This window comes from Desmodus rotundus, chromosome 8 (assembly GCF_022682495.2).
Source record: "Desmodus rotundus isolate HL8 chromosome 8, HLdesRot8A.1, whole genome shotgun sequence".
In the NCBI taxonomy this organism is placed as follows: Eukaryota; Metazoa; Chordata; class Mammalia; order Chiroptera; family Phyllostomidae; genus Desmodus; species Desmodus rotundus.
The window spans coordinates 108,906,055-108,977,399 of NC_071394.1; the positions used below are offsets into that span (position 1 = coordinate 108,906,055).

Sequence of the window (71,345 nt, forward strand, 5' to 3'; positions counted from 1 at the left end):
AGATAAACTGTAGCAAGAAGGCAAATTCACAAATACAGAATCCAGGAGGATCCACAATACCCCAGAGTTTGCTGCTAGGAAACCCCAAGTGAAGACATCATAGAAGTTCTTTCCTCCTCAAGTAATTCAGGAACAACTAAAACCCCAAAAAGAAATACAAAACAATGGTTTTTCAGTTTGGCTGGTGTGGCTTAGTGGATTGAGTGCTAGCCTGCAAACCAAAAGGTCACTGGTTTGATTCCAAGTCAGGGCACATACCTGGGTTGCAGGCAAGCAAGAGGCAACTGCACATAGATGTTTCTCTCCCTCTCTTTCCCCCTCCCTTCTCCTCTCTCTAAAAATAAGTAAATATATTCTTTTAAAAAATTGTTTTCAGGAGATGTCCATCAGGTAGCATGGGATAGTGATCCCCAAGAGAGGGGAAATTAATAAGGTGAGTCCTCTGACTTCCCCAGCATGTTCCCTAGAGATGTTTCCAGAATGCAGTCCAGGAAGGAGAAACCCAGGTGAAGCCTGGGGATAACCCTGAGTTGAGGAGACAGAGCTGGGACCCTGGGGAGGCCACGGTGTTGAGAGTTTGCAAGGCAGAGTACTAGAGAGCTGAGAGCAGGCCACAGAGAGATCTCCAGAGGTTTACCAGTATCTCCCTGAGTCTTCATATGAGTTCTGATCAGTGCATGTGAGTAAACAACCTAAGGCCAGGGAAAGAGCCACATAAAGGAGCAGAGGGAAGAATCCTCAGAGTTCACACAGGGGTGGGAATAATTAGTGTTCCCACCAGCCAGAGTAGAAGACCTCATAATTCATGGGATATAAGGCAGAGCACTCAGAAGGGTCTTGCCTCAGTAGGAGGGAAAAATTGGCCAACTAAAAACTGCTCAAAAGATCAGATTGTGTCCAAGTAAGTGAACTACCTTCCAGAAAAAAAGCTAAACAATATTTATAGGAATACAAAAATATACAACACCCAACAAGATAAAATTCACAACACCTGGCACCAAATTACAAATTATCAGGCATGCAAAGAAGCAGTAAAATATGACCCATAAAGAGGAGAAAAAATAATAGAAACAGATCAAGAAATGACACACATGATATTATTAGCAGAGAAAGACATTGAAACCATTATAATAACTACATTCCTTATGGTTGAGAAAGTAAAGATTGAGCATGTTAAGCAGAGTTGTGGAAGATAGAAAACAGATCCAAAAAGAACTTCCAGAGATAAAATGAGGCTATGAAAATAAAAATGAAAAATACACTGGCTGGGATGAATAGCAGATTAGATACTGCAAAGGAAAAGATTCATGAACTTGAAGACACAGCAACAGAAACTGGAAATAAGAACTGAAATTCAGAGAGGAAACGAGTACTCGAATTCAGAGGTTTTTGTAGAGTGTAGCTTCTAATGGCAGGTCTTTTAGCTCTGACCCTCGAACCTGACTGGTATGTGGGCGCTTGTGGCCCTGGGGAGGGTGCGCACAGGGGAAGCTGGACTGAGGTCAGGTGTGCTGGGCGCACTGTGAGGAGGAGTACGCAAGGGCCCTGACACCGCTCAGGCTCCAGGTGGCTTCCAATGCTGCCTCGTTTTCTTCTCTCGACCTTAGAGATTCAGCCCGCCTGCCTCCACGTACTATATTTTTAAGGGTGTTTCTTCCCAGGAAATGCAAAGGAGTGGCTCTGGAGCTTCCTGTCTCTCCAGTTCTTCCCGCATTTTTGCCGTAGTTCTATGACTTACTGCGGGTTAATGAGAAGGGGGCAGGTGGCAGGAATAACAAAAGGAAGATAAAGTAAATGTCCTAAATATCACACTAAGTCTTCATAGGTTTTGTTTCAAAAATTGTAAAGTATAAAAATAGGGGTGAGTTTGCCTTTCTCAACAGATGTCTCTGAGCTCCTTCTCAGATTATACTAAATATACCCTGAATAAATGTATCAGAATAAACATACTTATTTATAAATATATACATATATTTATTTATATATTATATAATGTATACATATGTGTATTTACATATTATATAACACATAGATGTATTAAATATATCTGGAAAATGCTAGGGCCCTATATAAATGAATATGAAAATCTCAATAAGACACCACTGAGTTACTTTCAATTATAAAATGTCTCAAACACCCTGAAATTATTATAATAGACACACATGTATTTACATTGGAAGTTTTTTAAAAACTTGATTGGCATCAGATCTTTTGTTTTAATTAATATGTGAAGTTAAGAATACAGTTAACGTCTTCCTCCACCCCATCCTTTCTTTCCCTCCTTTCCCTGCAGTACTCATCACCTGAAGCGGTTGTTCTTTTTAATAATTTAGATTATTTTAAAAATTCACATGTGTGCCAATACCACATTATTTTAATTATTATAGCTTTATAAATCTGGATATCTGGTGAGCGGGATTTCTCTCCTAGTTTTTCATAAACATCTTACCGACTCTTGGTTGTTTACCCTTCTTTAAGAATTGTAGGAGAGCTTGTGAAGATCCATTCAAAGTTCAGTTAGGATTTTGAAGGTAATGACAGTGAATTTATAGATGAATTGGAGGAGGATTGACATCTTTATAACATTGAATCTCTTCACCCAGGATCACCGTATGTCTCCCCAGTTTACCACTATTCTTCATCATAGTTTACAGTTCTACCCTTAAATTCTGCAATATTTATTATGAGGTTCCTTAGAGTTTTTGTTACTGAGATACCACTTTTCGCTTATCAGCAGGCAAAGATAAAAAAAGGTTTATAACACTCTGTACTGGTAAGATCATGCAGAAACAGACATCCCCATATTTTATTAGTGTAAGTGTAAATTAATACAACATCTTTGGAGTACAATTTGTAACAGCTCTAAATTTTCATGCACATTTTATTTGGCTGAGAAATTCCATTTTCAGGAATTTACAAGTACATGCACATATATGTGAGGTTTCATGTGTATAGGGATATTTAAGGCAGCGTGATTATAAGAGCAAAAAACTTTAACAACCTAATTGTGCACTGGTAGGAGACTAGTTAAATCAACTGTTAAAGTTTATCTTAAGGAAACACTGTGTAGACATTAAACAAAATGAGGCAGCTTTATAAGTACTTGCATGAGAAAAGGTCCAAGATTTTTGTTTCATATGTACATTACAAATGATTCAAATGTATATCACAGGAGTGCATGTATGCATATGTGTGCATGTGCATACTAGCTACACGTTTTCTGATTTGAGTATAAAGGATGGTGCACTCACCCTGCTCCCTACACTAAGACAGAAGGGGGACCTGTATTCTCAGAATGAAAGAAACGATGAAGGGCAGAGAGGCACTGCTCTCTGAGACCCCTCAGACCTTTGAAGGCCCCCGGAGCTCACACGGCAGGATGAGATTTCTGAGGCATCAGTGTGTTTTGCTCTCCATAACCTCTGCTACGCCCTAGCCCCTCCCCCATCCTGACAATGGGCAGGCGCCCTCATTGCCTCATTTTAGGAAACTGATTATGAAGCGTCAACTGCTCGGCTTTGGGGTTCATTAGACTGGATTGGAATGTAAACAAAAGAATTTGGAAGAACACCTGAAGAATAACAACAGAGCCTCCCCGTCCTGTGCAAGAGTCAAAGGGCCCCTGGGCAGAGTCTGCTGAGAATGAGTACGTGGCATCAACAGCCACTCATGCCGTCCAGAGGGGGCGCAGGTGGCCAATCTTAGGGTGGTTACAACAAGAATTGTGGTGCCAGTTCAGTAGGACAAGAGAGCCATCGGTGGTTGATGAGATGGAAGAAACAAGGGAAGACCTTTCTGCAGACACCCCATGAAGCTGGAAAGCCTGGTGCCTGGATGTTTCTGGAGTTATTTTTCTCGTGCATCCTACACTGCAAGCTGGTGGAACCATCAGATCTAGCTTCTGGGCTCAGAAAGAGGTTGATTTGGGTCAAGATCATTGCCCAAGTCTAGGCCTCCCGAGACAGGCAGCAGCAGAGTGCTCTTGCCTCCCCATCACCCTCTCCAGGCAGATCCTCATAGGACAAGCCTAGCGTCTGTGACCTCCCTCCCGGTTTGACACTCACCTGGTATCACTGAGCAGTCTGCTGAGCAAAAGGGATAGTTTTTTGAAAACTTTTGTTTTTAAAAGAAAATATGTTGCTTTTTAAAATACATGTAATCATGATTTAAAAACAAAATAGTGGGATCTTTCCCCTACACTTTGTTAGAAACTATTTTTTTAATGGAGTTGGGTGATGAGAATCAATTCCAGAACACTATTAGGGTCATTGGCATCAGTTGGGTTTTTAAGACAGGTGGACTTTACAATGTCAGGCATGGCCTTTACCTTTGAACATATTATTCTAGGGATAATATAGAATATAGTGAAGGATGTTTCACTCTTATTAGGACTTCAGATTTATGAGACTGCCAATTTCATAGGTATATACTTTATTGTACCTAGCACATATCAGGAAACTTGTCGTGGTTAGACTCACATAAAAAGAACAGAAATAATCATGTTAAATACCACAGGAAGTTATTTCTTTCAGCAATTCTTACTCTACAACCAGAAATGAAAGGAAGAGGTGGAGCATGCATGCTGTTTGAAATCTCTGTCTTAATTTGGATGCCCCTGAAAACAAACCCTGAGATAATCACTTGGATGTAGGAAGTTTACTCGGGAGGACAGAGGAAGACACAGAGAGCGAAAGTAAGGGTGTGCTGATGAGCAGATACTACTGTGGACAAAGGGGCCACATACTGCTGGGAACTTTTGAGAGGGTTATGCAGACCGTATCTCAGAATAATCTTACCAAGTCAATGCAGTATTCTCTCCGAAGGTATTTATTCACCAATTTCCTTTCCTTTAAGATTGGAGTTGCTTAATGACTGCAGTTAAATCCCTCACATTCATCACCTGCTCCGCAGGAAAGGTGAGCGCCCTCCCCGATGCTGCAGCGACCCTCCGGTGGTGGGGGAGATGCAGGCACTTGAGCTGGTAGCCGTCTCCATGTACGGTGCACAGCAACTGTCCGCCTGCGGCTGCCGGTGACCTTGGAGCTAGGGCAGGGGGATCAAGAGCTCTGAATCACCCGTGACTGCTAAAATCTCTCTGGGAATTAAAAAAAATGTTAAATATATATTTAAGATCCCCTATCATGGGAGAGGAATGGTTGAAGGGAGAGCAAAGAAACCTTGGGTCCTGGGGGGTCTCTGGAAAGTGCCCTAAGGCCTCCTCCAAGTCCAAGTCCAAGTCCCAGGGCAGAATGTGTATGCAGAGGTAAGTCACAGATACCCTAAATAGAGGGGACCAAGGTACAGTCCAGGGCAATAGCAAGCCCGGAGCCCTCACCGACATCATGGTGTGGGAACGAAGTCTTTCCTGGGTTTAGCTGCGGGTTTGAGAGTCTCCTAGAGTTTCCCGTGTCCCCAGAAAGAGCGGTGTGGGCTTGTCACAGAAGCCTATGACCCGAGGAGGCCCGGTGCGTGGAGAGCAGGTGGATGTACCAATACCAGCATATCTGCAGGGAAGTATCCAGAGGTCAAAGGGAGCCCTTTCAGGGGACTCCAGGATGAGGACAGGCGTGCTCTCTTCCAGGGCCTGGGTCCTGGGCAGCACCCACAGCTCAGACCTTATCCTGAAGAGAGGGATGGGATGGAGAAACTTTGGAATTCCTGACATTGGTTCATGCGTAAGGTTGGAGGAGAGCTTTTATTTTTGCCTTAAGTGAACTCATGAACACACGCTCTCCTTGATGCGATTCCTCAACGTGGGTTCATGAGTTCATTTGTGGCAAAAATAAAGACTCTCCTCTGGCCTTGGACTTCTGTGTCTGTGACCTGAGGCTTATACACACAAAGCTGAGTTCCCTTGCTTCCCCCTCATACCTAAGCAGAATTTATCCTGGACCAGAGAGAAGCAACTTGAACTTGGATCTCTGCCTTGTCATGTTCAGGGAGATGTGTTCTTTGTGAGAGTGCTTGTGAATCTTAGCCGACCTTGGAGGCATTGGCAGGCTTGTTGAAACCCAGATGCCTGGGCCCACCCCGTAAACTGAATCAGTAAGTCTGACAAGGGCCTAAGAACAGCCTATATTCTTGGCCACCTTTGCATTTGAAGATGACCCTGCTGGTCACAGGTGGGTGCAGAGAGGATGCTTAGAGACATCCTATGAGGCTGCCAGTCCCCCCCAAGGGAGTTCTGTGTGAAGGCTGTTCTTCGTCAGTGCTTGCCCTTGTGACATTTAAACACACAGTCACACCTGAATCAGCAGCACTGTTCTTTCCCAGTACAACCCATGCCCGGTGTGAGCACTCGGAGGGCAGAGTCGTCGGGGCTGCGCCAGAGAACCAGGCAGTGGGGTGGGCCAGCTCAGGCAGGATCCTCCCAGGCAGTCTGAATAAAGGGAGGAGTTCACTGCTTGTGGAGGCATGCCTCCCACTTCCCTTCCCCCCTTTCTAAGGTGAAACGTTGATACCACTTAGGGTGTTAACTTTTATCATCAACAATCCATTTAGTGCACAGAGAGGCGTGAACATCAGATCTCATCTCTGAGAGCCATTTATGTGACTTGTGTTGCCGAGTCAGCACTGGCTGGGTGTGGGAGAGATGAAGATGGAGCTACTGTCAATAGGGGAGAGAGCCAAGTGAGGGGGGCAGGCACCACAGGACCGTGTCCAGGCCCTGCTCCCCCAGAGAGCCCTGGACAGGGGCAGCGTAGCCCCTGAGACTTTGGGCAGTGAGTAACAGAAGGGACGTCCCTCGGGAAAGTCCCGTTTCTGAGGCTGAGAGGAGTAAGGTGGAGAGAGAAAGGTTTTTGTGTTGTGCCTGGGGATCCATCACTTGCTTGGTCTTGATCCTGGAAAGAAGACATGGAGAAAAAAACCCCAGCTACACAAGGACAGAAGCTAAGAGACAGGGTTGTAGACTGAGGCTGCGTTGCTGACACCTGGGTGCTGAAGGAAGGGTCGCGCTATGAGATTAGCAGCAAAGTAACACCCCTGCGAGCCGGCAACTGCATGGGGCACTGCAGCGTGTATGTGGGACATGGTCCCCACGGCCTGGGGTCGGGCGAGCCTGCTGCTCACCCCAGTCCCGATGCCTCTGAAAAGCCTGGGAGTTTGGGGAGAAGTCTGGGTCCCACACCGTGTGGGGGTGTAACACTTGTTACATTGCCCTGAGCGGGGCTCCTACCTTGAACTGTCTCATGAATACTTGGGGGCCCCTCAGGGGTCCATTAGAGTGAACTTCCCTAGGAGCCTGGTGGCAGTCAGAGCCAAGGGCAGCGTGGCTGAGCCCCTCTGTGGCTGTGATGCCAAGATGGTCCATTCCAGCCCTAAGCCATCCCAGCAGGTATGGACCAACTTGAGGAGTTTTGAGGTTGCTTTGTCCATTGGGGGACCACCTAGGAATTTTATTTCACTTAGGACATCCTTAAAGTGTCATCCCAGGACTATGCGGAGTCCTTTTAGCACTGAATCAAACCCTAGAGTCTCAGAAGACACGCAGACCTTGCTTGTCTTGAACCAGAAGAGCTGGACACTTGCCTCTGTATCCATTGGACCAAGTGCCTAGTGTACGCCAGACACAGGTCCGGTCTCCGGAGAAACAGCAGTGAGCAGACGTCTGGAACCTTCCCTCATAGAGATGACCTTTTATGAGGGTGAGATGGGGGACGGACAATAAAGAACTGAGTAGCTTACTTCTCAAGTGTTGAGAAGAGCCACGGAGATTCTCAAAGAAAGTAGGAGAGGAGGGACCTGGAAAGTATGGTCCAATCCAGCAATTCCCAAGTGTCCCAAGTGCTGTTGCACAGGACACTGCTCTGGGAAATGGAGAACAACCACACAGAACCCACCGTTCCACCTCTGACTCTCTGGATGGCTTCAGGGAAAACGCACATGCACGCACATGCACACTGGGAGAAGCAACTGGGTCAAAAGGAAAAACATTTTTTATGACTCGTTAAGCTCACATTCTAACATCAAAATCAAAACAGAAATAATGAGCAAGTCACTTCAGGAATTCCCTGTTGGCAGTCCACCCCCCGCCCTCCCCCGACTCCTGGCTACAGGTCAGCCTTGGGCTTTGCAGCCATCAGGAAAAATCCACCTCACCGTGCTAGTTCGCTCCCCTTAATCAACCCGCTCCAGTCAAAATCCAGTGGAGAACCCTGAGCCTGCTAGATTCCCTGTGCTCTCTCCGTCACTCCCTCCCTGATCCGGTGGCGTGTGGCTTCAAACACCTTCTACACGCGTGATGTCTGACTCTCTATCTGACGTAATCATCTGTCCAGCCGCCTACACTGCATTTCCTCTTGGCTGCCTAAAGGACACCCCAAATTCACACGTCACCAGCGGGGCCACTGCCGTTTACCTCCTCACCTCCCCATCTCAGTTGATGGTCACTGTATTCCTCCAAATAAATACTCAGACCAAAAACTTGAAATCATCCTTGATTCTTACCTTTCTCGCACACTGGATATCAATCCATCAGCCAAATCTTTCACGTTCTTCCTTAAATTATGCCCAGAGGCTGAGCACATCTCACCACCTGCACCGGTGCCACGTCGGTCCATGTCCTTATCATTCTCACTGTGAAATGCGTCAGTCGGTGCCCCTGCTCCTGCCCTTCGCTCCCCCACCGTCTAATCTCAGCACAGCAGCCAGAGCCATCCAGCTGAAATCCAAGTCCATGCGTCTGTCCTCCACTCACAACCCTCCAAGGGCTCCCACCTCCCTCAGAGGTAAAGCCCAAATCCCTAGTATGACCCCTCCCCTAGGCTCTTTACCCTCTTGCCTCTATGATCCCATTTCCCATCGTGCTGCACCTTGCCCACTCTCTCCCAGTCACACTGGCCTCTGCAGTTCCTCAGACAGGCCGGGCACACTCTCACCTCCGCAGCTTCGCATTGGTTATTCTCTCGGCCCCAAATACTCACGGGGTAGCCGCCTCGCCTCTCTCCTCACACAAATGCTACCTCTTTTGGAGAAACTTCCCTTGCCACTGAGTGTCAAACTTCAACCCCTAGTCCAGGGTCCTTAGGCTTTTCCCCTGAAATATATATTTTTCACCATCTGACCCACTGTAAATTTTAATGAATTATCTGTCTGTCTTTCCCACTAGAATATGAGCTCCACAAGGCACAAATTTTGGTCTGTTTTGTTCATTGCTGCACTCCCAGTCCCCAGAAGGGTTTGGGCACACAATAGGTGCTCATTAATACTTGTTGGTTGGACGAAGTTTTATGCCACTCCTCTTCCAATAGCAGCCCCCTCAGGGGCCAGCACACAGTAGGCGTTCAGATGCTCCTGTGGGCAGGACAGGCTTCCATGAGCCTCCCCTCCCCTCAGTTTCCCTCTTTGTCAGAAGGACGGTGGTGTGGTCTCCAGGACGGGGAGACGGGACTGGTCTAGCTTTCCAGACACCTGTGGGAGGCTGAGGGTGCAACCAGACAGCTAGCGTCTTGCATCTACATCACACGTACAGCCTTTCTGAAAACAGGACGGGATACTCTTTCCTGCCCCCTTGGGTGGGGCAAGAAGTCTCCCTAGGAACCAGATTCAAATCTGAACCCCTGGCATGTTTCTGTTTGGGTTTGGTCCTAGCAGTGACGACTTTTATTTTCCTCCGCAACTGTTTTCCACCGGGCTGTGCAAAGCCTGGGAACAGTGAGGGCATTAGGACCAGGAACGAGGCGTCCGCCTGGCTCGGGCTGTGTCTGGCAGAGGGCTCTCGGTGGAGCGTGGAGCTATGTGTGAAAGGAAATCAGGCACTGCCTGCCGGCGTCTCATCTGTTGATCTGACCTGACTTGAAACATCCAAGGGATGACGGCTGTCAGCTCTGCTGGACTGAGGACCCACCAGCTCCCCTCAGACATCGCATAGCAACCTGGCCACTCGTGCGAGGGGGGGAAACGAAACGGGGACTAAACACCTGAGCAGAGTGGAATAACTGTTTTTCCCCAAGGAGAAAGAGAGGGTAAACGGGGGCAATCCATTTAATTTGAAGTCCCTGTGAATGGGCTTTCAGAGGGCAATTAAAGAAATCCACTCAGAGAGGACCTGGGGTGGGACTTGGGTCCTGTGGCTTTCTGATTGTAAGTGGAGGCTGGCCTTACACACGCTGTTGGCAAATGTCAGATGGGATAAAAGGAGCAGGTTAAGTGACTGTCAAAAAACTTCCAGGTGGAACCAGAAACCCAGGTTCTGCTGCAAGCTGGAAGGAACCTGGAGCAGGAGGAGGAAGCGAACTTGAACATGACCTGTTGCACTTGGCAAGTTCCAGCAACATGCTCCTAAGGAAGCGATGCAGGCATGGACCATGCAGACTGCACTTCCTGGTGCTCTTGCTGATGCTGGGATGCGCGCTGCTGATGGTGGCCGTGCTGCCCCCTCCTCCACACCCCCTGGACCAGGCTGTTACAGCTCAGGCTGCCCAGCACAGCCAGGCAGCTGGGTACCACCTGGAATTCAGGGAGTCCCAGGAATGGGTGCTAGAGTCTGAGGATGAGGACCAAGAGTACGGTCCTTTGGAGGGCCTGCCGCCTTTTATCTCGCGGGAGGATCAGCTCCTACTGGCTGTGGCCTCGCCCAGGGTCAGAAGGAGCCAGAGTCAGGGCAGGAGAAGTGGCAGCTACAGGCTCATCAAGCAGCCGAGCAGAAGGCTGGACCAGGAGACCCCAGAGAAGGACTGGGGAGCAGAGGAGGAGGATGAGGAGGTACCTGAAGATGAGCTGACCACGCTCCGCCTGGAGGAGGCGCTCAGCGCCCGCATCCCCCTGCAGAGGGCGCTGCCCGAGGTACGGCATCCGCTGTAAGTAAGGCCCCTGCTTCCCTTTCCTCGGTACTGGGGTGCTATCAGCAAAGACGGGGTGCAAGCTTTGTGCACTCTGCCTAGAGCAGCGCTTTCAAGGTGTGGCCGCTGGACGAGCAGCAGCAGCACGCCTCGCCTGGGAACCTGATAGACGCGCGGTGTCTCAGCGCCCGCCCAGGCCCCCTGAGTCAGAAACCCTGGGTGGCGTCCTCTGATCTTTCCAGGCCAGAACCGCCGTCCTACAGGTCCTAGAGAACACAAAGGGAGCAGCTCTTACTTGTTCCTTCTCTTGGCCATCCTGGGCTCTAGTCCTTCTGTCTGGATTATCGGGTCACACAGCTTTACATATTGCAGAGGGGACATGGAGCAGGTGTTCTCCAGGCACCTTCCAACTCTAACACTGACTCCACTATATTTTGATATTATGATTGTTGTGAGTGTTTGCTTTTATTTTAAATCAAATAATTGCAGCTAACATTAATGTGGCTCTTGCTCTGTGCCTGGCTTTAATCTAAGAACTTTTCTTGAATTAACTTGTAAGGTCCTTACAATTCTGTTGGATGGGTGCTCATATTATCGTTATGCCTATTTTATAGGTATGAAAATAAGGCACAGAGAGGCCGAGTGACTTCTCCACAGTCACACAGCTAGCAGGTACCAAAGCAGGGATTTGAATCTAACCGGAAGTTCCTATCTGCCAGAACTACTACTTTAAGCCACCCTCCTTAGTCCACTAAAGGGACAATTCCAGTGCCCAGGAGCTGGAATACTGCAGTCAGACCCTGCAGCGTGACCTCTGCCACCCTACCCCCACCAGGAGCAAGCTGGGATGACATGCAGGCTGTGCCCAGGGAGATGGTGGGCTCATCCTGTACACACCTGTCCTCTTCCCCCCATTCACCATGGCTGGCTGCAGAGAAGGGGGCCTGGTTAGCAGCAGCCAGGGGCAGCTGGTCAGTTTGGGTGATCTAGGTCCCTTCCCTATAAGCCACATCTCTTTCAGAGCCCAGAGAGTTTCCTGGGAAGCAGGTGTGCCCCCCACCCCCTGGGTGAGAGGGTCCATGTAGAGCGGCAGCTGGGAGCAGGGCCACGCACCCTTCAGATCCCCACAGGGTCTCGCTCCACCTGGCACCTCGGCCACTCATTCTGTGCAAGTGCAGGGCAGCGCACGGGAGTGATGCCTGCTGATAGCGTGTGCCTGGGTGCCTTGCCACCTCCCTCTCGTCCCTACCCTGCTATTCTGACTTCCAGTCTTGGCTTTAAAAGCTCTTTTCAGGAAACTTCCAGCCCCAGCCAGCCCCACCCTCCTTTCGGTTTTGTGCTCTCTGGAGTTTTAACTCATAACACGCATTGCCACCGAAGCTGACTGGTCGCTGACGTGTCGGTTTGTTCCATGCCTGCTTCCCCTGCTGTGCAGTGAGCCCACAGGTTCCAGCACACAGTAAAGAAATGAGGCTGAGTGAGTGCATACAGAGTTTTCAAATTCTTTTCAGACATTTTCCATGGGCCTAGGGCAAGAATGAGTATCCTCAGACTAGAGATCTCTGGTTCTAGGGTTGTGTGTGTGTGTGTGTGAGACTATGTGTGTTGTGTTGTGAGTGTGCCGTGCACACGCGTATCTGTGGGTGCATCGTGTACGTGTTTGTGTGCCATACTGTGTATGAACTGAATGGATCTTGTACATATGAGAGTCATGTAGTACATGTGTGTAGTGCATTAAGGGTGCCTGTGTCTGTTGTGTGTGTGGTGTGATGTACACAGGTATGAGTTGCATTGTGTGTTGTATGTTTGTAGTAGATGCATTAGTGTTCATATGTGTTGGTATGCATTGCAATGTATATGGTAAACGCATATATTGTGTTGTGCATGTGGTGTGACATGCAGGTGTATCACACACGTGTGCACCTATGTTTTGTGGTGTGGTGTTTGTTTTGCCTATATGTTTGTGGTATGTGTATGCATATATATTGTGTCATGACTGTGTAGCAAGTTTGTGAAGTGCTGGCGTGTGTATTGTGCTCATGCGTGTGTGCATCTGCTGCATGTGTGTGTTACAAACATATTGTGTGAGTGGTACATGTGTGTGGGGGCAAATGTGTTGTGTGTTATGCATGTGATGTGAAGTGCATGGATGTGTTGTGTGTATGGCGCAAGTGTGAACAAGTTGTGTGTCGTGTGTGTGTGTGTGTGCTGTGTGTGTCCTGCTGGTGTTGTGAAGAACATGGGTGTGTGCTGTGCGTGTTTGTGGTGCAAGCATGGATACATTTCCTGTTGTGTGTGTTGTGTACATATGTATGCGCGCGCCACTTTAGTGTTGCCTCTTCCAGCCAGGGTAACCAATCTGTTTCAGTGTGTCTGGGCCTTGCCTGATTTTAGCACTGGGAGCCCCTACAGGTAGGTCCCAGGCAAACAAACCCAGGCAGTCGTCTCATCTCCAGCTTCCCAGCGTTCTCACAGGACCGCCCCCAGCTCTGTCTGGAGGTGCGAGGCGCCCTCTGCTGGCTGAAGTTGGTCCTTGCAGCCTGTGCTGCCCAAGCTTTGGGCCCCAGACTCCCCTCTCCCCGTATGCGCTTCAGACACCCAGCACCCCTCTGGGATACTTAAAGGATTCTCTGTGAAGTGAGACAGTAGCACCGCCCGCCACACACCCTCTCTACAGGGTGAGAGGACTCTCCTCCTTCCACCACTTTCAAACCCAAAAGAGAACCCATAAAAGAACGCCGTATATTCAGCACCAGCTATCTGCAGGTCCCGCACTACTGCTTTCCCACCAGAACACTAGACGTTTCGCAGCTCTACGCAGTGCACCATCAACAACAGCCCCCCCTCACTACCCCCCTCCCCCGCCCCCGTCCTGAGTTTCCTGCAAGCCCCTCCTTGCCTCCTAACCCAGACAAGCCCGATGGCTCCAGTTCCCGCACCAAATACCCAAACCAGCCCTGGCCTTTTCTAACTACCTGTAGGGTGGTCGCTGGAGGTCAGTTTGAAAGGGGGCACGAGGAGACTTACTAATAACGCAAGATCAAAACAAAAAAATCAGTGTAGGAGATCAAAGGGCAGAATAAGGAAAGAACGGTAAAACTACGGTGAACATTTACTGAATACATTCTATGCACTAGGGATTCTGCTTCAGGGGTGTCAAACTGATTTTCACCGGGGACCACAGCAGCCTCGCAGTTGCCTTCAAAGGGCCAAATGTAGTTTTAGGACTGTATAAATGTAACTGCTCCTTAACTAGGGGCAGGAAGCTCGGGGCTCCTGCTGGGTAGAAGCCAGGTGCTGAGTGGGATAAAACAAGGTGGAGGACAGGATTCCACCCTCCGGCCTTGTGTTTGCCACCTGTGTGCTAAATCGTGTTCACTTGTTTAATCTTCATGACAAACCTATAAGGTAGGTCGTATCATCTCCGTTTTGTGGATGAGAAATCCGAGGCACAGAAAGGTGGAGGGACTGGGGTCAGGTTGCTTAACTAGGTGTGTCTGACACCAAAGCCGTGCTCTTCACCTCGATGTTGTATTTTCTGGGCAAGTCATATAAGCTGGAAGTGTTTCCAATGTCTCCATCTATAACATGGGGAGCACTCACACCAACTGGTCCACAAGGAGACATGGAAGAGGAGGCTTATCGCAGCATGGATGGTGGCACTGAGGAGTTGGGAGCCACCTGGGCGTTTTATCACAGGGCACGGTGAACATGGTGGAATGAATGGTCGCACTGTGGGAAGGGCAGGGTCTGGGGCTCAGGGGCAGGTGGTGAATGAACACGAATGAATATGTAGATGAAGCAAAGAGAAGGGCCCTCCACGTGCCAGGGGCTGGGGACTAAGGTTGGACTCTGCCCTTCAATGCTGCTGTCAAAAGGAGGGGGGCGAGGGGAGGAGCAAGCTTCCTCATTTGGCCTCTGGGTGTTGACAGCTTTCACCACCCCTCCAGGCTTAGCTCTCCTTTGATCATCCCGGCTTCTAGCACCAGGCAATTGACATCCAGGATCAAAGACCCCCAGCTGGGCAAGTGCTTTGTAATCTCTCCTCCAGGCAGTGGCCCTCAGACTGGAGGGTGCAGCTCTACACCTAGAGGCTTTTTGCAATTCAGATTCCTGGCCTCCGCCCCTACAGTTTCGGACCCAGCAGGTCTGGGGTGGGGTCTAAGAATTTGATTTCCATGAGTTCCTGGGTGCTGCTGCTGCTGCTGATCTAGGACACACTTTATGCCAAGCAGGTTGGACAGAGCTGTGCTTCTCAAATTGTAATATGCATGCAACGCCCCTGGGCATCTTGTTAAAACGCAGAGTCTAATTTACCAGTAATAGGCCAGGGGTGTGGCCCCAGATGCTACATTTCTATCCAGCTCCCAGTTGGTGCCAGCACCGCTGGTCCACAGACCACGCGTTTGAGCAGCAAGGGGCTACATCACTGGTTCCCAAAACCATGTGCGTATTAGATTCCCACATACGGCTTGTTTAAAATGTAATTTTTCAGGGCATCTCACTAGAGACTCTCCATGGTTTCAGTTTGGAGCCCAGTGATCTGAATTTTTACAACTTGATGCAGGCTAGTTTGAGGAACCACTGGTATAGAATGTGAGTGGAGAGGTGGTAGAGTTCTGGAAAGTTCCATGGAGGAAGCCGTACTGGGATTGGAAGATAGAGAAGAGAAGCATAGAGGAAGGTAGTCTCCCTCCTAACCGGGGGTTTTGTACTTAAACATAAAAGTCAGCTCAGCTGTAGCTGGCTCTGTGCTACCTGCTCACTTCAAGCCTGGGTTACCCTGGTTTAGATACTTACAATTGCGACTAAATCAAAATGATGTGGAACAGTGGACTGGGGTTGAATCCTGGCACCGCCGCTTACTGTGTGACCTTACATAATCACTCCACCTCTCTGAGCCTCAGTTTCCTCAACTGCAAAAGGGAGGCAACAACCTTGCATGAGGTCATAGCTCAAATGAGACAAGATACGGATGATCTGTCACCCAGTATTCAAGCTCAAACGGAAGTTGCCCCTATCACATTCTTGAGTGTAGGACCGAAGGAGTGACTTGGAAAGATGGAGGAAAGTTGGGGCCGGCTGCTGGGACGTGATTGTCCTTTCTCTGATCAAGCAGTTACTTTTCTGCCCCTGGGGGCTGCAAAATAATCACAAACTTGGGGGCACACTGGAATTATCTGGAAGGTCTTAGAAATTGCTCATATCCAGGTCCTGTTTCCAGGGGGCCAGGCCAAGGATGCCCAGAGTCCCTGCAGAGGGAGGCTGTGAAGACTTCAGAAGACCCCCCCAAAGAAGGGGACTGCATGCCCCTTACATGGCTTGCCTCCACTGTGGGGAATGGCAGGCTGGCAGCACCAGCCTCGAGTGCAGGCTCCGCCCTTCCCACCCCTAAGCTCCTTTCCTCTAAGGGATCCTTTCACCCACAAGCTCCTTTCCTCTAAGGGATCATCTCCAGGCTGTGTCCCAGCCCTTCTCCTTCCCCCCCCACCCCCCTCCCCCTCCCCGAGCCCTGGCTTGGAAACTGATGTTCCCAGGATGAGCCACATCAATTACAGGCAAGGTGGGCTGAACGTTTTCTCAGAATGTAAGAGAAGGGCTGAGGGTATTACTCCTCTGTTTGTAGTGACAACCAGCCTATACATCCTCCTTGGGAGCAAGAACAGTGTCTTCTTTCATTTACTGAACAAATATTTATTTAGCAGTTACTAAAGGTCAGAAGGGAGTAAGATCCAGCCCCAAGCCCCAGGGGTGTGGGACCCTGAGGGTTGCAGACAAACAGCATGGCTGTTATATGGGTGGGCTTGGAACTGAGATAGGGAAGCCCCCTGAGTGAGGGCCCTGCTGATTTGGTAGGAGCTGGGGGTCAGGAACCCCCAAGTAGCTTTAGAAAACCCAGAAGAAACTTCTCTACTGTAGCCCGGCAATGGGAAGGTGGGGGAGTGTCTGTGCCCCAGCCAGGCCATCTGGTGCAAGGCTGTGACTCACTCTCTTCGAATCATCATCCAAATGCACTTGCGGAGTTCACAGGGGATCCTGGAGCTGCGTGAAGAGAGGGCGTGCATCTGTGTGTAAACACGGGCCGGCCTCCTGTGATCGTGGGGAGTGAGGATGAAAACCTAACACTTCCTGAGCAGCTTGCTTGGGCCAGGATGATCCCCTCTAATCCAGGCAGCACCCCTGGGCTGCAGAAGGGCCTCAGCATCCTTGTGTTGGCCAATTAGGGGGTGTAAAAAGCAGAGCCAGGATTCAAAGCCAGGTTGATTCAATTCCAAAGCCCTAGATCTTTCCTCCCCGCTGCTGCTACTCAGAAGATGAACAAATGAGGTCGGACTGGGTTTTGGACACATGGGGGTGTGTTTGTACAAACTGAGAGACTAAAATGTGCACCAAATATCTGGTTGAAGGGCAAAGAAAGTAGCTAGCCCCATTATTTAACAATGAAAACATGCGTTTCCCCGTGGGCCCTCTCCAGGAGCACCTGGTCACACGTGGGCACTGCTGCACGGTAGCCTGTCTCTGCATAGCCTCAGGGATTCCCTCGGCAAAGCCATGGCCCAAATAGAGCAGGGGGACCACGCACCCCCACCTGGCAGAAAGAATCCGAGGCCTGGAGTGTGGTGCCCTGCCCCAGGCCCCTTGTGTGGACTGACCCCTTATCTGTTGCTCTCTTATCTGTTTATCTACCTATCTTAATCCCTCAAAGGATTAAGGTACATCCTACAATAGCACATTGTTATTGATAAAATGCTTAGTCAAGACAGTGGGAAATACACTGTCGAATACCTTTCCTTCAGTTCCTGGTACCTGCCAAGCCCCTTCCCACCTCCAGGCCTTAGCAGAGGCTGTGGCATCAGCCTGAACAGGGTCCCCACCCACACGCCTCCTCTCCTCTGTGTCCTGCCTACCGACAGTCAGTTCTCAGCTTTCATCCCAGGCCCCACTCCCTGAGTGTCTCTGTGGAGCCCTCACTACAGTTGTTAAATAATTATTTGGTTCTCTGTTTAGTGGGATATAAACTCCATGACAGCAGAGCCTGTCTTGGTTTGGCTTTCCCCCAAAGTAGACCCTGAGACGAGCATTCGTTGTTTAGGTGATGCCGGGGAGTGCTGGCGCCAGGGGGGGGGGGGGCCAGGAACAGGGAGCAGCCAAGGGAAGGTGTGTTTCCAAGGCAGTTACTGTGGGCGGCTAGAGCTCAGCCTGGTGCGGTGCTGCGGGAGTCTGAGAGACAGTGTATTACTCACTGCCCCCACCCCCACCCTCAAGGTCAACATTGCTGGATATTAATAGGCCAATTCTGTTTTAGTCACTGGCTGAGAGCAGCTCACAGGGGTGGGTGGAAGGTTAATTCCCTCCTGCAGGTGAAGGGGAGAGCTCCTGCAGCAGTCAGGAAAAGCCCTCAGGCAGTTGGGAGTCAGGCTGTCCTCTTGATTATAATGATAAGGCCCTAGGGGGCAGGAGCACCTGGTTTCTGCTTCAGAGATCTTATCTACTTAATTTGTCTTTCAGTCTTCACTGGTAGTGGGTTGTCAGTAAATATCTGTTAAATGGCTGGATGGAAAGATGGGAGGTCAAATCAGAGAGGAAGTCAGAATAAAGATAGGCAATGCACAGAACCCTCTCAATGACTAAATAGCCTATCTCCTTACTCTGAGCTTCCTGGCAGCCAAGTTGAAAAAGGAAACAATGATTCTTATTGTTTGTTCACGGGAGGAAACACACCAGGTCCTCAGAGGAGGAGAAGCTTTTCCTGGCGCTTGTCTCTGAAATAATTTCCCACCAAAGCTTCATAGAATGGACAGTAATAGAGAAGACAGAGCCCTCCACAGCTTCGCCCTGACAGGCAAAGCAGATTTCATAACATTGCTGCTTACACTGTCCGCTGAAGACAGCCGAGAGCATGATGCCACTAAGCATGACTAGACATAAACAAATCTCTAAGGCAGCCAAGGCAGTGGGAGCTAACTAAGTTGCGTTCTGAGGGTCTTAATTAATCAGTATAGATAGTCCAGAACATATGAAGGAACCAATGAATTACATGTTCTTCAAATAACCCTCCATTACTGTCACTTCGATCTGGGCACTGGAACCCAAGCCTAAATCCAGAACATTCTCTAGCGCTTTAGTTCAAGATGGCAATGTATGTGCTGGTTGAGAGCACTAGGTTTGGAGTCACACTGACCATCAGCTATTTGCTGTGTGACTTTAGGTAAATCATGTAAACTCTCTGGGCTCTGGTTTCCTCATCTGTAAAATGGGAAAGTTTATCCATTATTTAGTCCTGCATAACACACCACCTCAAGTCAGGGGCTTAAAACATAGATAAATTGGACTTCACAAAAATTTAAAAGTTTTGTGCTCCAAGAAAGTAAAAAGATAATCCAAGAATGGGGGAAAAATTGCAGCCTTACATATCTGATAAAAGATTGATATCCAGAACACAGAAAGATCCTTATAGCCCAACAACAGAAAGACACCAAATTTATAAATAAGCAACGGATTTAAACAGACATTTCTCCAAAAAATATATATATAAATGGTCAAAAGTGCATGAAAAGATGTTCAAATCATTGGCCATTACGGAAATGCAAATCAAAGCCACAGTGAGATACCATTGTACCCCCACTATAATGGTTAAAATAAAAAAGACAGTAATAAGAGCTGACAAGGATGTGAAGAAGTTGGAACCCTAGTATACTGCTGCTAAGAATGTAAAATGGCTCAGCTGCTTTGGAAAGCGGTTTGGTGGCTCCTCAGAATGTTAAACACAGTGACCCTGTGGCCCAGCAATCCCACTCCTATGCATATACTCAAGAGAATTGAAAACCTGTGCCCACACAAAAACTTACATGTGCATTCATAGCAGCAATCCTGGTGATGGCCAACAAGGGAGACCCGCAAGTGGCCGTTGGCTGATAAATGGATAAATAAAATGTGGTCCGTTTAAGCAATGCAGTGTTATCTGGCACCAAAAGGGAGTGAAGCGCTGACACATGAGACAGCCTGGTGAACCTGGAAAATATACCAGGTGGAAGAAGCCAGACCCGAAGGGCCGCAGACTGTGTGATTCTGTTTCTATGAGTTGTCCAGAGTAGGAAAACCTATAAAGACAAAACAGATTAGTGGTGGTCAGAGGGCTGGGGAGTGACTACTAATGCTTACTGGGGATTTTTTTTGGGGGGGTTGATGAAAACATTCTAGAATTTGATAGTGGCTATGAGTGCGCAGCTTTGTGAATACACTAAAAACTACTGAATTGTATACTTTTAGTGAGGTGAATGTTACGGTATATGAATTATATCTCAATAAAATTGTTATTAAAAATAGAAGCTTAAACAATAACCATTTATTTGTTCATGACCCTATGATGTGAGCTGGGTTCAGCGGGGCCCGTCTGCCTCTCTCACCCGGGGTCCTGCTGCTGCCTTCTGGGATTCCGGGATTCAAGATGGCCTCACTCACGTCTGGCAGCTGGGGCTGGTCCTCTGCGGAGCCACTCCAAGCGGCCTCTTGTCCGCCTTTAAGCTAGACAGGCTTCCTTGCAGGGCATGTCGTGGCAGCAAGTAGAAGCTGCAAGGCCTCTTGAGACCTAATCTGGGGTGTCCCAGCCTGTCACTTCCAGTCCATTCTATTGGTCAAAGAAAGTCACAAGACCAGTCAGGTTCAGAAGGTGGAGTAGATTCCACCTTTTGATGCGCAATGTGATAAAGTCTCATTGCAAAGGAACATGCATCCAATGTGGACAGAATCTTTGGGGCCATTGTTACATGCATGAAAATAGCTATTGCAAAGGGCAGTTGGAGGATTAAATGCGATAGTGCATGCGAAGTGTTCAGCACAGCACCTGGTATACAGGAGCACTCATTACATGGTGTTCGGTGTGTCGTTCAGGTTGGTTGTCCTGTAACTTAGTCGTATTCCCGATTTAGTCCTGGGAGGAGCTCAGGGTAACTACCACCTGCTCCGCCTCATTAAACTGTGGCTGTGATGGGTATTAATGAGATGCTAACATTACACGGCCTGCCCGACCCCCCATCACCCCCTGGTGATCATAGATGCCTGGCTCACAGGGTCTTTAGACCCTGCATAGTGAGCTTCTCACCTACCAGCTGCGGGAACTGGAGCCCGGACAGAGAGGTAGCAGACATGTCCAGGGCCCCTCAGCTCCCTTCACTCATGGCGCTTTTGGGGTCTGAGCAGGATGGAGGGTCTTCTCCCAGCATGCATGGTGCCTCCCCTCTCATGCCTTGTCTCACACTCTTCCTCCCAGACCAGGACCCTGGCTCAGGCCGTGACATGGAGTGGGATCCCCTTGCAGGAGGGTCTTCAAGGGGGAAGAAAGGGGGGCAGGACATCATCTGGGGTGAAGGTACAGGCATCCTTAAGTGTCTCACACATCACAGAACGACGGCCCATGGGTTGTCCTGTCACAGACATGCTCTCTGGCCACACAGTCCTTTTTTTAGACAGTGGATTAGTGGCCAACATTTGAAAATCAAGAGATTTCCTATAAACAACTGAGCTGTGTGGCTTTTTCTGAAAACCAGAAAGATCTGGCAACCCTGGAATGAATCTCCCCCGGCAACATTGGCTACTTTTCTGTGAGCCGTGTGGTCCCCAGCTCACTCCTGCCCCATGGCCAGCAAACACAGGGGACAGGGACCTCTTGGCTGCCTGTTGGTCTCTGCTGACATTTGAGCTGTGCTCCCTCCACACCCAGCAGAGGGCCAGAGCACTAAGGAGGCACTGGTCCAGATTGGTTGTAAGGCCCCCTTTAGAGACCCCTGTTGTCTGGACCTTAGAGGATTTGTTTTAAAGGTTTCCGTAGTTTCTCTGAATCACTGACTCAAACGCTCTCCCTAGCTCTGGGCTCTCCACCCCTCATTCCCCACCCTGCAAAGCTCCATGAGGCTGAATAAGAAGTGGGCAGGAAGAGCGGGTATATGGTGAAGCAGAAGCAGATGACAGGTCCTTAGCTCCACCTCCCTCTCTTCATTCCCCACCTCCCTCCTTTTGCCCTCTGGTTCCTTAGAGACCCGGAGTCCTGTTGCTATATCAGGGCCCATAAACAGGTGAGCTGGGCCCCACAGTCTGGACCTTTCTTTACTGTTTCCCCAGCATGTCCCAAACCGTATAGACTCACATCAGCTGAACAGTCAGTGGGTGCTCACCATCACAGGATCACCCTCCTGAAGGGAATTCATGCTGCATTTTAACAAATTGGAAGCCTCCAGAGCCACCTGCATGAGCAGGAGGTGGGAGGCCTTTGCTCCCTGTGGTCTCCTGGGTCATTTGCCGACACCTCCCTGCCAGGCCTGTGTTCCAGGGAGTGGGATCCAGCAGGGGGTCTGTCTCAGCTCCAGTGACTCCCACGGCTTTCTCTGTCAGCGACCTTGTGTGATGGACAGTAGTACTGCCACGCTGCAACTCCAAGGGACACCGTCACGTGGTGTCCAACCACGTGGCGCCCACCAGAGATGGGTAATGCAACAGCCCCAGTGCCAGGGATGAGGGCTAGATGAGACTGCATATGGGAAGCTAACCCGAGTACCAGTAACAGTTTCCACTGATTGAAAGCTTGCTGTGGACAAAGCACACACAGCTGCTCTCGGCTTAGATCATCTTTACATGGCGGGCCTTCTAAAGTAACTACTTGTTACCCTCATGTCACAGATGAAGAAATTGAGACCTAGCGAGGTATCCAGCACATGGGAGACTTGCAAGAAATAAAAACAATAATTAGCTTTTATTGAACTCTTACTATGAACACGGCACTGGGCTAAGCACTTTATCTCTATTAACTCATTGGATCCTGCCAACAGCCCCATTTTACAGAGGAGAACCCTGAGGTTAAGTAAGTACATGCTTAAAAAGGACTTACTGGAATCAAGAAGACTGGAGAATAAAAATTGGGCACTCTAGGTGCAAGAGGGTCTGTGGATCTGGAAATTATGGAAAGGAAGGGCGGTTATCAGAGAGCTTATTTTGCTTGTCCGAGTCACATAAGAACAGAGGCAGGATCTAGCCCCTTGACGTGGAGCCTCTTCCTAAGGTGCTCTAACTCTTCCTAAGGTGCTCTAAGCTGACTGAGTTTTGAGCAAGGTGCGTGGAGCTGCAGTTTGGCTGCTCTCAGGGTATCCCATGTCACGCCCTCCTCCCCTCTGCCCTATTACTGGGCCTGCGGGCACAGAGCGGCTCATTCCATTTGCCCATCCTCACAAGCCTCGTTGTTCCCCACAGGCTGTCAAAGCCCATCCCTGGGATGATGACCGCGGACCCCCATAACCCCGTGCATATACTTGGTACCCCTTCTTTTTGCTGGTGTCTGAGGGCTACGCAGCCTGCACATCCACAGGCCGCCTCGTCCAGGTCATTGCTCCCACCAGGAACAGTCAATCCCTGACTCCTCTGAGAAGCATCTGACAGACCTGAGACACGAGGCCTTGCCTGCGTCTGTAACACTTAGCTCTGCACACCAGAGCCGTGCTGAGGGTGCCGGGCCTTCTCTCAGACCACAGGATTCACGCGGAGCCCGCGCTTGTCCTCCCCTCAAACAGCAGATTGTGTCCACGGCGGTTTTCAGCCCTCGCCACCTGGCCGGTTCGAAGGTGCCCAAAGAGAAGCCCCGCAGCTGTCTGTCCATGTCCTGAAGGTTGAGTGTGCTCCCCTGGAGCAGGTACAATCCCTTCTGGGCTGATGCCAGGACAAGGCCCCCCCCAGCCCCCCGTTCAGGGAGGCATCTTCTTTAGCTTTGGAGGAACTTTCAAAAACCCACTTGGCCTTTCCAAATCCTTAGCAACCTATGAAGTTTACCGCAGTCACACTCCTTGCCCATTTATCTGTTAGCCATCTCCTCTCATTGTGAAGAGAGAGTGAAGTTCTTTCTACCCATAAAACCTAGAAAATTGGGAGCAAGACAGCTGGAGAGGAAGGGGTTCTCATGAAATTCTCTTTAAAACGCGAGCTGCCCTGGTTTTCCCTCTCCCCTCCCCACTCTCCTACCCCAAGGGGGTCCCAAAGAGTCAAGGCCACAGAATTCCGAGGCTGGAAGAGCCTTAGGGATTCACCTCACAGTAAGAGCAGCAAATACCTGTGTGGCGTTCACTCTGCCAGCCGCTGCACCCGGTGCTTCCTGAAGGCCACGCCATCGTCACAGAAGCCCTATGAGGTGGATGACATTATCTCCGTCCTGAGGAAACCAAGGCACTGGGAAGCTGAGTGACTTACTTGCCCACGTTCATTGACACAGCCAGGAGGTGGCGGAGTTCCAGCACCCGTGCCCTGAATCATCAGGCTGGACTGCCTCTCTGCCTCTCCGCAGACACCATCATTCCCTGAGGTCAGGGAGAGGAAGTCCGTCACCCTGGGGCCCTGGCTATTTAGCAGAGCAGGAAGCTCCTCTGTATCCTAACTTTGAGGAATGTGCGAGGAGTGTGGTCTTAAGGAGCTAGAGTTTCTATACGAAGCTCTTCCATTGATGGTGTCCCTCTGAAGCGCTGTGCTAAGCATGTGTTTCTTACAAAAGCTTTGCAGTGGGTGCTGTTAGCATTGAGCAGGCATGGAAAAGCTCACCTCCCAAGTCATTCAGGAGACATCTACAGTGCTACACTGTAGAGTGGTTGTTTGAAGATGTTTATGTTTTACAAAGATGATATACATGCTAATCACATTGTATTTTCTCCCAGGAGAGCTATGAAATAGCCACTCTCTATCTATTAAGTGCCTATAGTTATTCTTAGATTCTCACAGCAGACCCACAAAGTAAATATTATTATCCTTATTTTTCAGATGAGGAAACTGAAGCTTATAAATACTGAATATATCACCCATGGGAACTTAAGAAGCAGCAGAGTGAAGATTCAAATATAAATATGTCTGATTCCAAAGTCTGAGATCCTTTGACCACCTCACATCAGGGACAAACACGCACACGTGCACACACGCCGTACATTTGTGTCGTTTCCGGTCCTCCTATTCTCTGGATCGGGGTAGAGAAAAGGGCTAATCCCTTGGGAAGGCATGACCGCGTTCTGCCCTGAGGTGATGAATTTTGGTCCCTATAAAATTGCACCCACAGGAATTTCATATGCTGGTCTTTCTGTCCCCAAATTCCTCTCCAGGTCAGGCTCCTGGCAATTGCCCAAGGAATGTTTTAGGTTTTTTCATGGCCAATGAATTTATTGAGGCAAGATTTCTTTTCATAGCCCTGCAAGGCCCCAGTCCTAGGCTCTTTGGATTTGTCTGTGCCCACGACCAGAGAGGAAATGGAGAGACCACTACGGAAGTTGTGAGCCTGTGTGTGAGCAGGTCCAGAGCAATTCTTACAGCAGAGTGGAGATTCTCAAAGTCAGGGGGATTGGAGAGGGGGGCTGGGGGTCAGGGAGGAGGGAGGCTGAGGGGGGTAAGAGAAAGATGCAGCATGTATGTGTGGCAGGGGGGTTGGGAAGGACTCCGTTATCTTCCTAAAATCTTACCAGTAACTGGTTCCACTCTGGACGTGTTACGTGAACAGCCCTGAGATCAGACTGTAAATGTTCCTAGAAGTTCATTATTTCATTTGTCTTCAGGATGCTTCTAAGGACACTGTCATCCATGTAGGGACTTCTTTCTAAAGTCCATAGAAATTTCCTTTAAAAATTAGTGCTGGGCGCAAAAACTGGTGAAGTCCAAATAAGGTTTGTATTTGAGTTGGTGGTGTTGAACTTCGTGGGATCCCTGGTTTTGAGCGTGTGGATGCTGTGTAAGGCAGCCGGCTATGTGTGAAGCTGGGCGAAGCTCACCCAGGGGCTCTCTGTGCTGTTTGGCAACTTGCACGTTCTAAACTATTTCAAAATAAAAAGTTATAAATGTTTTAAAAGTACCAGAAAGAGCATCACTTTCCCTAAAAAACATGGTATGTAACTTCTCTGATGGTGACAATTCTCTTGCAGAATAAGCTACCAGAAGGCTCAGAGTCACATTTAAAATTCATTCTAGAAACACCAAGGACCCACGGCCTATATATTCATGTTCTTCCCCAAATGTTGACTTTCTGCACTTTTATATTTCTCTGTTCCTGTTCATCCTAATTTATACTTTAGCATTATTTTATTGTACATATTTCTTGTGAGTTACTTCAAATCCATTATGGAAAGGAATAATGCATAAATACGTAAACTAATAAATGATTGGCACAGCTTGTTTATGAGATGGTCCTGTGCTTTTGAAAAACATATTATTTAAGCAACAGTGTGGTGATTGCCAGGGGGTGGGGTAAGGGGACTAAATGGTAATGGAAAAAATATCATAAGGATGAAAACTATTATTTAGGAATTCTGTTTGACTGTTACCTTAAAGCACTTACCTTGCATCAAGTTCCCCTCCCACAGTAAGGGTTTGCGCTGAGTCGCACGCAGGTTTCCCGCCCACTGAAGAGTTTCGGCTGCCAGGCAGAGGACGCTGCGCTGACACGGTGACAAGGGCGCCTCCCTCCGGCAGGGCCAGTCTGGCTGTCACTCTGCCTGCCGTCCCACCGTCACAGGCACCTCTAGAAGTTGGAAGTTTGGGGTCCACGAGACAACCGCTATTCCAAAGGAAAGCGCCCTTTGCGAGCCGCTGTGAGCCGCACCCTGCTCCACGCAGAAGGCGGTGATCATAGTCAGTGCCGGTGCGGACTCGCTCGGAAATCGCGGCCAGCGCACTGCCGAGCAAGTAGAGAGCTTGCGGTTCACTTGGAGAGGGGGAGGGAGCGAGCCAGCCAGCCTCCTGGCGGCGGAGGTGACACAGCGTAAGCCGTGCTTTGAAGGAAAATACCCAGCTCTGCCACTTACGGGAATGTGGCCTCTACCCAGCATTGCCGTCTAACGAGCCTCAGTTTTCTCGTCTGTAAGATGGAGTGAGATAGTCCAACCCCCAGACGTATTACAGGGTGAACATGCAGTTAAGTGTGTAAAGGGCCTAGCCGGTCGCTGGCATTAACACATGTTTAATCCTTGCCCCTTCTTCAGAAATAGTAATCAATATTCATTATGTGCCAGGTGCTATGCTAAGTTTTAGGAATACCAAAAATAAAAAAAAAAATACATCCCTACCCTTAAATGGTTGAGAATTACTGTTCAGAGGACGCTCACTGTGTACATCGTCTTACTCAGGCCTCACAGCCGCTCTCTGAGACTGGCCATAAATCACTCGTTCCCATTTCACAGATAGGACAGTCATCTGCGGAGCATGGCGGCCACACCTCTGGGCTGCTCTGAGCACGGCGGGGATTACGCACTGTGAAGAAGCTCGTGGGAGGGAGCATGCGGCACTGCCGCGGGGGAGCCCCGGGCCCTCTTCACGCGGAAATGTTAAGGAGACCCAGGGCGAGCTGTTGAGCTGGGAGGAGAGCCCTGTGGTTGGAGCAGCCCCAGCCCAGGCCTGGGGAGCGAGCGTGAGGATGCTGAACACTGGCCAAGGCCTTTCTTCCCCACGGCGCCCTGGTTTTCGCCCCTGCAGGTGTCAGCAGCAGCGGCGGGAGGACGGCCTGCCCACAGCTAGCATCATCCTCTGTTTCCACGACGAGGCCTGGTCCACCCTCCTGCGAACCGTGCACAGCATCCTCGACACAGCGCCCAGGGCCTTCCTGAAGGAGATCATCCTCGTGGACGACCTCAGCCAGCAAGGTGGGAGGGAGTCCTGGGGGGGTTGCCACATGAACACCGAGGTTCAGAACCTGTTTAGGAAAAGTTCTTAGAAGCAGACCTCCAGATAAGAATTGGGGTGCGGGTAATTCATTACTGAAGAGCCCCTGGTGCAAGCAGTTCGGAAGTGGGGGAACAGGACAGAAAAGGTGAAGCAGATGAGCAGGGCAGGTGTCTCTGGGACCTTTCCCCTGGGACCCAACCTCCATATAGTCCGATAAGCTTCTGCCCAAGACACTCAAGAATCACAGGGGGTGGCCACTTCTTGAGTGTCCCCTGCCTTGCAGACAGTGGGCAAAGCACCTGACATGAGTTAGTCATTAAATCCCCCTGTTTATTTAACCTAGTCCACTCCCTTCCCAGAGGAGGAAACTGGGGCCGGGGGAAGAGAGTTGACCAGAGCTGAGTTATGCCAAGTGCAGTGGAGTCAGGCCCAGAGCCCAGACCAGCAGAATCTGCTCGAATGTTTCCACCGACAGGAAACTTACCCCTGGGGACCAGCCCATGCCGTGGCCCACCCTTCCTAAAAGAAGATGGAGACAGAGAAACCCCCTGCCCGACTCCTGGGTCACTGGTTCTCAGACTTGAATGTCTATCAGAATCACTTGGCAGGCTTGTTAAAACACCGATTTCTGGGCCCACCCAGAGAATTTCTGGATCTGGTATTGGGCTCAAGAATGTGCACTTCTAACAGGCTGCCAGGGGGTGCCGATGCTGGTGGTCATGGACCGCACTCTGAGAACCACTGCCCCAGTCTTTGGCTGGGGCCTGGGGACTGTGTTTCTTGCTCAACTCAATGGCCTACAGAAGCTCTTCCTGGCCTGTGGGGAGACCAAACTGCCCCAAGAGAAGCCGGCATTTATGAGGAGAAGCCGAGATTTGTGAGGAAAGGATAGAATGGCCAGGTGCCTTTCTTAGTTCTTCCTAAATTCCTCATGTTGGGAATTCACCCAGCCTGGCCATGGCAATGAGTCAGACTAGCCAGAGGCCTCAGAAGCACATGAGGTTACTAAAGTGCATCTGGCTGTATATTAGGCAGGACAAATGAGCAGGTCCTGGGCTGAGCTGGGTTGGCTGGTGAAGGTGCCCAGGGAGACTCTGCAAACCCTGAGTGGGAGCAGAGTACTCTCTAGAGCACGCCTGTGGTCCCCCCCCCCACCCCGCCCATCAGCTAATGAACTGTGTTATTGTCAGTGTCCCTCAGGAGACTTCTCTTTTCCTTGGGTGTGTTGAGGCAAAGGAGCTGGGCCTTAGGGATGGGTGCTGCCTCCAAAGTCCTCAGTTCCTCAGTTCCTCCAACTGTGGCTTTCCACTTAGCCACAATTGGAGTGTGTCTTTTGGCCTCATAATCACAATGAGGCTTCTCTGCCTCTGGGCATCACATCCATATTCCAGGTAGGAAAAGAGTGAAAAAGCAGATAGGCAGAGGCCAGCCAAGTTTAGAAAAATTCAGTGAAACATCAGTTTTTCCAGAATCCTCTTATTTAGTATATTTCTTCTGGAATTGAATCAGAAAGGTACTACTGGCAGCAGGGAGGTCTTGGCAGGTGAGTGGTTTTAGCTGCCCGGAACAGAAGAAGTTTCTGTTAGTGAGGTGGAAGGGGAGAATGAATGCTCAATGCAGTGGAGTCACGGTGGGGCCGGTTCTCAGACGTCCAAGTTCAGAAATTTTAACAACTTCATTAATAAGAGTCCTTCTCTAGGGAATGGACTGGGAGCTAACAAGCTTACCAGAAAAATAATTGCAAAGTAATAAGTCAGTACAATGTTTTACCACTGAGAAACGCAACAGTCAAGTGGTAAAATGCTGTGCTGACCACAACCCTGTCGGTTCCAGGACAGCTCAAGACTGCTCTCAGTGAGTACGTGGCAAGGCTGGAGCGGGTGAAGTTGCTCAGGAGCAACAAGAGGCTGGGTGCCATCAGGGCCCGGATGTTGGGAGCCACCAGGGCCACTGGGGACGTGCTGGTCTTCATGGACTCCCACTGCGAGTGCCACCCGGGCTGGCTCGAGCCCCTCCTCAGCAGAATAGCTGGAGACAGGTAACTCACCCCCTCAGGCTGGGGAGACAGAGATGGGGGTGCGAGAAATAATCTGCAGCCTCAGCCACTCACAGAACATCTCTGTTGTTGAAAAAGACAACCACTAGAGAGAGACATATTCCTTAGGGTTTTTCATGTGTTTCAGACTTTTAGGAAGCACAGGGAAGTAGAGTGGAAAGGGCGGTTGCCGCTCCATCTACCTTGTTTTGTAGATACAGAAACTGAGGCTTAGAGAACAGCTTCTATTAAGTTGCAGGTACCCCTGGGGAGGGTCACAGCTTACCATGGTTATCACCAGCTTTGATAAAGTCAGCAATTTTAATCAAGATTGTAATGTAACCTGGGAAAAAGTCCCTAAACGTTGCTAGACTTCTCTTCCTGAAGAACAAAGCATTAGACGCTGAGATTGCTAAAGGTCCATTGAGAACTAGCGTTCTTTGGTTTTCTGGTTTTTACAAAGGGGTCTTTAATTTTTTCCCTGAGGCCAGCCCTTGGAATATGAAGCTGGAGAGGGCTGCATCACACACCCCTTAGCCTAACATTTCACGTTTTTGTCTGACCATTTCTCTCCTCTCTTTTCCCCGTCTTGCTGTCATTCTCTCCCTACTTCCTTACTCCACTCACATAGCTCCTAAACATGTCTTGTCAACCACTTCCCTCCACCTGAATGTCCCACTCTAGCAAACCCAAACCTGCTCGTGACTAGCTCGTCTTGGGCCACCTCAGGCGTGCCTTGGGCTCGGGGAGGCCCGTCACACAGTAGGAGCTCAATAAATGGTTGTTTTGATGCTGTCCAGCCAGACAGTGCTGATGTCAGAACCAAGCCCAGGACTTTTATTCCTGTACTCCTTCCCATGGTACATGTTGACTGTCTCATTTGACCTGGGGATGACCCCACATATGAAAAAAAAAAAAGCCTGAGCGCGAAGATAAACGTGTTAACATTTCACCAGATGGAGACAGTTTCAAGCCACATGTGGTAAATGGCTAGTAGCCCAGGATCCCTTTTTCAAGAAGGATTAATTGTGCCCAGTTCCATGGCACTGAGTACCGCCCAGTCCTGGCTGACAACTCGTAAGAATAGGACACGTGTATAAGTTCAGCACTGGGACTAGGACGAGGCCACCAGCCTGGATTCCGTTCTCAAAATCACTGCGTGCACATCAGCAGACTGGAAACTAAAGTTGGTTCAGCCCACACCTCATCAAATTCCCGTCTTGGTATCACCGACGGATGGGTCTCAGAGAGGCCTTTAAGATCATCTGGTCCTATGTCATGATTGCGCTATTGAAAACATTGAGTTCAGGGAGGGCAAATGGGTGATAGAGAACAGCCACCTGACAGCTGGGCTGTCCGCTGTGCTCCTTTATGCACGTAGGAGCCCAGCAGTTAATATTATTAAGCCTAATGTATGTATAACCCTAATAGCCTCTTTTCACACACATCCCTCATGACCCCCTGTGAGATGTCTGGGACAGGTGTTTTTGCTTCCATCTCACGAGGCGCATCGGTTCTGAGAGGCGAACAGGTGCAAGGGCGTGCAGACCCTTTGTGGCCAACTTAGGTGTCCTGACCCCGGGTCTACTGCTCTTGTCATTGTATATGAATTTACTTTGAAAGGATTGGAGAAGCTGATCTGGGAGAAACATTGAGTCATCCCCACCCCTGGTTGTGAGACATGTGTTAAAACATTGATTAAAACCAGTCCCTCCTGACGTCTGCTTCTCACACTGGCGCCCTTTTCACAGATCGGGAGATTTCTCACTCTAGGCTGAGCGAGAAAGACTTGGCAATGCCTCGGTTTCCCCCGCTATAAATAAAACGGGGCTTCCTGAGAAGGCTTCCATAGTTAAGAGGTGGTGAGTCCATGAAATTCTAATTTCCTGGGCTCTTCCCATCTCCTCTTTATGAAACTTTCCCTGTGTTCCCTCTCTCTCCCTCTCTCTCTGTCACACACACACACACACACACACACACACACACACACACACACAAAAGCACAAGCCTCTGGTCCTCGACTGATCGTGCCTTGGTGTCCAGTTCACGTGTCACACCTCATTCACAGCCTGCTGTGCACTGGGTTGCCTCTGGCCCCAGGATTCAGCTTGCAGGCCCTCGCAGGTGAGCGTGTGAAAGGAAAGCGCCCTCACCTAGCTCATCTTTCTCCACTACACACAGCCACGCTCTGCGAGCTGTGGCCTGTGAGCGCGTCCCCTTTCAAGGTCTGCTTTACTGCCGCAGGGACCGCACTCAGACAGTTCCCCCCACCCCCCAGAAAGTGAACGGTGGAAGCCACTGGGTGCCTCTCCTCATGGCAGCTGCTCTTTGAGAGAACGAAGGGCCCCAGCTGCCTCAGAGGCTCATGGCAAGAGACATCTGTCACCAGGTGAGGACCCATTGCCCCCAAAGCAAGGAGAGGGCTTCAAGAGTTTTCATTACAAAGGTGGAGTGGGAACGGTGAGTAAACAGTGTCATAAGCCATAAATCAGCTATTTCAAAGTCATTGCTTTCTCAAAACCCTGGTCAGAGAATTCAGGGCCTGGTCTCTAGCCCTGCTTCCCTGCCCCTGCCCACAGAGCGGGTCTGCCGAGAGCCACGCGGCCACATGGTACGAATCGGTAAAAGGAGACCCTTCCTCCTGACCCTTTACTCCCACCCCCCAGAACGTTTCTCACATTACACTCGTCTTGTTAGAACAAGACACTTTCATGCTACCTGCCGGAAAATCAAGAAACCCACGTGCAGATCGACGGCGTCTAGGATATTCCAGGCATTCTTTCGGATGGGCAGTGCCCAGCCTTCGAAACTGTGCACGGCAGCCCCAGGCAGCTTCTCTAGGCGCAGTCGTTTTCCGGGCGGTCTTAGGACGCGGGGACTGGTAGCTGGGTTCTACAGAAAGTAACAAGGATGAAAATCTACAGTGGCTGTCACGATAGCTGCCAACTGCTTTGTGCTGACGCCAACTGTAGGACCCAAGCCAAGGAGGGGGCGTCACGGCCCAAGTGAAATGAGGTTTCCCAGGGGAGGAAGGCAGTCCTGACTGAGGCACTGAAAGGCAGCAGCATCTTAGGGGTGATCCTGGCGCGAGAGGCTGTCTGAGCTGCTTCCCACTTGGAGACTGGTCTGGTCCCCTGTCTTAGAGACACCCAGTTGTGAGGTTGCCCCGTTGCACCCAGTTGGGAGGTTGCCCCCTGGTCAGCTGGGCGAGCCTACTCACTGGGGAGAAGCAAGATGGGGCAGGGAACACCCACCTCCCTGCTCTTCGAGGAGTTAAATGACAGAACGCAGTCTGAAAAATCCCATGTGAGTGAGTGTGAGTGTGCATGAGTGTGTGTGACTTGTTTGAATATGCATGTGAGTGCATGAGTGTGTGTGCTTGTATGAGTACATGAGTGTGAGTGTGTGCTGAGGAGCAGCAGGGTGACCAAGATGCCTCCCGCCCAGCCTTCCGTGGGCCTGGTGCCCCGAGGACAGTCTCCAGCCCTATCCTACTCCACAGCCCTCAGCACGACAGAATCCCAGGAGGGCTGACACCAGTCCTGGGGTCACACCTGAGCAGCAAGAGCTCTGGGAAGAGAGAATTCAGAGCCTTCCACTTCTCGGTAGAAGAAGCTTTTTACAAACACCAAAAATTTGAGTGAACTTCCCAAATGACTTTACATATCTCAGGCCTGGAGGAACATCCGGCCCGGGAAAAACAAAGAGGGATGAAATGAGCCAGGGCTTAGCCTTTCCGGTGGTGAAAGGGTTGGTTGCTAAGGTTGAAACTGCAGTTAGCTTTCGAATCTCCGGGTGGTAGTTTGTTAGCTGCCCAGATATGGACTGAGTGTTTGTGCCCCTCCCACCGTTCATATGTTGGAAACCTACCCGGACTGCTGGGGCCCAGAGAAGACGGAGCCCACAGGAAGCTGTGAATGACGCGTGGCATGACCCGAAACAGTCAAATCACAGGGGACGGGGACATGAAGAGGAAGCCATGCCAGGACCAGCATTTGGGTTAACCAGTCTTTGTTGACAGCCCAGCTGCCTCTGTCTGTCCTCTGGAATACAAGCACTTGTCCTCCTGGAGCTTAGAAAGGCTTAGGAGAGGATCCACCTCTTATCTACCTGCGAGTTAAAACTCAATTCATGAGCGAGAGAAGGATGGAGTAAGCAGACACGTGTAGCTCCTTCCGAGTCAAAGCTGCCAGCTTTGCTGTTTCGCTTTACATGACACGGCTGTCGGTATGACACCCACAGCTCAGTAGAAGACAGTTCAGGTTTTTTAAATCACCGTTTCTGAGTCACTCACTGCAGTAATTAAGCAGCCTCAGTGGTCCCTGGGAATAAAAACCAAAGCAGGAAACTTTTCACTTCCTCCATTGACATTTTCTTCTTCATCTCTATCCACACTGTACTCACAGAGGCTCATGATTAATCACGCATGTGTCTGGTTAAAAATAGAAGGAAAGGAGATTTCAGAAAGGAAGACATTCGGTTAGCAGCAGTGAGCTTTACATGTGAGCTGTGACTGACTCCAAACTTCCAGCAAAACAGCAAAAACAGAAATTTGACACACATTAGAGTTCTCATTTTCTGATATAAAGTGATGTACACTTTGTTAAAAGGGCACAGCTCACAGGTCTAGGACGAATTGAGTGTGTGGCTGCTCGAATGCAGTTTCCTTTCTTGTCCTGTTATGATTCTTAAGATGGCACTAATTGGATGGGATTCTTCAGAATTCAGCCACATGGCTCCCTGGCTCTTGATTCTGAAATTCCACAAAATGCTCTGCCAATAGTCAAATCCAGCCCATCTGCTCAGTTCATTCCCCAGTCAGTGGAGACTTGAGAGGGGGCTGGGTGTCCTCCTTTCATCCTTGACCTTGCGTCTCAGTTTTCTAGGCCAATACTGGGTGCCCCAAAATAGTGTAGACCAAGAGGGATCAAGGTCCCCTTACCTGCCAGAGGGGACGGGGTGAAAGGGCAGGAAAGCATATCGAGATCGTTGCTCCACACATGAACCCCACGACTCCTCACACCAATGTCAGTCACTTGAGGCCACAGATTAAAGCTGATAATTGGACCCCAGGACCACCCTGGCCCTCTCCATTGGGCTTGGGCTTGCGCCAGTTCCGGCTGTCCCCGAGATGGAAGGAACAGAGGTGGACATTGATGGGTGCGCAAGCACAGCGTGGCTGGAGCCTCTCCCTCCAGGAACCTCATTTCCTTAGAGGGGTACCTGCCAGCCACCCTTGAGTTCAGGCCCGACCATCCCACCACACAAATCTTAGAAGATTTTAGAGTTTGGGAGAGGCCAGGAAAATAATGTGATTGAGATATTGGCTAGGTGGAGAGCAGCTCCTGGTACATCTGAGTGACTACCTGTTCATTTAAAAGGCGAAGTCTCTGGCCTGTACCAATTTTTCACATCATCCTCTGACATCATATCACAGGCTGTGCAAAAAAAAAGAGAGAAAATACAATCACCAACAGCATCAGTAAATGAATAAACAAATCTAAACTTAGGGCCTTGGTTTGCTGGTAGATACCACGTGCTCATACACCAGAGATCTTCTGAGGCATGGCCGTCCTGATCCCTCATGCCAGTGGAGTATGGGATACAGGCAGGAACAGAAGCAGACCCTAGTTCAGGGGCCCATGGACCCTCTGAATTTGTGTGCAATATTTTGTGTACGTGCTTATGGTTGTTTTTCTGAGGAGGGGTCCATAGTTTCCCCCGATCCTCAAAGAGATCTGAGACCCCCAAGGAGGTCAAGGGCCATGAGAGTCCCAGAGCCTTACAGCTGGGGAAAACCTTTGTGGGAACAGTTCAGCCTCTCACTTTACCAATTTCCTCCAATGAGGAAACTGAGGCCCAGAGAGGTTCAACAGCTATTTTAAGGTTACGCAGCTCTTAGTGGCAGAGCGGAGCCAAGGACCCCGTTCTCCTACTTCTCAGCGCTGTCAACAGAGGTGTTTAAAGAAAGAAAGAAAGGGGCAGGCATGCTCTTCGATGAAATGGTCCCCTAATTTCTTATGGAAAAATGTATCTTCTAGAACACTGCTGTCCAATAGAACATAACACGAGTCACATGAAATTTAAACATTTCTAGTAATCGTGTTGCAAAATAAAACACCCATGAAATCAATTTTAATATATTTTGATATGAACCCAATATAGCCAAAACATTATCACTTTAACATATAATCAATATAAGATTCCTGAGACTTTAAACTTTTCTCATGCCGCCTTCTAAATGCAGGGTGTATTTTACACTCACACCGCATCTCAATTCGAACAGACCACGTTTCAGGTGCCCCTTAGCCCCGTGTGGCTGGTGGCTGCCGTATTGGACTGTGCGTGGGGGGGTCACATTCCTATCCCGCCAACTAGGGAATGGTTTGCGTTCCTTATTTGATTCTGCAATTCCTTCCAGGAGCCGGGTGGTGTCTCCAGTCATCGATGTGATCGACTGGAGGACTTTCCAGTACTACCCCTCCCGGGACCTGCAGCGGGGTGTCTTGGACTGGAAGCTGGATTTCCACTGGGAGGCTTTGCCGGAGAGCGAGAAGAAGGCCCGCCTGTCCGCCATCAGCCCCATCAGGTGAGGTCAGGTGAGGCCTCCTCCATGGAGCCTACTTTCCTTTGCTTCCTCAGGATGGACTTGGCAGCTAGGTTGGGAGCTGATCCTGGCTCCGCTGGTTTCCTAGCAAGTTATGTAATCTGTGCCTCAGTTTCCTCATCAGTAAATTGGGAGTAAAAGACTGACCGAGTGAATTCAGGATAAAAGCGAGCTACCCATCCTCGTGTTCCCAGAGGGGGCCTGCACCAATAACCCATCGGTGACAGATATAAACCTTATAGGGTTGTTGTGAAGACTGAGTTAATATACTTCTTAAGCCCTTCGCCTTGAAAAATAAATTTAAAAATGCGTATAAAAAGAGTAAATGATTTAATATATAAAAAGCGTTTAGAGAGTGCCAGGCACTCGGCTGTGTCATTATTGTCATACTGTCGTATTAATGGAGTCCAGCGAAGCTCTTACCTTCAGTAAGTCCCCCGGAACGAGACAGTGGCAGACCCTGAGCTGGGGTCTCAACCTAGCTCTATGTCACCAGGTAGCATTGGAACCTGCCTGGTTTCAGGTCCTTTTTCCATATAAAAGAAGGGTTCAGACAGGGGAATGCTAAGGCACCAAGTGGGTTGCTTCTCAACTGTTTGGCTTTTGGACAACGGCACTGTCTAAGTGGGTGTCCCAGAGAGCTTCTGGTGCATAACAAACCACCCCGCACGTGGTACTGGAACTCAAGCACCACTCTGTTAAGCTCAGGGGCCTGCGGCTCATGAATTCTGAGAAGAAGCATCGGCCGGTTGTTTCTGCCCCGCAGTGTAGGGGGCCTGGCTGGCAGTGACGCCACAGCGGGGGGCTGGCATCCCTGGCAGGCTGTTTCCAAGTCTGAAGGTTTGTCCTGGTCATCGCTGGGACCTCAGAGGGAATGTCCTCACCTGTTCTCTTCATGAGGTCACCACACCGGGCTCCCAGAGCAAGTATCCAGAGGGAGCCTGGGGAAGGAAGGCATATCTCCCTCCTCCCCTTTAAAAAAAATAATTTATTGAGGTGAAATTCGTATGGAATAAAATTAATTTCTTAAACGTGAACCATTCAGCAGCGTTTAGTGCCTTCACAATCTTGGGCAACCACCACCTCTCCCGGTCTCCCTAGAGTTGATTTCGAGCCCCAGGCTTCTCTGGAGTTAGCTCTGGCAGGGAGGGAGGGAGCGCCCCACCTCATGCTCAAGCTGGCCTGCACTGGAGCCCAGCACGATGCACCCTCCCTGGACATGGCCTCGGTGGGGGATTGGCGTGCCAGGTCCCCCGCAGCCTGCACCCCCCACGTGGTATCTGCCGAAGTCCCTCATCCTGTCCTGGCCACCATGCCACGGCCCGTGCTGCTCAGCTGCCGATCCGGGGTCCTCCAGAGAGCTATTCCTGCCGCCTTCTGCCTGGTGCCCCATGGTGCTGCTTGAGCCCTGTCTTCTAGGGCAAAAGGTGGTGAGGGCTTCCTGGGCTCTCAGGGCAGCCACGTGGGAGGCAGGCAAAGTGCCTTCCTCTCTCAGACCCCCGGCCACAAGCGCTGGGTCCTCTCCCTCCAGATATTAACCCTGACCTTACAAATATGAAGGGGCAGAGTTGGAAATTGTATCAAGCAATACACAATACTCGTGTTTAGTATTCTGGTACAACTTAGTATTTTTAATAGCCTAACGGTCAGTAGTTTTGTTAATGTAATGCTATTTTCTTGGTAATTAAAAAATATGTAAACTCTGAGTCATTTACATTTCAAGACATACCCAGAGTTTAACTGCATTGATATTTGTTCTATTTTAAAAATTATTCCTGAATGAAGAGATGTACTCATTCAAAAGCCTCCTAGCTACATCTTTTGCTGTTTAAACCCTTTACTGAGGGATATTATTGTTATCTTACTTCCCTTACTCGGGGTTCTAGATTCCTGTGTTTAAACTAGCATTGAAACGTTAGATGCATTTAAATAAGTCACGTATATCTCCCACGGGCTGGGCGAGACCATCTGCTACCACAGGCCCTGGTGGATTTAACTTAGAATTGGGGCGGATAGTCCTGAAGGAAAAAGAATGGGTACGGTCAGGGGCGAGGGGAGAAAGAGGAGGACAGAGCTGACCTTTGTCCGGGCCTGGTGCTACTTGCCTTAGGGGATCTTATTTTAACTGTGTCCTTCGTCCCAAAGGGCTCAACAGAGGGTCTCAAGCCAGAGGGTAGGGGCTCCTCGGGTGTGACCTGTGGCCCTCCCTGGAGGAGCAGTACCCAAGGATGGGATACAAAAGGCCCAGGCCACCGCAGCTCTGCTTTTCATAAAACACTGGGATTTCCAACGTGGTTGTTGTGCTTCAGTCTCGCCATTAAAAGCATGGAGGTCTGTCTGAGCTCAGAGCCCACCCTCTCAACCACTGGAGTCCAGTGAGCCTCCCCGGTGTGCTCAGGCTTCTGAACTGCAGTCTGTTCCTGCCTTCTCTCTCTAGGAGCCCTGTGGTGCCTGGTGGGGTTGTGGCCATGGACAGACATTACTTCCAAAACACTGGAGCATATGACCCTCTCCTGTCACTGCGGGGTGGTGAAAACCTCGAACTGTCTCTCAAGGTACGCCCCCAACCAAGGCAGGACCCAGGTGGGCTCTCTGGAGCGGTGTGTGTGGTCACAGCGGGGAGGCAGCCATTAGAAATGCCACTGGTCGGGGATAAGGCTGTGGGAAAACTATAAAGTCAGTAAGTGTGGTATGTTGGTCTTCCCATGCCTTCTCCTTCCCTATCTCATTCTGCCCTACCTTGATTTTGCCCCTAGACTCCCTCATGAACTTGACTTTCAAACCTGCCCGCTGGAAAGGGCATGTTATCAGCCACACCTTAGTGCAGACATCCCTCTACATTCTCTGTTCACAGCATCCTCAGCATCTCAACCACTTCAGAGCATCCATAGACCATAGCAAACCCCGAGCATTCTGTATGCTGAGTAGTTCGGTCCAAACAACTTAATAAGTATCTGTTCTAACAACTTAGCACCCGCTGAGCTCGGCACCCTTCTTAACCCTGGAATCAGACTGGACACCACCGGTCTCATTTCCTGTTCCATGAGGACGTTAGCACGATATTCGCTCTTTCATCAAAGCAACCTCTGAAAACCCAAACCAGTAAAGATATACTCCATCAAAAATTCATCAAGTGTTGAAACCACGAATTACCTCACACTTGTAGTTTGCAGGACAGCCAACAGATGTCACTACGTTCCTCACGAACGTCTCAACTGTCCCCATGGCCCCTGGAGTTTGCTGGGGCACCCTGAGATACCTTGGCACACAGTCTGGGAGCCCCAGGCTTAGTGTGTTCCCGTTGGTGTGCTGCCTGTGCTAGGAGCGTTTTCATTTGCACCTTTATCGCCAAGTGCGCAATGAAAGGCTTCCTGTCATATGAATTCTAGGCCTGTGGGTGTAGGTGTGAGAGTTAGTGGAGAGTGGGGAGACTATTTAAGGAAAGCTTGCTTTGATCTTCACACAGATAGTTTCTGGTGCCTCTGCAGCAGGAGACTTCAGGAGCTTTTAGAAATGACAGACCACTAGGGACACACTTCCCCTTGAGGAAGCAGCCTCTGGAGGACAGGGTGCTAACCCACATGGCCACACCTCCACGAGTGTCAAGGGAGAGTGGCCAGGTAGCTGCCTGGGTGCGGTGCCCTCACCCCACAGTTCCATTCCAGGACAACTGCCCCTACTTCCCGCCTTGTCACTCCCCCACCAAGAACTCCCAGATCTGGCAACCCCGCTGCACCTGAGGATTATACTTAGCTTTGCCATTTTGTGCTCATGATTTCCTGTGCATCTTGCCAGCCCCAAGCAGGACCCTCATGCCCCACGTCCTTGGAGTGGAGCACAGAGGTGTGTATTTTGTCCTTTCGCGGCAGACCTGGCTGTGCGGTGGCTCAGTTGAAATCCTTCCCTGCTCTCGGGTGGGGCACATCCACAAAAATCAGGACGCTGACTCCCTGCTGGACCCGGAGGCCACCCTGCTGGACAAGGTTCGCATTGCTGAGACCTGGCTGGGCTCATTCAAAGAAACCTTCTACAAGCACAGCCCCAAGGCCTTCTCCTTGAGCAAGGTAAGGAGAGCCCGACAGGAGCGCCTGTGCCTATCACAGGGCCGCCAGCCGGGGCTGGGCCAGGGACTGTCTCTCCTTCCTGTCTATAGGGAAGATAGAAGCTTCTGGCTTCTGCTTCCCTTGAGTTGTCCCTGTCAAGTGGCTCTTCTACCTTCTGGGGCTGTCCCCCATCTCTCTCAGCACTTCCATGGGGCACAACAGCTGGTCTTGGCCTGGAACCCCCTGAAGTCTGTGGGGTGACATCTGTGGGGTGCCAGCTTCATCGGGGCCCAGAGGAGAGCCTGGGCAGGGAGTAAGGGAAGGAACAGGTGTCAGAGGGCCCTTTCACCTGGGCAAAGTGCTTAGGCTGTGCAATTATCCAAGACATGAAATAAATATGAGTATAAAAATAATCACAAAGGATCCAAAATAAGCCATAGAAAAATAAAAATTTTACACATTTAATTAAACTCCACAAACATTGTATCTTCAACTGTCAATTGTCACTCAGCTTAATTCTTATGGAGTGACACAAATATTATTTCATGTGAGACATGGGTTCACATCCATGTTTGCTGTGCTGGGAGTGGGGAGCCCAAAGGTCCTGTAACAGCTCCCACAATCCCCTCATCAGCCCACGATGCTGTGTGCCGTCCATTCTCGGATCCACAAATGTTCCTTTGATGACTTTCACAAGAAGAATGGCACCTCCTACTGGTGAGAAGACCTTTTTTCTGACTTGTTTTCCTTTTGAACATTTCTATTAATTCATGTTTTAGAATGTCCTATTGCCTACTTTGGTATCAAGATTTCAATAATATCACTGCCTCCCTGAAGGTGTTTGATAGCATATATTTACTTTAAATCTAAATAGCTAAAAATTAATTTTGTTCTAATGATTTCTACGCTTCCATCCCCCTTCCTGTCCCACCCCCAAAATCCACACTTGAATTTTGAGATACAGGAAGCCCAGGCAGCCAAAGACAAGGCCGGGCTTCAGTGCTGGAGGAGTTGACATTCTCCTTTTTTCTCCTCTCAGACATGGCTGTTCAAGGGGAAAGTTCAATGTCAACATGCCCCCACATTTGAGGCTGGGTAGACTTGCCAGTTTGTCTCATCACGTAGAAAGGTGAAGGTGATGGGACTCTCATGAAAAATTGTGTCTTCTTTAGTAGCAAAATCCAGCCCTGGAAAAGAGCTGGGGAGGATCACATGAACACTAAGAATGCCAAGAAACCATCAAAAAACCTTTTGTAATTCCTTGGAGGAGAGCGACAGCTCTCTTTGGTTTAACGATGGGCCAGTATGCTGAATAAGCAAGAAATTCCTGACAGAGAAGTTGTTCTTAAACTTTCTGTGGAAAATAAATGGTTAAGTGCAGATGAAATGCCTGGACCTGCTGAATCATAGATGTGGAGCAGGGCCCAGGAAACTGCATTTTAAGCTCGTTCCTTGGGCATTTCTGAACCAGCTGCTCGGGGATCGCACTTTGGGAGGCACGGAGAGAGCATTTCAGGACTGCAGACTCAGACCTTACTCTTCCCAGCATTTACGTCCGAGGACTAGGGGAGGGAAGAAGTAAAACCGAACCAAACTCACTTTGCGTAGCCAGTTAGACCAGTGTCTAATTTCCAGACTCCAGGCCATCACGCTCCCTCTCTCTTTTTTAAATTCCACCCCAAGAAATAATTCTCTCTCTCTTCTTGTTTGTTGTTGGTCCTTCGAATCCATCTCTAGCACCTTTCTCTTCCCTAACAATACCCAGGATTTAGAACTAAACTTCTGAGTGGGGTTCGTTGTATCTATCAGTACAGGCCAAAACATTAATTTATACTAACGTCTTAAGGACTTACCTTGATATTCATCCCAGGACAATGGTATTATAAAGGAGAATCTCAAAAAACGGGGGTAGTGTAGCCCAAAGGAATGATCTGTTAACGGAGGAAATAGGGCATCTAGAAGGAAGAAGGGTAAATTCACCTTGTTCCCAACCCCACTCCACAATTTTCCAGCTTAGTTTGTCCCAGTGGCCTTCGGGTCAGCTTCTGCCTCCACGAGGCCCATCATGGTGTTGTACCCCACCAACCAAAGGTGCAAAGCCCCACCGTGTTTTTCCAACTGCCTCAGAAAAGTCACCAAAGCATAGATATCATGGTCTTTGTAGTCTGGAGATGTGAGGGCTTGTGGGAAGGAAGTGACATCCCCTACTATGTGGCTGGTTCCGCAGGTCTCTCTAAGGAAGACCCCTCCTACTCAGTCCCATCCAAACCCTCCTCTCCTAACACTGCCCTGCGCAGCTGCAGTCTGGGGCCTCGCATTCGTCCCCGATCCTTCAGCTTCAGTGACTTCTGTCCCTCTTCCACCACGTTAAGTTCTGATGTACAACAAGCTTTTGCCCTCTCACTGCCCATGACTCTCTCCTCCCCAGGCTGAGAAGCCAGACTGCACAGAACGCCTGCAGCTGCAAAGGAGGCTGGGCTGTCGAATGTTCCACTGGTTTCTGGCCAACGTCTACCCTGAGCTGTACCCATCTGAACACAGGCCCAGGTTCTCTGGAAAGGCAAGGAGTGACCCGGGGAAGATGAACAGGAAGAGGAAGGGTGGGCAGCTTCCCAAGACAGGAACTGGATGTTCCGATGGCCTTTCATGACCCTGGCCAACCAGTCCAAGCTCAGTGGGGCCTCAGAGGCTTCCGTGCCTGCCCTGAGGGAGGTCACTGGCTTGCCCCATAACCCATCCCAGAGCCCCTCACCGGGACAGGTGCTGCCTGCCTCCTTCAGGAGGCCTGTCCCTTAGCATCAGTGGCTTCAGCTTGACCTCGCTCATTTTCATGGCCTGAACGTGGCACCTTGAGCTATTCGCCAGAAAGTGAAGGAGAGGAACAGAGACTAACAGAGGGTGACTCTCCATCGAGGGCGGGATTCACTTCCATACGGATGTCCACTTTCAGCTCCACAACACTGGACTTGGCTTCTGTGCAGACTGCCAGGCAGAAGGGGACCTCCTGGGCTGTGCCTTGATGCTGGCTCCCTGCAGTAACAGCCGGCGGCAACAGGTGGGTGGTCAGAGTTCTCCGGGCAATGCCCATCACTTCCCTTTGGGGCATCTCCTTTCAGTGGCTCCATGTCCTTTGATGGTTGATGGTCCCCCAATGTGATCCCTGCCCTGCTCACCCCACTCCCAGCCACAAGCACAGACATTGACCATCATCGGAGAATGTGAGACTGAGCTCAAGGGCAATGGAAAAGCTGTTGAGCCAATGCTTTTGTCTGACAGATGAGGAAACTGAGGCTTAGACGGTGGCCATCCGGGGTTCAGGCAGGAAAAGGAAAGAGTACCTTGAGCTGGGTGAAGGCTGCTGTAACTGAGGAGCCCATGGTCCGTATGAAAGGACAGCTGCACCTGCCCCAGACTCAATAAGTGGTTTCGTTTTGTATGAAAGTGGGCCCAGGATTATGAGATCATCCAAACTTTTCAAAGATACTTTGATGCGGACCCCGGCCTGTGGGGTCTCTGCCTTGTGACTGCGAGAAACAAATTCACACGGACTGCAGAAGTCCTGTGGAGGAAAAGGGACGGCATGGCCACTCTCTGAGTGAGAGAGGCCCCAACCCCTGCCTGGACAGGCTTTATTGCTTTTCTGGGCCCATTACATTGAGGATGGTCCTCATTTACTATGCACATGTTCGCTTTAGGTGGTTACCTTTTACAGAAAACAAAGGAGAGGATGTTGCTAATTACATCAGAAAGGAAGGATATTTGCAAATGTAAAGGGCAAAATGGTTGAACTGGCTACATTTGTCCTTGGAAGGTTTAGCATAGATTTTAGGAAGTTACTTTAAAGATATGCAGTAAACATTTGCTGCCTCAATTCAGGGTGAGGGAGTTTTAGCAAAAAGCAAGCCTCAAAGCGGCCTAGGTACAAGGCAGGCCTGATTCCCCACGGGAAAACCTATCTGTGGGTGTGGGTCCTGTGTGCCAACCTCGTTCCCCATCAGTTTTCCAAATCGGGCTGGGCTACATTCCCCATGCCATGTGGAATGGTTCCCTATAATACTTGAAATCCAGAATTTATGGAAAAGCTCCCTATTAAAATTAAAAGCTATAATCAGAGGTCAAAAAAAAGCTGTATGCCAGTGAATATCCACAAAGGCGTCATTTATGAAATATTAGGACCAGCCTGAGATCTTTAGCCAATTAGAACCTGAGCCTGAGCTAGGGAAAGTGGGTCACCCGAGTGGGGGGCAGGAGGTTCAGAAGCCCTGACAATGCAAGGGAACCCAGAGAATACTCCCCCTTCTCACTGGTGCCTCAAACCCATGACTCATGACTCAGAGTCTTAAGTCTCAAGTCCTCTGATACCGAGTCCACCCGGAGTAGAAGTGGTGTGTCTCTCAGGTATTTCACAGGATCTACAAGCATTGACACCATATCCCAGAGGGGGAGCCTCAGGGCACCACAGGAGCCTGGGGTGTGTGTGTGTGTGTGTGTGTGTGTGTGTGCATGTGAGATGGGGAGGGAGGGCTGGGTTTGGAGCAGACAGGCCTCATGGCATCGGGTGACCAGCTGGTCCGCTTGCCAGCGGAGGACTTACACAGAGATGGAGCCATTGGCTCCAGCTTTAGGAGCCCTGGCCTCATTCAGGACATTTCCCATGTGCTGAGCAGTTTGGTTTGTGACATTCCTTCCATGGGGAAAAGGAAGCAGAGGGTGCAAACACCCCTGGGGAGAGGAGGGAAGCAGCACATAAGCTCTCCTGGGATGCCAGGGCTGGCGGAAGCCTCTCCCCATGATCGAGGCTCTGGTAACTTGTGTGGGGAGGGACCAAGAGACAGCACCGAAGACCGACTCCATAGCTTTCCTGAGGTCCCATGCTGCAGTGTGGCTAGAGGCCTCAGTACCCCAGAAGAGTGGGGCTGCCCCGGTGACAACAAACGCTTATGGCTCAAAGCACAGCCAAGGAGAAATGCTGAGCATGAAATGCCACCCAGAGGGAGAGACCCGTGCCTGAGCCAGAGGTCCTGCTCATGTGCATATAGAGCCCAACGTGGAACAGGCTGTTTGAGACCAACACCGAGAAATCCAGGTGGCACCTGGTTAAAATCTAGGCCTAGGGAGGACGGGTCAGTCCAGTGACTAGTCCACTCCCTGCTTGTGGTTCTTAACCTTTGCAGGTTACATCCTGTGGCTGCCTTCTGGAGGGCAGGAGCCTCCCATGCAGGTCTGCAACTGGCTTGAGGTAGCAAGATGGGGTGATTGGCTCTGGCTTTTATGTGGTCAGGGGGCAGGCTGGGGTAAGGGTTCCCAGGCTTCGGCTGGGGCTTACCTGGTTTGAATGCCCCGCCAACACCAAAGGAGGCAGCAACAGGCTTGCTCATGAGCTCACCCAGAGATGGGGCAAGAGGAGAAGGAGAGGGGTGGGGCTTAGAAGCTCAGAGGTCAAACATGAGACATGTTTGTTACAGGTGACATGTTTCTTTTAAGAAGTTGATGTACTCTAAGGACACTTTCCCAAGGAAAATGCAAAGAAGCACATCCACACAAAATCTTAATAATTCCAAGGGGTCATGCAGTGCTTGAAACCCCCTAGGGTCCAGGGGGCTCTAAAATTGCTGGTTTATAATTCCCAAAAGCTAAAGGAAAGAGTCAAGGTAGAACTCTGTCTCTTTCTGCAGCCGCTCAGCTGTTGGTAGACTGTCCCAAGTGTCTGAGGAAAGAAGATACTTGAGTCAGGGGAAGGGTCTTGAGCAGGGTCATTCCAGCATCCATACAGGCCCTTGGTCACCAGGAAGATCTCCCATATCTTAGAGTATCTTCTCTTCAAAATCTCCATCATGGAATTACTGCTCGAGGTGGCGGGCAGCTCCCATGATGCTGGCTGAGGGTTGGGGGGTCCACTTCTTTTCACAGCTTGGGTGATGACCTAGCAAGTCTATCCTGCCTCCAAATCTCTCCTTTACAGCCTGAGACAGGGACCTTTGAGTTAAGCTATAATACCCCAAAGGCCTCTATTAAAAACAAGCAATTAAGTACAAGTTCCTAGAGATGTTGGTCACAGAGTCCGGTGAGGCCTTGAGAACCAGAGGGCAAAACCAGAGCATCTCCTGGAGGGACTTGAGTCCAGCCCTTCAGGCAGGAAGGACCAGCTGAGGCTGGGCTGGGCGGTACAGGTCCCGGGATACTGGGGAAAGGGGATGCTCCGGATCCATTCAGCCTCTTCAGCTCTGTCTTTTGCCAATCTTCCTGAACACATCGATGGACATTCACACCTGGCCCATGGGAGGAGGACACGCACATGAAGTGAGGAAGTCATGCAGTGTGGCAGAAACAGCTCACCAAGTTCTAGCACACAGCTAGGCAGGTACTAGGCAGGCTTCTTAACCTCTCCTAGTCTGACGTTCTCATCCGCAATGGGAATAATGCAGCCTCCCTCATGTACACAGAATGTTAGCTTTTTAGGTTTCTGAAATTTTTGGTGAAGAGGAAGATAAGCAAGGACTTGGGGATCCAGCAAAATTGTGAACTAGAGAAGCCAAAAGCCCTTCTCCTAAAAACACCTAAATATGTTAGATTAAAAAATAAGAAAGACCTTTTTCCATGCATAAGTAAGTAAATTTATAAGAAAGAGAAATCTCCAAGGGCCAAAAATCAAGAGGCAACTGAAAATAGAGCGAATGGACATGGGCCCTGCTGCCCTGCCTTGGGGGCTAGGGGGCAGTTAGTGACAACCTCAGGACACAGAGGCATTGGTTCCCTGCAGGAATAGGTGACGAGAGCCTTCCTTCAGCCCATTAGAGATGAGAAGATGGAAATGAGACTTCCTTGTCAAGCCAGTGTTGACCTTCAAAGAGAAATTAAAAACTTCACACCGTGAAAAGTTTGACTAGAAACACCCACACACTGCCACAGGAAGAGGATAAGGAAGCTCGTCCATCTCCGCAGGCTCTTTGAGTAGCAGACAATTACTATTCCCTGAATGTGTAACCGCAGGTTTGCATCTAACGTGGGTTCGGGACTCAGGGTTATGAACAGTGTGGTCTGGGAATACGCCAGCAGGACCAGCTACCTCATGTGCAGGCCCAGTGCAAAATGGAAAGGTCAGGCCTCTGATTCAGCACATGTTAGGGATTTCAAGACAGTGACAGTCCAGCATTAAGCCAATTATATTACACCAAGAACATTACGTTCTTCTGAGCATGAGGCTCCAGAAGGCAGCACAGGTCATGTGCCCACGCAGCTGACCTTGTCTCCACGCCCCAAAACTAACATAAAAATTAGTTCAGTCTCTACTTGGCAGGAACAAACAGAAAAATGGTTTTGTCAAGACTCACCCTCCATCCCAGGCACACAGACTTCCCACAGGGAAAGCCCATCTTTCAAGTATGTTCAGCCCAACACTCCAAAACACCGGAGGAAATAATAACCATGAGCGACCGTGAGCGCATACAACAAGGAGCAGGGAACTTAGTTGCTGGGGCCAGGTCAGCTCTCGAGAACGTGATCGCCTTGGGCCTTGGAGGGACTCCTCATCTGCCCTTTCAGCAGGACACTCAGGGAGCACACAGCATTCTTTAACAGCCCCACCTGCGGTGCGGTGACTAGAACAATGGAGGGAGGCACCAGAGTCTGTGGGTATGAATGCGGGAGCAGCTGGAAGGTGGAGATGTCAGAGGCCAGGGCTAGTCAAACAGCATGTTTGTGGACTTGACTATGAGATACAGTCTTGCCGACCACCCCCTCCCACCCCAATATCTGAAGATTTCCTCCAGAACTCAGCTCCACTGTGAGCTCTGCGTCTCTCAGCTCCCAGTGTAGGAGAACATCTTCTAGCTGTGCTAACAATCGTTCTCTCTCTCCCAGCACCTGGAGCACACCAGCAGGAAGGAGATCCACTTTGGCAGCCCACAGCACCTGTGCTTCGATGTCAGGAGAGAGCAGGTGGTTCTTCAGAACTGCACCGAGGAAGGCCCCGCCATCCATCAGCAGCACTGGGACTTCCAGGAGGTCAGCAATCCATTCAGAAGAGCTTGGCAGTGCCGGTGGTCGACGCTGTGTCCCGAGCTCTTCCAACTGGTCAAGTTTTACCATTTAGATCTGTGCCTCTGTTGTTTAAATTAATAGCCTGGCACTAAGGCCTCAGGGAGGCAAAGTCAACTTTGCAGAAATGCTAAGCCATCAGAATCTTGAAATGTACTCATTTGACATGTTTCTGTATGGCTCTGACCTCCCTTGTGGCAGAGAGTGGGGACAGTCCCTTTCTGAAGTTTGTTAGCTCAGGTCACAAGTAGGACCATGGAGTACATCATAGCAGCAGTGAACCACCTCATTAGTGTGGTTTTAGGATGCAAGGCTCTCCCCTCCACCACCAGCATGGGTGCCACTTTCTTCCTTTGCAAATTCCACTGTGGACATTTGATCATTTCAGTAAGACTTTGACTCCCATCACCCCAGGGGAGAGAAGCTCTAGATCCTTTTCCGAAGTTATGCACCATAAAGAGGAAGTAAGTAAAATACAGGTTCTTAGGGAGAGTGCATGTGTCTCCCATACAGAAGATGGAAAACATACAGACAGGAAGGTGGCGGTATCAACAGCTCTTTCCCCACCTAAAATCCTTTTTGGAATAAGTTAGGGGAAAATATATACAAACAAAGAAATAAATATGCACATCTTTTTTGTTCCTTTCCTTTGACTTTGTGTTGGGAATAAAGAGGGTAAAATAAGCAGACTGCACATTGGTATTCTTAAACAAGGCTCTGAAAGAAGAAAATTATACGGTGCGGAACTTAGGCTGAACTAACAACAAGCATTTGAGAATGAAGCCTGTGGGCTTTGGTGACAAGTAAACCAGGACTCCGGCCCACACACACTCAAAGAAGTCTTAGAAACCAAGGCAAGGTCCTTTATGAATGACTACACAGTGTCATTCTAGGCAAGTCCTGTGGGTACGACACATTTAGAAACAGCACTTAAAAATAGTACATAAAAGCTTAGTGAACAAAATACACCCAGCATCCTTTAGGCATTAAAGAATAAGACTTAGAAAAAGTATTATCATTCTGCCATAAGAGGAATGATGTACTACTCACAGATGCGCTATTCGCAATAGCCAACAGGTGGAAGGAACCCACGTATCTAATGGCGGACAGCTACAGTGGAATATTATTTAGACTTAAAAAGGGAGGAAATTCTGTCATATGCTACAATGTGAACGGACCCGGAGGACATCATGCTAAGTGAAATAAGCCAGTCACAAGAAGGAAAGCGCTGTATGATCCCACATGTACACAGCACCCAGAGTAGTTCAATTCACAGAGACAGAAGGTAGAATGGTGGTTACCAGGGCCAGGGGTGAGGAGGGGTTGTTTAATGGGTATAGAGTTTCAGCTTTGAAAGATGAAACATTTCGGAAGATCTGTTTCAAAACAATGTGAATATACGTAACACTGCTGAACTTTACACCTAAAAAATGGTGACGATGGTAAGTTTTAAGTTATATATTTTTACCACAATAAAAAATAAAGAGAAAAAATTAGTTGCTATTATATGCTACAACATGGATGAACCTTGAAAAGATGCAAAGTGAAGAAGCCAGTCGCTAAAGGCCACGTATTATTGCACTTATAGGAACTATCCAGAATAGAGAAATCCAAAAACACAGAAAGCATATTAGTGATTTAAGTGGTTGGAAGGAAGGAGGAATTAGAAGTGACTGCTAATGAACAGTAGTTTTCTTTTAATAGTGATGAAAATGTCCTGGAATTAGAGAGTGGTTATGGTTGTTTATACTCTGTGAATATACTAAAACCCACCAAGCTGTATATTTTAAAATAATTAATATTATGGTATGTGAATTATATTTCAAAAATACCTAAATAATATATAAATGAATAAATGGACATTATCAGCCATGCCATTAAGAACGTTTAACTTGCCCTGGCTGGTGTGGTTCAGTGGATTGAGTGCCAGCCTGTGAACCAAAGGGTCGCTGGTTCTATTCCCAATCAGGGCACATGCCTGGGTTGCAGGCCAGGTCCCCAGTAGGAGGCATGTGAGAGGCAAGCACACATTGATGTTTCTCTCCCTCTCTTTCTCCCTCCCTTTTTCTCTGTCTAAAATAAATAAATAAAATCTTTTTTTTTAAAAGGAATATTTAACTTTTCACAAAGATGGTGATTTTTCCTTGAGAAGAGCATGGCTAGATTCAATATTAAACCTGACAGATTTGGTGTAGTTTTTCAGACATGGCTGACTTAGGCCTTTAGTATATCCTTAAAGTCTTACTCTCTACTGTAACCTGGTAGCAGCACTACTAAATTGCAGGATTAATAGAGGGCAGGGGTTACCTTAAATCATTTAAAAGCAGAAACTTACAAGCCACTGATAACAATAAATGTCATCAGTACCATATAAAGACTGCACATGATTTTTACACTGGGCATTCTAATAACCAGAACTTTAAGGTATGGTATAATTACCCAACCACAGTACAGGTAATTCAGTTTATGGCCCCTAGACTCTGAATAATACCTAAATTTCAGGGTTACCTAAATTACATTATCCTTTAACCAAAATACTATGGTTGCTTACCAGTTCCAGTTCACATTACCTCTATTATTCTCTTCATGATTAATACAAATTTTACAAGTATCCTTCTTCGCTGACTGACTGAGGAAGACTGACTGGCTGTCTTTTTTCCCCTTCTCACCTTCCAGAATGGAATGATTGTTCACATTGTCTCTGGGAGGTGCATGGAAGCTGTGGTGGAGGAAAACAACAAAGATTTGTACTTGCGCCAGTGTGATGGGAAAGCCAGCCAGCTGTGGCACTTTGACAATGTCAAGGCTATGGATGAACACTGAATGCCAGTGTCAGAAGGAAAAGAGGAGTCTGGCCCTCACATTTCAACCCCAAGAGAACTAAGAAGGCAGGCATATCTCAAGAGTCAGCCGCTCTGTGTTCGTAGTCTTGTGATGGTAGAGAAGCAAGCTCCAGGAATGAATGTAACTGTTTTCCTTTTCGCACCTGTGCCATGGACTGCTGGCTGTTTCAGAAAGACCAAAAGAAATGTATTCATTGTCTTCATCATGGAGAGATGACCATTACATAGTACAGAAGATTCCTCGTTTTTTTCCATTTGGCACTGACCGTGTAAAAATTGCTTTTAATCTCTGACTCAGGAAAGAGGCCTGGACATTCTCTGGTAGCACTTCCAGAACACATAAATCCAATTGATCAGCTTATTTCACACGGCCTTGCTTTGGGTAGTCTGTGTAGCCAACCATGAAAATTAAAGTGTAAAGAGAGCACCGAGGCCTGACATACCAGAAGCTTTGGGTTAGGTTTATTAGAACACATTTCATGTTCATTGGTTGAGCCGTAGCTCAGAAGAAGGAAGGGAAGCTACTGAGAGAGGAGTAGGGTTGGAGAGAAGATGGAAGAGAGCTTTGGACCAATTTTGCAGCTCAGCCTAGCAGCTGAAGAGTCAGTAAACCTGGGACAGAGTGTTTTCATGCTAATGAGAATTTCCTCAGAACTTTCTACCTCCATTCACCCTGCCCTAGCCCGTCTCTAATTTGGTTAACCACAACCAGATTCTCATGCAATATAGTGAATACTTCTCTTTAGTCGTTGGTCTTTGGAAGGGTCAGCTCATACTGAGGATTCCACTAACAGAAATGCATACACTTGAGAAACTCTCTTGACACCCTGTTACAGGGTTTGCATTGACCGGATCAGAAATAGCAACCTTTGCAAAGAGGCCAACTTCCCTAAGGGGAAATGCCAGCATCTGAGCCAAAATTTACATGAGAGGAACTCGAGTTGGGTGTTAATGCTCATGAAGGCTGATGGGGCCATTTCTGAGCCTGTAGGAACTGCCGGGGACCCTCAGTGTGCCCACGGGTGGAACTTTCACAACTGTGGGAAGAGCACACCTCCACTAGAGCAGAGCCAAGCGAGCAAGAGCTGACTGGCTCTCCCTGCTGTGACCTGGCCCCGCCTGACCAGAAGGGTTGCTGAGTAGGGTTGGTTCTACCCATCAGAAGACACCATTCATGCCCATTTCTCCACCAGATGGAGTTCACTCTTTATATGCTCAGCTTAGAAACCTCTCCTCCCAGACACTGGCCTCCTTTGGGCCATTTCAGAATGCATTGTGTTTCAAATAAGGACAACTGGGTGGGAAGTGAGGGTTTCCCAACAATAGCTATCATATTTATGTACATATTCCTTTTCCACCTACTTAAGTCAATGGCTCACTGCATTTCCCCTTCCTCAGAAGACACTTTAGATCTGTGCTAGGAGCCCCTAGCCACATGTGTTAGAGACCACCGATATAGAACATCTTGTCGCTGCAAACAGTTCTATTAGAACCGATCTAGATAGATACAGCATCGCGCCAAGGGAAGAAATTTCAGCCATCGTCTTCTTCCTTCACGCTTGTATATATTTGAAACAAATTCCTCGAATATCTTGAGGTGAAGATAAAGCTAATAATTCTCAGATGGCAAACTTGTAAAGGGTATTAATGGTTGAAAAATAAAAATTAAACGAGACCTCTATTTTTTTAAATGAACATTATTATTGGCATTGTGAGTATTTGAAGTTGCTGGAATAAATTAATATAATTAAATAAAAGGCTGAATTCAATTGTCTAAGTTGTGTTTGACAGTAATTAACAAAAAGACCCAGATGGCTTATTGCTTAATTGCTTGAGCAAAGGAAGAATATGGTGTTTCTTGCTTCCTTAACTATCCCCATGATTTATTACTTTATTACAGAAATGGCTGTCAACTCAGTCCCTGGCTGGTACTTACAGACCCTTAATTTAAACAAAACAGATGCCTCCATTTAGTTCTAGAAGAAATTTAACCTTTTCCTCATAGTGCAGTCAAGTGTTCAAATTCTCTTCTTTATGGGCTCGGTTCTGATTTTGTCCACAATGATCGACTTGGAAGTCGAGAAACCTGGCAGTTAGAATATTGACTCCCAAGTTTGATCTTTGTGTGTCCACCTGAATTTTTATGGTTGAAGTGTATTGTTTGGGTTTTAAGATTGAATTCATCACCATCACTACCAAGATCGTCATTAAGTATCCCACAAGAGGACAGAGAGAAGTATCCAGCCAGCCGTCTAGAGTCCAATACTCTTCATGCTACCTCACAACAATAAAAGCAGGTGTCATACCTGCAGCGGCCCTGGTCTATTTCCTCTTCGGTCTCAATGCCTTAGAGCCCACTGGCCAACTCAGAATTCTTTCTTCCAAAGACATCCAAGTCCCCCAGGTCCACAATGATGATGCCATCCCTGCACCCGAACTGGACATTATTAGAGGTCATTCGGAGGAGGTCCCCTTTCCTACTGAAGGGCCATGAAAAAAGCCAGTCGGACACCAAGTGATCTGTGAGCAGTCGCCAAACTGGACAAAGGCAACCCCCCTGACATGGGGCTGCCTCGACGGGCACCAGTCTGCACATGGTGTATACACTATTTATGATTGTTCTTTAAAAGCTCTTTTTAAAATGCAACTTGTTTGTGACCATTTTGACAAAACCCCAAAGCACCTGCAAGGTCTGCCCTGATTATTGGAATGCCTTGATTTAGACGTTTCAAACGATTGTGTTAAGCACAATAGCCAAGAAGGTGATATATTCAGTTCTTCCAATCTCCAACGTCCTTTCCAGTTTCAGCCCCTTCTTCCATGAAATGTGCTTTTTGGATGTAGAGGTGTGTCCCCAGCACTGTTTCAACACTGTGGGGATCTTTGCTGGTGCGGCAGTTCTTTCCACAGCTCTGGGATGCTTACATTTTCTCATAGAGAAACCAAGAGATCTATGTCACACCAATACACTACACTATCACAACAGATAAGCAGCCTTCCTAACTTTATTTGGCTTAAAAGCAGTCATCATGATCACTTAACCCCCAGCGTGACAGTTTGCAAGCTCAGACCTAACTGATCAGACTCAGGTTTGAACATTCACGTTTCCCAACAATTCCCAAACTATTCAGCTAACTCACAGTCAACTGACATTCCAGATTCTCTTTCTCCCATTGCTGATTAAAGCTGCTTTTCCAGCACCATGTTCTTGTGGCCTCCCACCTCGCTCTCCCTTTCTATCTGCCCTCTATGTCCTTCCATTACCAAGTCCGATTGACCAATGTCAGTGGAGTGAACAGCATCCCTTTCCCCAAACAATTTTTGGAGCACTGAGCAAATCCACAAATTTCCTGAGTTTCCAGCTCTTCTTAGCCTCAGGTCCACTCCTGGAAGAATCCATAGTATGAAGACACAGAAATGCCATTTAATATGGATGTGGGGTGATGGGGCTACTAGGGGTGCTGGGGGTAGGGGCAGGAACATGGCTCTGGCTTTGAGGAGGCAGCTGGGGCCCTGGCAGACAGGTGGCCCTGTACAGAGGATCTACATGGAGGCAGCTGTAGGGGACTCTCTGGAGATGGGCTGGGACCTGAAAATAGCTGCATCAAAGAGCCAAACATGAGATTAGATGATTGGAAAACAAATCCTGCCAAGGCCCAAAATATGATTCTATGAATTTGTAAGTTAAATCGCACAGTAAAGTTAAAGGACAATTGCGAAAGAAATTCCAAATTCACCCTTCAACGCCACAGTCTGTGACCCAGCATTCGGGCCCCACTGGCCTCCGTCTGGACTTCAAGCTTTGGTGTGCTCCTGAAGAGCTTCCTTTCCAGCTGTCAGTATCTTCATTTCCTCACCTGAGGATTCTTCCCAGAGCCAAAGAAGGCTGCTTCAAGATATGTGGCAGGCCAGGCTGCCTTGAAAGTCACCCGCAGGAGCAACCTTCAATAAAAGATTGACAAGAGTTGGTAAAAATACCCCAGGTCTCTCAGCTCTCTGGCAGGATAACTCTGAGGTGCATGTTCCACACCATTTCCCAGAGTTTACTGGGGGATTAAGTTCTAATCGCCCACAGTGGGAGCTGGCTTGATCACGCATCTGTAATTGAATACACCCCCAACAAATATTTTCTACGAAGGACTAGATAATAAATATCTTTGGCTTTGCAAAGATATTCGCAAATCTTTGGTCTCTGTCACAGCTACTCAACTCTGCCATTGTAGTACAAAAGCACCTGTGGACGATAATAAACAAATGAGCATGGATGTGTTGCAACAAAAGTTTATTTATAAAAGCAAGTAGCTGGCCAGACTTAACCCACAGCCATAGTTTGTTACCCCCTGGACTAGAGTACTTGGCCCAATGGCAGAAATAGATAGATATTACAGATGCTTTAAAAACAAACAGAGCAGCCTTACCAAAAACACGGTAAGCTGGAAAAATAGATAGCCAACCTGTCAGATGCAGAGTTCAAAACACTGGTAATCAGAATGCTCACAGGAATGGTTGAGTATGGTCACAAAATAGAGGAATAAGTGAAGTCTATGCAAAGTGAAATAAAGAAAAATATACAGGGAACCAACAGTGAAAGGAAGGAAACCAGGACTCAAATCAATGGTTTGGACCAGAAGGAAGAAATAAACAATCAACTAGAACAGAATGAAGAAACAAGAATTCAAGAAAATGAGGAGAGGCTTAGGAATCTTCTGGAGAACAGTAAACGTGCCAACATCCAAATCATAAGGGTGCCAGAAGGAGAAGAGGAAGACCAAGCAATTGAAAACTTATTGGAAAACATAATGGAGAACTTCCCCAATCTGGCAAAGAAAATAAACTTCCAGGGAGTCGAGGAAGCTCAGAGAGTCCCAAAGAAGTTCAACCCAAGGAGGCACATACCAAGGCACATCATAATTACATTACCCAAGATTAAAGATAAGGGGAGACTCTTAAAAGCAGTAAGAGAAAAGGACACAATTACCTACAAAGGAGTTTCCATAAGGCTATCAGCTGATTTCTCAAAAAAAAAAAAACACACCTTACAAGCAAGAGGGAGCTGGAAAGAAGTATTCAAAGTCAGGAAAGGCAAGGACCTACATCCAAGAGTACTCTATCCAGAAAAGCTATCATTTAGAATGGAAGGGCAGATAGAGTGCTTCCCAGATAAGGTCAAGTTAAAGGAGTTCACCATCACCAAGTCCTTATTATATGAAATGTTAAAGGGACTTATTTAACAAAAAGAAGACGATCAAAACTATGAACAGTGAAATGATAACAAACTCACAACTATCAACAACTGAACCTAAAAAAAAAAACAAAAACAAAGTAAGCAAACAACCAGAACAGGAACAGAATCAAAGAAATGGAGATCACATGGAGGGTTATCAGCAGGGAGGGGTAGAGGTGGAATGGGGGAAAAGGTACAGGAAATAAGAAGCATAAATGGTAGGTACAAAATAGACAGGGAGAGGTTAAGAATAGTATAGGAAATAGAGAAGCCAAAAAATATATAAACACAATATGTGGACATGAACTAAGGGTGGGGAATGCTGGTGGGGAGAGGGCAGGGTGGAGGGGGAGAAAAGGGAGAAAAAATGGGACAACTGTAATAGCATAATCAATAAAATATACCAAAAAAAGAAAAATAAAGTGTTTCTGTACTATAAATAACAAAGCAAAGAAAAACAAAAGAAGGAAACAATATGTAGCATATGTTCTCATTGTAAGCCGACTCCAATCCTTTTAAGAAAGAAATAGGAATAAACGAAACAATAAATCGCTTTTAAAAATAAAAATGTAAACTGCTGACACTGCAGGCCACTGTCAATAGAGGTTGAGCAGAACAAGTTTTCTTAATGAGACCACAGGCGGCAATAAGAACATCAACATGGAAGGGTGGGCTGCTAAGTAGCAGAGTAACTCTCAGCCCTTTAGCCAAGCCGATGGGATTAAATTACACTGACAGATAAAATTTTGCATTCTCGTTTTTATGTTATTGTGGTGAAGACGCAAAGGGCAACGTACACACTCCCCAGCCCCTCACCCCAGGATTCTCTTGCAATTGGGATACAAGGACAATCAGATACAGGTTCTCGTGTGGGGAAAGAGCAACAACCCGCGTGTATTTATATGAACTCTGATCTCTGGTATTCAATTTAACCAGATTCCAAAGCACAAAGAATAAGAGTCAAGCCAAGTAAAGAGACTTCCAACAGCAGGGCTGGAGGCCAGGGCCGTACCAGGCCAGCAAACCTCACTCCTGTGTGCCTAAGCCAACACGAGCCCATAAAACATGTTTAAAGGCCTGAGCGAGGGGTGCCTCCTGCCTGTCGCAACTTATGTTTGCGGCTGTCATCCCATCATGCCCTTCGAGGGTCCGTAGTGGCATGTCCACGGCTGGCTCCACATAAAACGAACACTCGCGGACAGTGCCAGAGCTGTTGGCCCCACTTCTTCTGCCCGTCCTGTTGCTCTACTCTCCACGCTGCTGACCCCACTTGTCATTGTCCAGTGATCCTTCACCTCACACAAGGGACGGGCAGCTCCATAGCTTTGAGCACCCAGGTGGAAGCCACAGTTGAGGCCTAGTGACTTTTATTTTGGGGAGATCTTTTTCCCCCATGTTGGTCAGATGCTTAAAAATGAGATGCCCCTATTCTTACTATTCTTTGGGAATGTTACTTTCCTTCTCAGTCCACTCTTTGAGAATATCCTGGACTACTGTCCATGGGAGGCCCTTGCCCAGAGCTCTAGGTGATGGGTTGGTTTGCCTGGTGGTGGAGGTGCCACTAGCTCCCTGAGGGCCCAGCTCTGTGCCCCCGACAACGACATCCTCTCACAGATTGGTTTGGGAAATGGCCCTTCCAGGAGATGAGATCTCCAGCACCCTCCGCCAACCCGTCTGCCACTTCCTTGCATAGCCTCCTTACGCAGCTGGCCCTAGCCTAACAGGTGGGGTCCAGATGGAAACATGACGCAGGTGGCCTGAAGATGGCCCTTGTTCTACATTGCTTTCAATATGGCTTATGATGGAATCATATTCCCAACTAAGCAATAAGCTGTTTTTTTTTAAAGCAAAGATTCATGGTCCATACTTCCTTGTCTCCCCCTTAGCACTGACCACAGGGCTGGATGCTTCACTCCATGGATTCCGTCATGGAGGAGAAAAAAAAACCAGGAGTCAAGATAAAGATCAATGACATTTCAAGAGCTGGGTGAAAAATCAAGTAGAAAAAAGCTTTGTACACTAACTGGGCAATAGATAATAAGACCTCTGTGAACAAACACACGTACCATGGACAGAAATAATGGTAATAACAAGCGGAAGTGTTACGCCCTGTACTGACATTATTTCTTTTCTTCACAACAGGCCAGTGGAGGAGGTGCCATTATTATCCTCGTTATATTATTCCTTTCTGTGGTTGAGGAAAGTGAGGTTCACATAGATAAAGCAGTTTTTCCAAGGCCGTACCATGAGAAAGTGCTGTAGTTGGAACACAAACTCAGTTTCATCTGGTTCCAAGGCTACTCCTTTTAACTTCTACGTGTTATTGCATCCTGGTGTTTGGGAGTGAAAGATATAAAGTAAAACCATGGCCTTCCCAGTGGGAACGGGTGACAATAAGGGCCTAGTTGTTTTAGGATCTGTCCAAATTAGATGCATCAGTTCAGATGAGTGTAGGTGCAAGTAACAGAAGTACTGACTCCCAGGAGCAGAGGAGACAATGATCGTTAGCTGCCTCACCTGCCCGATTCACAGGCAGGTGGTTGCATATCTGGTGCAACAGCTCACAGACACTGTCTATGCACTGGGGCTCTTTTTCACCTTCCAGTGACCTCCCTGGAGCCTTTGATTCTGCTGTCTATCTCTTCCTGGTTGCAGAACAGCCACCACACCACCAAACATCACATCCTTGCCTCAGTATCCCCAATAGGAAGGAAGAGAGGCAGCAGAAGGAAGCTCTCCTCAAACATCTTTGTCTATTGAGAAAGCAACTTCTTTCCATAAGCCCCCCAGTGACTTCCCCTTCTGTCTCATTGGCCAGAACTGTCACACAGTCACCTTTGGCAGCAATGGCACCCTAGCACATGGGGAGAGGGCTGAGCACACTGCCACCTAGAACCTAGGGAGCCTTGAAGATGGGAGGCTAACTGATCGATGGCCAGCAAGTGTCTGTATTTGGAGATCACTCCTTCTCAGGTAAGACTGGGCTTCTTCTTCCTTCTTCCTTCTTCCTTCTTCCTTCTTCCTTCTTCCTTCTTCCTTCTTCCTTCTTCTTCTTCTTCTTCTTCTTCTTCTTCTTCTTCTTCTTCTTCTTCTTCTTCTTCTTCTTCTTTCTTCTTCCTCCTCCTCCTCCCTTCCTCCTCCTCCTCCTCCTCCTCTTCCTCCACCTTCTTCTTCTTCTTCTTCTTCCTTCTCCTCCTCCTTCTTATTCTTCCTCTTCTTGTCTTTCCCTTCTTCTCTTCCTCCTCCTTTTCATCATTAAGAGATGACAATGGTAGGACCCTGAGACAGAGACCTATAAGATCCTGTGCTGACAACTCCCGGATATTACCCATAAAGCCCCTGCCCTCTACTCAAAGGTAGGAATCTTCACCTGCCGCAGAGCCAGCTCATGTTACTCAGTTTGGGGTACAGGGAAGGTATAGGGGTGCTTCCCATCTGCATTTCACCCTTCACCACCAGAGTTGGTCAAATTTTCTAAGGAACAAAGGTATTTTGACCTCCTTTGTTACACATCTTTTGGAAAAACTGTGGCCCCAAAGTACCATCCAATAAAACTCTTTTCCTTTATTTCTGTCTCCGAGAGGATGGCTTCTATCTGCTTTAAAAACAAATCAAAACAAAACAAAAAATCCAGTAAGCACAGTCTATAAAAGTGAGAGGAGGGAGCGTCCCATGGGATTTACAGTGATTTTCTTCCTTCCCTGTATGCCATATGGGAGTATGTGATACAGGAAGTTGCCTGGGAATTTTGCTTAAAACAACAGTTACAGCCTGTTACCCCGTCTGCTTCCCATAAGCAGAAGAAGCCATTGCATGATAATGTCAAGAGGCCTCTGGATACTCTCAAGGTTTCCCATGAGGCAGATGCTCCAGCCCGCTGGTTCTAACCCTCCCGCTCTCAGTCCGGTCAGTAACCGGATCTGCTGATACCCAGGAGAGCTGAGTTGGAAAAGTGAAAACCTGTGCTTCGACAAATCGCAAATTTCAGTTGAGGAGGTCTGCGAAGCACAAAGCTGCTGAATGATATGTTTACTATTAACAACCCAGGTTATAATGCTCTTTCTAGACCGAATTGTAGACTCTTCAGGTCACTTTCCAAATTTTAAAAACTACAAAAATGTACTGAATACCTATGATGTACTGATGACATTTCTAGGTCCTTGTCCCAAGTGTTTTCTGAGCTCTTAGCTTGGATGACCTCGATGAGTCACCCATGAATCAGAAAAGTGCAAAATATCATCTTCACTGGCGTTCTGTCAGCACAGACTCAGAGTTGGATGTGCTCTCCCCGGTTTCTGGGAAGGCAAAGATATTTCAAAAACAATTCCAGGAAAACAAACAAACACGTCTTTTGATACATTTGCCAAGTGTGACGCAAAATAGACCTAAATTTGTAAATAACAATTATTTTAAAAAAAAATTCCCCTAGAACACGCCCAGCATTCAGTCACCTTTCAAACACTATTTGTGAAGTAATAACCTGCCTATATTTGGATAATTCCCAGGTGTTTCTCTAGGCTTGACTACTCCCTTGAAACTCAGATTAATTCATTTAAGCACCTCCTTTCAAAATGGAAGGCATGTAGAGTTCCTTCCCCTGGACCGGGTCTGAGTCCTGGGGGCTTGCACTGTGTCCAGGCATCAGAGGCTGCGTAGGCACTCTACTCTGAGGTGTCTACAGAACATGTTCCAAAGCTGTTTGCCCCATGGGCAAGAGGCTGGGACAGTTTCCCACCAGCTCTACTCCTTACTGGTTCAAGGTTACCCCTGGGGGCATTAGTTCTCTGTAATGCACTTTGCAGGCTGTGTTTGTAAGAGTGACCTTGTCAAATGCTGGTGTTCTGTGAAATTGTGTGTTAAGCAGGGGGGCACTCAGCAGCCTAGGTGCGGGTGCCAAGCCTAGAGGCTGGTGCCTTTTTCTTTCTTAGGCTTCATATGTTGTAGGCTCCGTGCCCTCCAAGAGTGACGGCTGCCCTTGCTAGCCCAGGTGCATATAGCTCTAAGCAACAATCAACTCATGGAGCGCAAGGAGCAGAATAGACGCAGGGCGATAAGGGCCCTTCTGTCTCTCGGAATGCCCTTTCTCAGTGTGTCTGGAGACACTTAAGTGGATTTTCTCTGCCTCCCTAGTCACTCACATGAAGCCAGGATGCTCGAGGTTGAGCCTTGGAGTGATGCCAGGAATGAGGAAACTGACAGGGCTCCACGATCCATTTCCTCTCATTTGTCTGAGGGTGACAAAGCAGGTTTGTGACAGCTCAGATAACCTCCCCAGTCACAAAATCCTTAAACCCAGTGGAGCCTGGCTGTCAGGGAGGAGAGTGACAGGCCTTGCAGACTCTGCTGCTGGCTGCAACCATCACACAACTCCCAACAGGACTTGGAGCCCAAGGGGAAGTTTCGGAAGCAGAGTTTGTGCACAGCCATTTATAGGACTGCCAAGTTCAAGAAGGTGCCATTGGAGACACCTGTGAAGCTGCATCAAATGCCTGTAGCTGGCCCTGTGTTCTGCCACAGCTCCTGGACAGTACGGAGGGGCTCCGAGTCCCCAAGCCCCTCTTCTGCAGTGAGCCCCGGGGTCTCCTCTGAAGGCAGGGTTGTTCACAAAATCAGGGAGCAAGTGCACGCCCTTGTTAGGAGACTTAACTCCCCTCTCAGTCACCAAGGGGATAGGGACCAGTGGGTAGGTGCCCCAGCCTCCATCTCTCAAGCGGATAATTCTAGGAGGCATTCTGGACACTTCTCAGGACAGCCCAGCAGAATCAAGCAGCAATTTTGATAATGTGCCCCTTGTATCAGCTTTTACTTTTCCCCCATTTCACTTCTTCCCTCCCACACTCTTGCCTTCCGAAATCACCCACTCCATTAACCACTACAGTTCTTGTCTCAGGCTGTGCTTTGGGGGGAACCCAAACTAAACCACATGCGACTTTCCAGGCTAACTCAGCTGACACCAAGTACATTCCTCCTGCAGCTTAGGGCTACAGAGCTAGAACAGGGCCCAAGCACCCAGAGCCACTGGGAACCCTGCCACAGGGCCCTGTGCCCTGTTCTAGGGCTGGGCCTGCATCCTAACACAACCAAGAAGTGCTCCCCAGTTTTCTCCAATGGGTCAGCCTTTCTAGCAGGAACCTGTTAGTGGCAAGTGACAGAAATGCAAATTACATGAGCTTCATCCTATAGAAGCAGTGGAGACTCGGAGGTGACTGCTGAAGCATCTCATGTAATTGGACAAAAGGTTGGACAACCCAATCATGGGAAGCGCAGGGGAGCAACTGGATGTCAGAGGACAAGCCATGCCACTGGCTTCTTCACGCAGAGAGGAAAGCGATCCCAAACTGCCCTGGAGGCCCATATTAGTGAGACCAAATAGTGGTCATTTAAACAGGCTTCTGTAAGCTCCAGGAAGCAGCTTTATCACTGTTCTTCACTGATTAACCCAAGTACCTATAACATACCTGCAATATGGTATATGGTTAATAGATATCTGTCGAATGAATGAATGGATGAATAGGAGGAGACAGTGGGAAAGAGAGGAAAGGAGGAGATGGGGTGGGAGTTGGGATGAAATGATCTATCCCCCAGCTTTGGACAGTTGCTGCTCCTTCCCGGGGGCATGGCTGGTGATACTGTTCCATCATTACTCAGCTCATAAGGCTGCTGTGGCTCCCCATCGCTGAGACAAAAACTGACCTGCTCAGTGTTACACGCAGCTCCCCCACAGCCTGGTCCTAACCACCCCTCCCTCACACACTTTCCACTCAGGGCACAAAGCCTGGGGCTGTCCTGAGGGTGCTGTTCTGAGCCAGCATCACTGTCTCTCCCCCAGGGAAAACATACATATTTTGAAAGGGATTTTAAATTGGTTTGATGTGGGCGACATATTATTCTGTCCATGTAATACTTTATAGCAGAACCAGGTGGGGAATAGTAAATTCTGAATACAAAGTTATACTCTTCTAACTCTAGAGGGGAAAGTAGCTTATCACATAGCTTAAAAGAAATGTATTTTTACCAATGAATACTGGCAATGGCAGGATTATAGGAACACAATATTTTAAAGTTAGAATAATTAAGTTGTATCTGATGAGTTGTGTGGCCACTGGCTTATACTTTTGCTAAGAACACTAGAGAAATATGAAGTGTATATTTTCACAGGTTTTGTCATTATTGCGGCTACATACCTTACCATTATTTTACATCTTTAGAATGGGACTTTTCCTACATGAAAGCATTCGAACAAGAGTAAATTTTGAATGAGTTTGGAACAGGGGGATGGAGGGTAGGTCTTACACTCCAGCAACTACAGGGGTGTGTGTGTGTGTGTGTGTGTGTGTGTGTGTGTGACACTCTTCTGTATTGTAGGATGCTTGGGGACAAAGTCTTCATGAGTCATGGCCCAGAAACATGACTCAATAAATGTGTACTGCATGAATGAATGAACGCGAGAAAGGCAGCGATTATCGTGCACCGACTGCGTGTCTGAGGCTGTGCTGGGTATTTAGTCCCTGTCATCTCCTTTAAGCCTCACAACTTCCGGCAATGTGATTTACTGCGGAGGGGGGAGGGGCGGAAGTGGCTCGCCCAAGGTCACAAAACTAGCAAAGAACTCAAATCCAGGAATGTCGGAGCTCCAGGCCCTCGCCCTGTACGAGGCCTGCGGCTGCCCTGAAAAGCGAACTTGCGCCATCTAGTGGCGGGACTACTGCAGGCACCACACAGCCACAACAACATTAAAGCAGCAAGCTTACAGGCCCCCCCAAAAGGGTTTGTGGAACGTGACCCAGCAAAAAAGGCTTATCTGTGTCCCACCCTTTCTCACAAGCCCACAACCAACAAAACGTAACAAAAGCTAATGTCACCATAAATACCAAAGAAAAACAAAGAGTACCAGGAGGTTTTAGGAAAGTTGAAAACCACTGGACCGGGCTGCTGGTCCCGACCTGATGCGGTGAAGTGAATCAGAGAGCAGAAACTCCTACTTCCTTTTAAGCACCACCAGCTTGAATAGCACAATGTACCCACTGAAGAGTCCAGCTACCATTTCATTATGTGAAAGGCGAGGCAAGCACTGGAATCAACTTGCAGACGTAAGCACCTAATCTTTAACTCTGAAACCTCTGCTGTGGGGCTTACCGCATTTCATTGTATGTACTTGTTGACTGAAGAAACAAACAAACTTTCTCTGGCTACAGAGGAGAGTCTGCTTCCTTGCCCTGTAGCTTCAGCGCCTCTCGTGGTGTGAAGGCTCTACTACCACACTCTCTCTGTCATTCAGCGTGTCCTCACGTTAGCAAGGACAGAAGCACGCACGTCCTCTGATTCGGGCGGGGGGGGGGGCGGTGAGAGGCCTGCAAAGGGGACAATGACTCCAAGAGGAGGCAGCAATGGAGCCTCTCCGATCTTGGCACCAAGAGAGGAAGGAAGCGGGGTGGGAGTAGGAGGCTGGACCAGATGGGGGGGGGGCAGTCGGGGTCCAGGCCGTTTTATCCCATGTGTACTGGACCTCTGGGCTGCGAGAGCGCCTCAGTCACCCAAAGATCCAATCTTCTGGAATTTTGCAAGACTTTCCTTTCTCTCTCGCCTTTTTAGTCTAATTCCTTTGTCATTTCTGTGTGTAATAACAAAACATTAGAAAAACCAACTTACAGTAAGAGAGTAGTTAGAAGAAGCGTAAGAACTGGTGGGTTGTTTATATAAACCGTGGTAAGTTACAAAAAAACATGTACAAAATGATTTCATTTTTGTCAAAAAAGTACACATCTGCCTTTTGTACACATGTGTGTGTTTGCTTCATGCATGTGCAGAAAGAGAGAAAAACAGAAGGAATTGGAACCAAGGTGTTAGCAGGTATTGGCTGAGTTCTTGGGGAAGTTGAGATTATAGGAGCTCCTGCCCTTTATTTTCTTTTGTATGTTTGTGTTTTGTAATTTTGCTATAATTAGGATGTATTGCTTCCAGAATGAAACAAAACAATTAAATTCTATTGTTGAACATTTAATTTATATCTGCTGAGTGCTTGCTTTTTAAACATGTATGTCCTTCCTGTATTTTGAAATTGTAGACAATATGGAACCAGGAATATTCGCAGAAAATGAAGGAGAAATTAAACAGAAAATAGAGAAAAATTGTGAAAGTGGTCCAAAAGTCTATACACGTGCAAAGCAGTTGTCAAACGCCCCATGATGCAACAAAATTACTAAGACTTGAGCCCTGACTGGTGTGGCTCAGTCGGTCAGGCATCGTCCAGCAAAGCGAAATGTCGCAGGTTTGATTCCTGGTCAGGGCACATGCCTGGGTTGCAGGTCCAGTCCCAGGTTGGGGCATGTACAAGAGGCAATTTATTGATGTTCCTTTTCCTCTCTTTCTCCCTTACTTCCCCTCTCTCTAAAAATAAATAAATAAAATCTGTCAAAAAATTACTAAGACTTGAAAGAATATTGACAGGAGTATATTCATATGTAGTTATTGGTTTTACCAAATTCTTCTCTAAGCTTGTCAGCTGACTTGCTTTTGGGACCCACTGTAAGGCTGACGTTCGGTGGCAGGAGGTGGTTCCCTTTCTTGTTTGTTCCTCAGCCACCTTAGTTCTTGCAGCCATTGGACACCCCTGGCCCCTGCCCTCTGCCCCTGTGCAGCACTGTGCTTACCTGTCTGTGTGATTGCCCACTGTTCTTTTGCAAAAGGCATACAGGCTCCCAGAATCTGCCACCTGCTTTCACCTCTAATTCACAGTATGACTTGAAGCTCCTTCCTAGTCTCTTCTAAAGCTAAGGACTTTTTTTGTTGTTGACAGTTTAGTGATTTGAAATCTCATGTTAAGCAAAGCCCTATAGCACTAGAAACAGAAATTTAATTTTATGTAATTTTACAAGAGAAGTAACATTTTTTAGGGTTATCAGTGAGGTATAAGGCCATGCAACTAGCAGGCGATCTCAGGACCAGCCTGGCTCATTCTCCCTTCCTGGCCTGTCACTGCTGGGTCCGGGAAACCAGAGAAGCTGCTGTCTTCCCACCTGGGTCTTAACTGCAGGTGTCCTGGGAGTGAAAATCAACCAGAAATCCAGCCCTTCATCCCCTCTGAGCCCATCTCCTCCAGGGGGTGTATACCCCCTGGGTACCTCCACTCCACATGGGAAATCCAACTATTCTTTGTCCTGTTGGGGAAATAAAACAATCCTGCCAACAAAAAGGCCCCCGGGGCTGCCAACACTCTGCTTAGAGGGGCTCTGGCTCCCCCTACAGGCCCAGCACTGTCAGTACACAGTCATTCTAGAGAGGGGTCGCTTCTAGGCCTCTTCTTACCAGGCCCACCGCCCAGACCACAGCAGTCGCCCAGGTGGCCCCTTCACGTAAGCTGGGGCAACTTCATTGGAGAATAGAAATGGTTACCTGCCTGCTCAAAGTCACATCAGAAAAAGAGCTGAGAGAGACCTTTGAAATTATTTCTTCAAACCCTCCTGCTTTCTAGTGGAGAGACCAAGGCCTGGAGAGGTGACCAGTACCGTCCTTGGCCTCCTTGCCCAGGGCCCTGACCCACTGAGCCCACAGATGGCGCAGGAACACGTGTGCAAGTGAAAAAAACCAGAGCCATCTGGCCAAGGTCAGGTACTCCTTCTGCCTTGTTATGTCCACATACTAGTTCCTTAAAATTAATGATGAGTAAGGGGTAATTTTGGCAGAGAACAAAATTTCCAGTCATTTAACTGCCAGCACATACATTTGGGTCACTTATTGGTTAAAAAAAAAATCCATCCTGTTCTTAAAGATTGATTCCCTGTAATATAATTCTCTACTTTTAAATCCACCCCCCTCTTGCACAGAGATCTTGCACAGGCCTAGCTCTCATAACCAAAATATTCTTGGAGCATATTCACTGCTTATCCATCTTTGGGGAGGGTAAGTACTCATAACCTTATACTTTTCCAAGCAGAAAGTCCTCCTTCAGGTCTGGCATTCCTGATTTCCCCCTCTAACACAGCGTGGTGTGGAGAGTGCTTAGCCAAGCCAGATGGACAAGTCATGAGTAGAACGCACTTGGCTAGGAAACGTATAAGCTATATTTGGCCGACTTGTTCAAGATCCAAAGTTCAGAGTTTCAGATATGGCCATGCTGATCACTTCCGACTTGGAGGGAGAGCTGCTCACCTGATTTGAAACAGTCTAGATACAAACGGTCGGGTGCCACTGAAATATGTCGGGGAATTAGTTGCAATAAAAACACTCAAAATGAAGCATCTCCAAGTTCTGGCAACCTGGCAGCAGACTTGTCAGTAAGGTGGGTAGTCAAGGTTCCCTTGGGTGTTAAATCTCACTTTTAATGATCCGTATGAGCCTATGGCCCCCGTTTCTCTGTAATTAGAGCGAATGCATATCTTTAAGTGGATATTTTGGCAGACTTTAGAAATATTAACCTGTTATTACTAGAGTTACGTGGTTCTGAATTTGAATATGAAAAACACAGCCAAAGCCTTACTCATCTCAAAAAGGAAATGTAGCAAAAATTAACCCCGTGGGACTGTTGTCCAATGTCTGGCCAGCGAGATGAGGGTGGCTGACTTGTTCTAATGTTTCAACTGCATCCATTTTTATTACTTGGGAAGATTTTCAGGTATTCAAACACTGCCACAGAGGGAAAACAATGGGATTTGGAGTCTGAAGTATCGGGTTGAGATGCCAAGTGTGCCCCTTAATGGCTGTGGTGGTTAGATTACTTTTCAGGAACATTCACTCCTTCCCTCCCCACCTCTTTCATGGGAGAGTAGTATTTCCCTGCCCTGTTGACTTTGGGCTCGGCCCCGTGACTTGTTTTGGCCAATGGAACTCTGGCAGACAAGATGCAGTGAAGACTTGACATGGGCATGCGCAGTTGGAATTTGTTCTTGCCCCTCTGCCCTGGCTAGTGCCCTGGTCTGAGGAGGAAGGGGGACCAGGCTCACCTGCAGTTTAGAGCCCACCCAGCCAGACCCAGGCAGGATCAGCCAACCCCAGTTGATACACAGACACGTAAGAGAATTTTTAAATGCTGTTTTAGGTTTCGGGGTAGTTTGTAATGCAACGGTGCCTGGGCGACACACCGGCGGAGACTGGCTTTCCGCTAACGTGGGGTGAGAATGGCAGTACTACAGTGCTCTCTGAACACTGTCATGCCGTTATCGCTTTACCTGGGGAAGAACAAATAAGAGTGTCTGGTTCCTGCCTTGGGGACAGTTTAGCCAAGCTCCGACTACGGAACTGCATTTTCAAGAATTCCTTTCCCTGTTAGTTTCGGGTTAGCTTTGACCACCGATTTGGAAGGCAGAGGCAAAGCAGCAGACGTAACTGTTATGCTCTGGGGTGGAGCAGGGCCCCAGGAACAGTGGGTGCTTATGCATGTTGCTGCTGACCGGCTGGCTTGCCTTGTTCTTGGCCAAGAACTTGTTCAACTCCAAGGGGAAGGGCACACTCTTCCCCGGAAGTCACCCACATCTTCAAAGTTGGAGGTGGTAAAAGATGTAGGTTCCATTTTTTATTTTCTCTTGTTCATGCCAAGCTTTCTTTTCCAACTACCAGTTCGGCTGACCTATCCCTACTTTAGGCTCAACATCAGATGCAGAGACAACAGCCTTGCCTTAATGCTGCCACTCACTCTCACAGCCACATAGTTTAATCCTTAAAACAAACCCTTTGTTCTCTGCCACTTAGGGTTCTTCTGTGGATGGGGCTCAGACACATATGGCTGAGTCCACTGTTGTCTTAACCTTTAAATTCAGGCAAGTTCCCCAGACCATAATCTTGAGGCATTTCTGATGGAGCAAGAAATATGTAAGATTATTGTTGATTGAGCCCATACTATGTGCAAACACTCTTCTGCTGTACACATATTATCTCATCCAATCCCATTAAACGGTCCAATTCCCCACCCAGACTGGTCCACTCTTGTCATCATTACCAACTGGTAGTTCAGAGATAGCTGCTAGCTACAGTAATAGTCCCAGTTCTTCCTTTTGGGACTGTAGACTTGGACCCAGCGCCCTCTGGGGTGGCTCTGGGTGGCCTGTGCTGCCCTCCTATAAAGAGTCTGAATCACACAGGCTACCCATTAAGGGTTTGTTTCCCCTCGTCCCCGCCCTCAACCTTGGCATTAATCTGTCCAAAGGAACATCCTTTGACCCTACCCAAGAACTCAGCGTCCCTCTGAGAACGAGGCCTGGCCCTCAGTCTTTGCCTAGTGACTGGGCCCTGCGGCCTCGGTCAGGTCTCACATAGGAACTGCTTGCCCCCCTCAGTCCCAAGTATTGACCCTCCTGGACTGAAGCAGTGTCACCCACTGGGGTGCCCCAGCCCTTACTAGACATTCACCCCTAATTGAGAGCCACTTCATGTTGAACCTCTTGCCCCACCCCATACCCTTCATTTACCATCTAGGAGAGATGTAGCTGCCCTCTTTGGCCACAGCCCCATGGGCCTCGGCACTGTGCACTGGTAGCCAGGTCTGTTTCCCAGAGTTTGTCCTTATCTCAGGAAGCAGGTGTTCTAGGTTTGCCAGGTTGTACAAAGACTAAATTTGCTGGGGCGTCTAACCCAAATCCTGAAGTGGATTTGGTGGTTTTTCAGTGTCCATAACTCTGGTAGTTTTGTGCTGTATCAACGTGGCTAAGCTGGACGATGTTTCCCAGCATTCTCTTCCCTGCATGGTTCTGGATTACAGCTGCCTAAAAGAGAGAGTAGCGCTGCATTTGGAACGCAGGAAGGAAGCCAGCAGCAGCTGTGACTCCGAAGATCACTGCGGTTGGAGGGAGGTGGTGAGACACAGATGTGGTGGTGCCAATGGCTAACTTGTCCTCTCTCTTTCCTGCTGCAAGCCAGCTCTTCTTCCTGTCTGCCAGCTCTACTGACCAAGAACCCCCAGCTCATCACCAAGTGCTTGGCTGTGAATTCAGAGGTAATAGCAACACAGAAGCAATGACCTTCCCAGACTTCTTCCTGAGCCCCTCCATGGTTTCCACTCCAGCAGCTGGATGTGCCTCACGTTCAGATTTCCCTGCCAGCTCACACCTGTCCATCAGCACCACAGCTGGGTGAAGACTGGTTGGTGACTTTTCTTCCCTAATTTTAGGGGTGGCCAATTTTCTTTTGAAAAATACCAACATGTTTTCCTAGAATTTGACCAATATTAATTCGGAATTCTACTAGGAATTGTTTTTTCTTTCCTGAGTTCTAGGGCTCTTCTGCAAATCTGTAAAGTAGTGGAGGTTCTGCTGCCCCTCCCCCATTCTAAGCATTTTTCACTGTGATTTCTTTTTCATATGTCCTTTGCTTTAAACCCTTAACAAGGAAGAGTTTGCAAAATGGTTTCCCAGTCAAATATGCAATCAGGAGCGATTTGTTTCGTGGGAAGTAGGGAATGGCAGGCGTCCTCTAATGCAGTTAAAGAAATCCTAATTGCTCACACCTGCAGAAGCTGTTGCTTGTGTAAGGTGTGTCATTAGCAGACCGAGTGTGCTGGAAGTGGGACTGCCTGTTTACGTAGGGGCCGCAGCCCACAGGCCGCCCACATGGGGCTTTCCCACTGTGCTCACCAGCCCAGCCTGGGCTCTCCGGGCACTTCGGGGCGAATGAGCACACACTCCAAGTTCCCCACACAAAGCAGGGGTGGTGACCACTTTAAAAAAATGAGTCCTTTTTACTTTGCGATGATGAGTTTTCTGCTTTTCTATCCCAGTGGCTCTCGGTTTTGGCTGTACATCAGAATCGCCGGGGAAGTTCTTTTACAATTCTGACGCCCATGCTGCATGCAGACCCATTGCATCAGACTCTCTCTCTCTCTGGGGTAGCAATAGTGTTAAAGATCCCAGTGTGCTGCCGCGTTGGGAAACCAGTTCTCGACCAGCGGTTCTGAAACTACTGCCGCCTCAGAGTCTTCTGGAGGGCCTGTTTAAGACCACCCCCGGAGATACCCAGTAAGGTGCGGGGCGGGGGTGGGGTGGGGGGTGTTCGATACTTCACAGGTCTCATTCACTCTAAGAATGCTGTCAGTGCTCAAAACAATGTTGAATTCCATTTCAAATTAGAAAAATCTTGCTCTGCTAAAATTTTTTAAAGGCTTTATTTATTAACTTTTAGATAGG

At 48.4% G+C, this 71,345-nt stretch overlaps 1 protein-coding gene across 2 annotated transcripts; it reads left to right on the forward strand.

Moving 5' to 3' along the window:
* Positions 1–9,562: 9,562 nt before the first annotated feature.
* Positions 9,563–52,659, forward strand: GALNT15 (polypeptide N-acetylgalactosaminyltransferase 15). 2 transcript variants are annotated; one of them, XM_024565867.3, is made up of 10 exons: positions 9,563–10,799; positions 27,258–27,424; positions 29,280–29,484; positions 35,903–36,070; positions 38,526–38,643; positions 39,958–40,152; positions 42,560–42,691; positions 43,082–43,186; positions 47,992–48,135; positions 50,845–52,659. In XM_024565867.3, exons 1-10 carry the CDS (start codon positions 10,276–10,278, stop codon positions 50,989–50,991), a joined length of 1,905 nt encoding a protein of 634 aa, XP_024421635.2. In that variant the 5' UTR covers positions 9,563–10,275; the 3' UTR covers positions 50,992–52,659. The 2 variants fall into 2 exon arrangements, with proteins under 2 accessions (XP_024421635.2, XP_045055743.2); XM_045199808.2 differs by having other exon boundaries at positions 10,680–10,785.
* The last annotated feature ends 18,686 nt before the right edge of the window (positions 52,660–71,345 follow it).

Coding starts and splice junctions, on each gene's coding strand:
- GALNT15 (XM_024565867.3), top strand. CDS start 10,276: ATGCTCCTAAGGAAGCGATGCAGGCATGGACCATGCAGACTGCACTTC. Junction 10,800..27,257: donor CCCGAGGTACGGCATCCGCT/GTAAGTAAGGCC, acceptor TCGCCCCTGCAG/GTGTCAGCAGCAGCGGCGGG. Junction 40,153..42,559: donor AGGCCTTCTCCTTGAGCAAG/GTAAGGAGAGCC, acceptor TCTCCTCCCCAG/GCTGAGAAGCCAGACTGCAC.